General features: G+C 41.9%; 1 protein-coding gene across 1 annotated transcript; it reads left to right on the top strand.

Moving 5' to 3' along the window:
* Window positions 1-13960: 13960 nt before the first annotated feature.
* hlx1 (H2.0-like homeo box 1 (Drosophila)) lies at window positions 13961-18261 on the top strand. The gene is given in 5 exon segments (XM_039738553.1): window positions 13961-14390; window positions 14392-14533; window positions 14667-14837; window positions 15090-15274; window positions 17596-18261. Coding segments are annotated over 5 exon segments (1137 nt in total). The 5' UTR covers window positions 13961-14084; the 3' UTR covers window positions 17929-18261.
* The last annotated feature ends 52453 nt before the right edge of the window (window positions 18262-70714 follow it).

Below are 70714 nucleotides of genomic sequence, written 5' to 3'. Positions count from 1 at the left end.
TGACGGGCGTGCAGTTGCATCCTTTTGGAAAACTGATATTTATGCAAAGAGAAAATGAGTGCGTATGGAAGTTCTTTTTCTCTTTTTTTACAATTTCTCATGGTCAGCTGCAAATAATTTTCATATGCCTGTTTATTTATATTTCATAAAAAGACGAATCTCTAGATGCAAACAAATCACTGTGTGGGCTTCGCTTGGCTGTAGTTTAGCAATATTGTGAAGAAGGTCACTACAAGAACCTACAAACATGCCAAAGGAATGCAAATGCTGTCCCCTGAGGGACAGCGCAGCCAAAAATGACATTAACATTTGTGTTTAACCAAAACAAACGGAATTAACCCTTTAGGAGGTCAATCCACTCAAAGCAAACCAACCGATTTCGGAGCGCCTCCTGCTGTAGGCCTGCTTCTAAATATTTTAACGACGGCTTACGTTGTGAGGGTCTGCTTTACAGGGATGGTTTTGGGCAGAAGGGCCTACACCGGGAAGAATAATATGAATGATTCCACCTATTAATTTTAATGCAGTCGTTCTGCTGAGCAGCACAGAAAATGTCCAGATGGTGTGAGGCCTTGAAGAAGAAAACTCATAAACGGGCCTCGGCCCTCCCTGGCCTCTTATCACCTCTGACATTCGGTCCTTCTTCTGTGCTCATTTTAACGATTGTTCACGAATTTTATACAGTCCGTCCTCCATGTCCACATCCTCGGATTCGACCAACTGCGGATCGAAGAAAAAAAGAATTCTAGAAAGCTCCTAAAAGGAAAACATGAATTTGCCACATGCCAAGCACTGCACTGAATTCACACGCCTGATGTGTAGGCGGACATTTCACAGTCCCTCTGTCTCTCTCTTGTTTTCCTCACGTCTCGCTCCTTGGCTACTGGTTTTGTGCGTGCCCTTTAATTCTCTGAACAAAATGGCACCTGTCACAGGCGGCTGGGGGTGGAGCCCAGCCGGGACGCCAGGAGGACCGGAGGAGGGCTTGTACCTCCTCCAGACCGCAAGTGGGTGACCGCCCTGGTTGTATTGGGGGCCACGGGTAGAGGGCTTGGAAGCCCAACCCTGTAGGGGCCCGTGGCCACCGCCAGGTGGCGCCCCGGTGCCAGAAGAAACCTGGAGCCCAGCACTTCCGCCACACCAGGAAGTGCTGGGGGGAAGAAGACAGGGGACACCCGGAGGGCTTCCGGGTGCGCAGCCGGCACTTCCGCCACACTGGGGTGTGTCTGCAGAGGAATGCCGGGATGCAGCTGGAGCCCATCCGGGTTCCTATATAAGGGGCCGCCTCCCTTCATTCAGTAGTGGAAGTCGGGTGGAAGAAGAGGACTGGAGGCGGCCAGAAAGGCATCTAGACTGTGAGGCCTGGACTTTGGGGGATCGGTGCTGGAAGCACTGGGACGTGCACTGATGTAGTTGTAAATATAAATTGTAAATAAACGAGTGTGTTGGGTGCAACAAATGATGTCCGTCTATCTGTGTCCGGGTCAAGGTTCACACACCTTAAATGCATTTAAAGGAACACAGCACCCCAAAAAATGACATTTGTAAGTTACTTACCCCATGTAGGTTGTAGTGGTGGTGAAAAAAAATTAAGCTTGAGTTATCATGAAGAATGGACAAAGCAATGTTTCTGATAGAATCGTACTGGACAGCAGCAAGAATAGTCCACAAAAAAAAGACACGCTTCTCGTGTTGCATACAGCAATTCACATGTTATGTCATCCAGGCGCATGCTCACAACAGACAAAACGCGTGTTGTTTTGCTAAACTCTCCACCTTAATAAAAGGATAAGTGTCTGTCTATGTGTGTGTCTGGTTGCTATGTCTCTGTCATTCCAACAGATGGCTCATCATAAACAATAACACTGCTTTTAAGAATCTCAAAATGAATTGGTATATAATAGAGAGATATGCATTGCATTTGTCATTCCAACAAATGGTGCATCACAAACATTTGTACTAATAAAAAGTATTGCACTGGTAGTAATACAATGCATTGCATTTCTCGCTCCAACAGATGGCACATCATAAACAATAACACTGCTTTTAAGAATCTCATACTAAATGGTGTATAATAGAGACATATGCATTGCATTTGTTATTCCAGCAGATATTACAAATATTTTTGTAATAATAAAAAGCATTGCATTTGCCATTCCAACAGATGGCGCATCACAAACATTTCTGCTAATAAAAAGCATTGCACTTATAGTAATACAATGCATTGCATTTGTCATTCCAACAGATGGCGCATCACAAACATTTGTAGTAATAAAAATAATTTCTTTTATCATTCCAACAGATGGTGCATCACAAACACTAACACTGCTTTTATGAATCTCATACCAAATGGCATATAGCAGAGCCATGTGCATTGCATGCTAACATGTACATGTTAAAGCCGAGGCCTACACTGGTTACTTAGATTTCAACCCATCTTAGGTAGGGAGCACAACTCGTTAAATGAATAGCTCTGGAAAATTAAACTAATCTTCGGACAGGAAACGACAGGATCACACAAAATCACACTTTTAAAATTGAAGACCTGCCTTTCTCCCATATTCATTGGAGAAGAAAATAAGAGAGAGTCTAATAAATGGTATTGATAGGTGACCAATGCCTGACAGTGGCCAACTTTGTGAAATGTGTCCATGTAAAAAAGAGAAAATTCTTAAGTAACTTGTGTCTCACTGCCCTAAATGCCAAAGCCGATAAAAGATGATAAAAGAAAAAAAGCAAGAATGAGTCAAAAACCAGAAAGAACGTTTGAGAGAAAGCTGCTTTTAGACGGTTTTCAGTCATTCTTCCTCTTTCTATTGCGTAATCATCTTCTGCAATTTGCTTGATGCTCAGAAGATGCTGCTGCTCTTCTTTGTGTCCCTTCCACGTCACCTTTCTTGCTCAGTGTGCACGTGCAGTTTGCCATAAGAAAGTCACAGAGCCCGATAACTTTGTGATGGATGCCATTAGCCACATTTTTTTATTTTTCTTGCTTCACTAATGTGTATCACATCAGAAGTTTTTGATTAAAATGAAGAGCAAGGTACTAACCAAGTGGTTTGCGAGTAATGGTGTGACAGATGGATTACGCTCTTGGCATTTTATATATATATAAGTAAGCTGTAAAATAATGAACATTAGGCAGCAAGAAGATTTGGGGTGCCACTGTAGGAAAACCTAATTTAATGATGGTAAAAACAGAGATTGGTACACAAGGCGTGAGAAAAGGTGCAAAATACCAACAATCGCCGTCCAGACAAAGGCCTCACACAAATAAACGCTACTGGCTGTGGCGCTCCATCGCTGTCAGTCGTAGGACCACAATGAACGCTTCCTTCCAGCTGTTGTCAGGGTGGGAAGGGGCGGGGCCTCCTGAGCTAGAGAGGAAGTGATGTAATTCACCTTCTGGCTGTCTACTCTGAACTGTGAAAGAAAAGGGAGACTGCATTAACAACAGCACCCCCTCTTGACTTGGGATGGCATTGCCTCCCTGGCAGGAGCCTTGCAGATGCTTTCTACTTTCATGTGTTTGATTGTTTTTATATGAATTAAACATTAGAATACAGGAATGTGATGAATGGCAGAGGTTTGCTGCATGTCAAACAAAAATAAAAGCATTAATAACACAGATTTCATTTTTAGAATTTAGAGTGCAGGATCATTGTGTTTTGTTTTTTGTTGCCAAGCAATTTGTGGGATAAATGTGCTCATCACATCAATGATAACTAATTCAGACTGTAATTAACACTTTCAGGCACGTCAAGCCCCTCACTTTGAAGTTTCGTGGGGTCTGCAGAAGACGTCTAAGACCTCGCAGTCCAGTAGGCCAGGAATAAGGCACAAGCTGCGTCCTCTTTACCTAAAACTGGCCACCAGCCAAACAGAAGGCAAGCAACAATAGCACAGTCCCAGTAAATTTGGGAAAGTTCCTTCCTAAAACAAACAGAGCCAGAAATAGTCATCTTGGCCATCTTCTCCGTTTTGCAGCAGGGAGCAATAATGCCCCATAAACGAATGGAAATCTGAATATTCCATCCAAGGTCTTCTCCAGGGCATGATCAGCTTATGAATTCACACTCAGAAAAGTTCAAGTCCACTTCAGCAATGAAACAATGGGATTGGAAAGAGTGTAACCTGCACCTGGAGTGTGTGTGTGTGTAAAGAAACCATTACATTAGTGGAAACTTGACATTAACAAACAGGAGTCAAAGATGTTGATGAAGGCCTGAATGTCTGCGTATTTCTTAGTCAAAGGAAGAAATGAACAAACTGGGAAAGGAAAAGCGTCACACCCTGGACAGGTCCTTCAAAATCCAACAGAAACCTTTTTAGGCAACACCATCAGAAAGCCACTGAGAGCAACAGGCCTTTTCATCTACAGAAGACACAGATAGAGAGATATGAAGGGCGCTATATAAGTGAAAGGTTCTATAAGATAGATAGATAGATAGATAGATAGATAGATAGATAGATAGATAGATAGATAGATAGATAGATAGATAGATAGATAGATAGTGTAGTTGGCAGGATTAGATAGATAGATAGATAGATAGATAGATAGATAGATAGATAGATAGATAGATAGATATGTAAGGCACTACATAATGGATGTGGGTGCATGATGAGCAATAACATTTCTCACAGTTGCCATGCAGTGCAAGCTTTTTACATATCAAAGGGCTTGTAATAATAATAATAATAATAATAATAATAATAATAATAATAATAATAATAATATTGCCTTGGCCCAATATGCCCTAATCTCACTCCTCATTCTCTCTCGTTGTCTTTCGTGTTTCTTCCCTGCAACTCATTTGAAAAAAAGAAAAAAATCAAAATTGTAGACACAAAGTAGTGTTAACGTATACTTAAATTGTACTCAGTTAAAGCAGAGTATTTTGAAAAATTAATATAATTTTTTTATATAATTAATAAGTAATCAATAACCCTTCCCCGGTGTTCGCCTTATTTCTGGGCCTTCAGATTTAGTACTCCAAACAGACGCTTACACGTGTCCGCCAGCAGAGGCCGCTGTGTCTCCTGCTGTACTGTGACACGCACCCTTTTCGTTTTAATTCTTCATTTTTAATTCTGTTGAATATATTTTGTCTTTCGGATTTCTTTTTCTTCTCACTTTTCATAAGAATAACCCTATTCACTACAAATGTATGAAATATCTTTAATGCAAGATAGTATTAACAGAGCTTTTAACAAGATACATTATGTTACAAGTTTACTAAACAGATAGATATAACAACAAATTCATAAATGCAATATTTTAAAAAAAATTATAAAGTAAAACTCAAGTATTTTATCAAGTTCTTAAAAATTATCAAAGTTTTTACGAGAACATGAAGCCTCACATTCTTGACGGAAGAACTGACCGGAGAGTTTTTGAGGAATCAGCACCGCGCTGCGGACCAGCGCTTCGCATTAAAGATCAGCAAAATCGGGCACTCGCCGAAGGGTCTTTGTACATTTTTAAAATTATCTGTTTAAGCCATAAACAGTTACAATCCTTTTGTGTTTTCCCAGCTCCATGGTTTGATTCCAATTGGCACATTTTTGGAGGAACTTATTCACATGAAGGCTGTACCTCATGCGAAAACTTTATTGTCATCTAATTCACTCTTAGGGACGAGTAATAAACTAATTTGGCTGCAATATAACTACATATCATAATACAAAAGAAACAAAAGAGTATGAAAATTAATATGTTGCAGCGTGCACAGGTACGGTAAGTAAGTAGGTATAAGTACACGAAAGAAATGGCTTGACAGGATTTCTCGGGAATCAAATCTGCATTGAAATATGATATCGCCTTTAAAATTCACCTGCGACTTGACTTCAGCATTACGTGTGGCCCGCAACGCGAAATTTGTGAAAACAGACATGTCAGTGGCCACCCGCGATTCAGGGACTACATAATAAACGTAAAATGCGTTAAATAGATAGATAGATAGATAGATAGATAGATAGATAGATAGATAGATAGATAGATAGATAGATAGAAAAGAGAAAATGGCACTAAATAGAAAAATAGATATAAAGGCACTATAAAATATTTTAAAAGTAAAATTGGCGCTATAGGTAGATATTAAATATATGTAATCGATGATACATTATAAGTACAAATTGCACTAAACAGAAAGACAGATACGAAAGGCACCTTATAATAGATGGATAGATATACAGATAGAGATAAAAAGAAAAATTAAAAGGAAAGTACAAATGGCTTTTGATAAAGATACTTATATGAATGGCGGTATATTATAGACAGACGTGAAAGGAACTTTAAAATATGACGAGACAGGGAAATGGATAGAAAAAGCATTGTTAAGAGATGTGTAGATATATATATATATATATATATATATATATATATATATATATATATATATATATATATATATATATATATATATATATAAAGAATGAAAGGCATCGCCAGATGTTTCCTAATTGGTTTGTTTCTAGACATTGTAAAAAGGTGCCATATATAATTTTTCGAACCTCAAACCCCCGACCCCCGGGTTTCTTAAAGTGTAGTCCCCTCTACAGACGGCTCACTGCTTACCCTTCATATTCGGCACCCCCACAAACCCCCAGCTACTTCGTGGCCTTTACAAACACACCGCTCCCTTTCCCAGGTGCCCACACTCATAAACCGCCAGCTTGTGGGCTCTCCGGGTTCCGGTGGTCTCACGAGTGTCACTAAACACGCACTTCCACGGGACTAAGCCCGATCGCTCACTTTCTCTCCGCCTCCGTCTTTTTAATGTTGCCGTGGCCGGATTGCCCCGCACCTGAAATAACTGCATCTCGCTGCCTGCTGGGCCCTCCTGACATCCTTTCCCCAGATTGTTATGTCTGCTGATTGAGAGCAGTCGATTCCTTTCAATTCTATATTTAACTCGGAAAAATGTCACTTTAGATGTGAGTGTACAAGGGTCAAAAAAAAAAAAAAAAGCCCATCCGGATATGAATCATGACTTATGGTGGCAATAAAGGGAGGGGGCGATCATGAAAGTGTTACTTAAACCGCTCCACACGGCTTTGAAATTCACTCCTAACACTCAACGTGAAACCTCGAAACTCCTCAATAACCCGCACGCACACACACACACACACACACACACACCAGCACTGCAGGGACACCTCACGATTGCAAGGCCGAATTTACCCCAGCAGACCTCAACTGGCTTTGGGTGCGGTGGGCGACAACGCCATGTCTCAGGGAGCCCCGCTTGTAACACGTGACCCTCCGGGGTTTTCTGGGGTCGCCTTTGTATTGTGATGGACGAGTCTTGGACGGATTGTGGCGGATGAAATTCAGGGGCAGTGACGCATCTTAATTACTTCTTGATGAAATTCAAACAAAACATCAAAATACTGCAGTTTTTAGAGAAAGATATCATGAATAGGCAACATACAATATCACGAATTCAATGTTGTATATTCCTCATACTCAATACGCCAGCAACCCCCAGCAAATTTAAAAAGCCTCGACCCTCAATATAAAATCACTGACGTGTGTCTCGTAAAGAAGTCATGTCATATAAATATACAGTACACATTTAATCGAATTGTAAAAACTAAGAGGAAATCATTTAACAGGCACGTACTGAGTACACATACGTAAACCATGAAATAAATAAATAAATAAATAAATAAATAAATAAATAAATAAATACATACGTAAGGCTAAGCCACCAACGAACACCCCGAGAGTATGGAAATCTACATATTGTGACAAAGAGGGTGGTGACAAAATTGGGTGCCATCATTAAAATTCCCCTCGATTCCCTCCAGGGGGCGCTCTCTCCTGCAGCACTTTCAGCCACAGGTGCGCTCATTCCTCCACGGTGGGCTAAGAAGTGCCTCTGGGGGTCTTTTCTGCCCGCTGCTATATCCGGCAATTCAATGCTACCTTCTGATGTAGTCGTTCAGTTCATTTTGAAATAGATGAACAATATGCATTTATCCATTTTTTATTTATTTATTTATTTATTGATTGATTGATTAGTTTTATTACCTGTCCCATGAGTCTGTATTCGTGCTTTTTTATGTTTCTGTGGCTTGTATGCTTCTGAATTCCTCATGAGACTGATAACGTTTATCTAAACTAAAATCTCTACCTCTTTATATGTCTATATAGCTGCACACACATATCTATAGATCTATATATCCACACACACACACACTGGTGAACGCACACTGTAATTTTGCTGTGTGGCACTTTACTGGGTCATATGGTTCCTCGTAGCCCCCAATCCTTGACAAAGACGCAGTTCATTTTGTGAAGGGTTGTGTGGACAAAACAGAAATCTTTAATGTCCATGAGGTGACCTAAAATGATACAACAGACCACGAAAACCTGAACTGAGCCTGCGTGATTATGCAATGAGAGTCCTGTTAAAAATCAGGAACCCAGTGGGATTTCACAGCTTGATTATTTATGGGACTTGCCACACGTCTCAATAAATTAAAGGCTCTTTGAGGATCCTTCCCGTGGATGGTTCCCTTGTTAGCCTGAAGTATTTCTCCTGATGTCCAACTCGGAACAACCACATTGGCACCGTTCTTTTTAATGGTGACCACCCATCCATCCAACAATCTCTTCCTTTATTTCTTACCCAAAGCAGGGTCAGAGCCGCTGAAGCCAATCCCAGCAATCATAGGAGGCCAGGCAGGAAGAACACATGGGCAGGGCGCCAGTCCATTACGGGGTGAATGAACACACACACACACACACACACACACACACACACACACACACACACACACACACACACACACACACTCTATAGGCAATTTACGTAACTCTTTGGACTGTGAGAAGAAACCCACGTGAACACGGGGAGAACATGTAAAGGAAGAATCAAAGGCGCTAAAAAGCGTAAGGCTAAATTGAAAATACAACACAATAGTGCTACTTGTGGTTCTAGTTAGGATAAGGAAGAAAATAAAAATAAAAAGTGTGGATGCAAGATATTTCAAAATGAACTTAACAAGTACATCAGAAGGAAGCATTGAATTGACTGATTGCAGTGGGCAGAAAAGACCCCCAGAGGCACTTATTAGCACACCATGGAGGGATGAGCCCACCTGTGGCCAAATGTGCTGCAGGACAGAGCGCCCCCTAGAGGAAATCAAGGGGAATTTTAATGATGGCACCCAATTTTGTCATCACCCTCTTTGTCACAATATGTAGATTTCCATACTCTCGGGGTGTTCGTTGGTGGCTTAGCCCTACATATTTATTTATTTATTTATTTATTTCATGGTTTACGTATGTGTACTCAGTACGTGCCTGTTAAATCATTTCCTCTTAGTTTTTACAATTACATACTCTCGGGTGTTCGTTGGCGGCTTAGCAGTACATTTTAGAGCTGTTATATAGCGCCTTTCACATATCTATCTATCTATCTATCTATTATATAGTGCCTTTCACTCTATCTATCTATTATATAGCGCCTTTCACTCTATCTATCTATCTATTATATAGCGCCTTTCTATCTATCTATCTATCTATCTATCTATCTATCTATCTATCTATCAGTGTATGTTTGTATACTCAGTATGCGCATGTTAAATCAGATTCTGCTTGCTGATACAGATACTAAATTTATTATATTTAGTTCAAAATAAAATTACATGTTTTTCTTTACGAGACACACGTCATTGTTCCGCTTGCCGCAAACGTGTGTACGTCAGAGATTTTAGATTGAGAGTCGGGGCTATTTAAATTTGGGGGTGCTGGAATATCGGGTATGAAAAGTATATAACATTAAATTCGTTATATGCTGCTTATGCATGATAACTTTTTGCAAGAACTGCCATATTTTGATGTTGTCTTTTAATTTCTTATATATATATATATATATATATATATATATATATATATATATATATATATATATATATATATATATATATATATATATATATATATACTCGTGTACGTGTATTTATTATTTCTGCAGAAGCTCCTTTACTGTTACTTGGTGAGGCGGCCTCATCAACGACCCACCGCTCAAATCATCGCCTCTGCATTGGCACTTCAGTGGCCTCTGCGAGACTAAGAACACTTTAATTCTGGGAAGGGGTGTTTGCATATGCAATTGATCCCTTGGGGTTTGGGAAAGGTTAATGAGTTCAAAACAGAAATCTTCAATGTCCAAAGGCGACCAGCAGGATGACGGGAACCTGAACGGAGACTTCAGCGAGAGTCCTTTTAAAATTAAGAATCTTTTGGAATTTCAGAAACCAGTTATCAAATATTCTAGGTATTCTAGGAACTTGTTACTGACCGAAATAAAGTAAAGCTCTTTCTAGAACCTTTATATGGATGTCTCTTTCCGTAGTGGATTCGAATAAGTAGTATTGTCACGTGTGCAGAGTCCCGCGAAACTGTCACCTGAGCATCCAATCACGTAAAGTGGAGTGGCAGCGGTGACAATGCCAGCGTAGAACAGCGAGAGGACCACACGGCGATGGATCTCTTTATTTAGCCACTTACGTGTAAGCTACATGTCTTATTACTGGAACGTGCACTACTGCTAAAGTGACACTTAGAGTGTTTATGTGGAGACCCTCATTCTATCCATTTACATTATAAATGAGCGCTTTAATGCTAGAAGAGTTCATTTAACTCTGGTCATTGTGCTGTTTGTGTAGCCTGCAAATACACACACTGACCAGCACGAAGTTTTTACCATCATCATCATCACCACCAGAACAGGATCGCGGGGAAGATGGAGCCTCTTATAATAATAATAATAATAATAATAATAATAATAATAATAATAATAATAATAATAATAATAATAATAATGAGATTATTTCTTAAACATGAACGGTTTATTTACAGTGGTCACATTTACTGCCAGATCACATCGCTGAACTTGCGTGTTTCATGCTTTAAATTAATCAGAAGTAACTTCTTGAATGGCTCTGTTTTCATTTCCAGGAGCAAATAAATTTCCTAGACTTTTTTTCACATTTAAGAACGGATTTGCGTCACAAACGCAAGTTGTGCTCGAGATAAAGTTGCACAAATATTGAAAAGGGAAGTTCTTACACTCATTATAAAGTTTTCTCCGGAAGAAATAAGGATTTCTGCTGTATCCTAAAATACTGAAACAAGTTCTATTTTAGGATAAATCTAGCAGGCGTATCCGCTCATTTAGTTGGAGTCGAGGCCCATCAAAAACAGGATGACAGACTTAATAGAGATTGGATTTTCCTGCTCGCAGAAAGCAAACGAAGAAAATAAAATGCAAGATGCAAGTTGCAGGGGAAAAAACAACCAGAAATGAACCATTAGAAGAAATCTGAGCCACAAATCACAAGTGCGGGGATCGTAGAAAAGAACACCCCCGGTGTGTCGCGCACTCAAAATAACCGTTAAATGTGCACATGGGGAGAGGGTGGGCCCACAAAAATATTTGAAACACTTTAAGTGTTAGTTTAACGCGGGGGAGTTCGCTGTGCAATATGCAGCTAAACAGGCTGTGGGGACAACCATGAAATCAACCGGAAAATGATGGAGATGAACGTACAGTATGCCGTCCCCGTGTCATACAAAAGACTTGCTATGAAACAACAACAGCGATAATAATAATAATAATAATAATAATAATAATAATAATAATAATAATAATGGATTTGTGAAGTTCCTGATTTTTGAACGGACTTTCGCTGCATACAATAACGCTGCGTTTAGGTTTTCTTGACTTGTTTTATGCTTTTAGATCACGAACTAGACGTTTAAAATCTCTGTTTTTGTCCACAAATTCGACACAGTTTCAAAGCTGAAAGGACCCACTTCAGATATAAAGGACCCTTCCCAGAACTATACGGTTCTTTGTCAAGCGTTGCTGGAGCCACACAATCCAATGAAGTGACATTTTAGAAGCTCCGTTTTAATGAATGTAGTCCAGTGTTTACCTTTTATCTTGATACTCCAAGCTATTTTAGTTTTAGTAAAAAATGAAAATAAAAATATTACTAAACATGTTTCTGAGCCTGGAAACTTTCTTTTTTATTTAAACATTCAAAAATATTTTAAATAATACTAATTTTAATGAAATACCAGTACTTTCTGATTACCTGACTATGCAGACCCAGACAGAAAAATACAATAACAGTAAAATAGGATGATTAACATCCACACAGCTGACAGGCAGTAGTAGTAATAATAATAATAATAATAATAATAATAATAATAATAATAATAATAATAATAAAAGAAAAAGAAGAAGAAGAAACGGTATAGCGCAATGGTTGCTGGTTCCTTTTGTTCTTTGCCGTTCCGTCACCACTCGGATTTTATTCTCAAAGCCCACAACACGTTCTGCTTTGGTTGGCTGGTAATTCCAAATTAGCCCAGTGGAGATGTGTGTAGTGTGGACCCTGCAATGCAATGGATGGACCCTCGTCCGGGGCCACTTCCTGCCTTACACCCGCTGTACAAGCCCACGTGATCAAGAGCGGCTGGAAAATCCTATGCTAAAGTTATTATTATTATTATTATTATTATTATTATTATTATTATTATTATAGTTACTTTGGAATTCTTCTCAGCTGCTATTAAACTATGACTGCTGCAGAGACTTCCCGAGAGAGCGCATATAGCACTCTTAAAAAATAAGATACCAAAGTGGCTCTTCAGAGCAATGCCACAGGTCACTCATTGGTTCCCAAAAACAATCATCCACATGAAGAATCCAGAAATATCCTTCTACTGAGATCCGAAACAAATTCCATAAAAAACCTCGAACATAAGTTAATAGATTTATGAAATACCAATGACTTCCTAATTTTTCTCAAGGACTCTTTCTGTATACAGTAACACACACATGTTGAGTTCACGTTATTTTGACTTGTTGGTATCTTGCTAGGTGGCATATTAATGAATTTATGAAATATTTAATTTTAATTATCCTTTTAAGAAACTTTTTCCAAGCTCTAAGAACCAACTTCACAGCAAAAACCCATTAGAGAAAGAGATGCATTCGTTTTCACGCAATAAGGAACCACACAGCCATGTAAAGTGCCATTACAGAACTATTAGCTTTTAAGAGTAGCTGAAGTAAATTTCATTATTATTATTATTATTATTATTATTATTATTATTATTATTATTATTATTATTATTATTATCAATCCAGGATTCAAAAAAAGAAACGGTGGGCGTGGACTCTTCAAGTTTTCCCTGAGCTCGCGTGAGTTTTTCTTCCAGTTGATCCGATTTCCTTTCAAAGTCCCCCAAAATGTGCAGATTAGTGAACTAGGGACTCAAAAGAGGCACGAGTGTGGCCATAAGATGCACTGGCACCATGCCCAGGGTTGTTTCATGCATTGTGCCCAGTGCTGCCCAGATATGCCCCATGCCCCCCGTGTCTCTGAATTGTATAAAACAATTATATATGCGTGCATTTACAATATTAGCGTTATGTGCTGTAGGGAGTGGTGTAAATTAATAATTAATAATCCATCTATTCGTTCCTTTTTGAAGGGACAATAAAAATCGCGACATATTCCTACATATTACAAAGTACAACAACAGCAATTCTCAGGTGGGAAGAGAGCCGGCAAAGCCCCCAGTCTGTGTAAAGTAATGTACTTCATGGCACAGATAAACAGAGGCGGCCGTCTCTGCCGCATCTTCCCGCTTTTCACTTGGTTGCGGTGCCGTGCCCATAGTGTAAAGCCACAGATCCCTGACAGTAACCTCTGCCCACCACTGTAACTCGGAGTCCGACACTTGCACCCGAGTGTTTTCACAACTAAGCAGCATTTGGTTGCCATTATTACGTCTGTCAGCGAGGACACTTGCAGCCTCCACCTTAGCACCGCGGGGGCGGGCCGAAAAAAGCGGCAGCTCGCATCCTATTGGAGAAAATCTGGCCAATCGAGTGGCCCCGGCAGCAACTTCAGCACAAGCTTGTATCAGACAGCTGCCAAAGTTTCCAAGTTCTGAGAACGATTGTTGGTCCCAACGAGGAACGAACCGACCGTGTGAACGACTCGCGTGATTCTATGTCAACATTTCTTTTCGACTGAAACGGAGTCTTAGGATGTATACTACTGGACTGACCCCGTTCTATGCCTCCAATTTTAATCTGTGGCCCGCATACTGCTCCGGTGGTTTTGCTTTGGACGCCGTAAAAAAGCCTTCGTTTTGCATCGCCGACATCCTGCATGGAGAGTCCGAGAACGTCCCCGGTTCTTCGACGTTTGTCGCTCATTTGGGACACCATGCTCAGCTTCAGAGCTCGGCATCACCGCTACGACCCTCGCCGGTGACCCCAGAATCTTCAGTATTCGCCTCCAGAATGTCCCCGGTCTCTTCTTACCAACGTCACTCCGGGATGCACGCGACCCCTTTCTGCCTCGTCCCGGGTGCACCTCAGCGGCTCTCCACCACAGGCCCCGGCTCCTTCCAGCAAAGACCTCAAGTTTGGAATTGATCGCATCTTATCTTCGGAATTCGATTCTAAACCAAAAGACTGTTCTCCTCTAAGAGGTAAGGACATGGCGGAGCCCGTGCTGTTAGTTTGCGTTGTCTTCTCAAGAGTCAGAGCTCGCAGATGAGAAGGCGCTTGCCATGATTATGACCCGCTGACCTGATGCATGTATCTGACCGCCCTTTGTTGCAGATCTCACGCCAGTTATCGGTGCGAATCGCCATTCGGGGGTGCGTTTGTCCATACAGCCTTCAGCGAGTCAGTTCTTCGCGTCGTTGGAGACTGGAATCGGTGAGCCACCGTCGATCATGAGCAACGGTGCCAGGCACTCAGTACAGCAACAGTTTCAGGACACATTCCCAGGTACTGTGCTGACCTACTGACGCTCGCTCCGCTACTCACGGATCTCGTCTTTCACTCTAAGATGAATAAATTACAATACATAAATCAGCGGGTTTTCAAAAGAAAAAAAAAAAAACTTGGAGCATTGGAAGCAGACTAAGCGCAAAAAGGACGACAAGAGCATGCGAGCAAGGCGCAGTCATGGTGTGATGCAAACGAACGATTGTACCGATCATTCCAGTTAATTTGACCCTCTTCTGTTTTTCAATGTAGGTCCTTATGCTGTTCTAACAAAAGACACAATGCCTCAGACGTACAAACGGAAGCGCTCCTGGTCCAGGGCGGTCTTCTCTAACCTCCAGAGAAAGGGCCTGGAGAAAAGATTTGAGATTCAGAAGTACGTCACCAAACCAGACCGAAAGCAACTGGCCGCGATGCTGGGCCTCACCGATGCTCAAGTAAGTGGAACACGTTGGACCTTTAAACTGAAATGCGGTGCTTCTTAACTTCAGCGAGATGATCTGCGCCGTGGGCTTTTTGCATGCCTGTCTGTAGAGGACGGTGAGGGGCTGCGGGGTGAAACCGTAACCTGAAAAAGTGCCGATCCAATGAACCAGAGCGACCCCAGTGCGCGGCGTCTATAGCCCCGCCTTGGGGCTGGGGTTCACGGTCCTAGGCTCTGTAGTCTGGCCATGTCCGACTTAACGCTGGACTTGACATTGGCGTACGACTAGTGTGTGCCGCTCATTCAACCTGCCAGAGATGAGATTGTACTTGTACAGCGCCTTGAAGACAACAAGAATACAATGAGGCAGAGTGCACGGCGCAAGTGATACAACATTAAAACAATTCGGAAAAAAACAGGCCATTCAGCCCAGCAATCCCGGGGTTTTGACAAAATAACCTCGACCTGAGTTTTATAGACCGCCTGTCCTGTTGTATCATGGGTGGTCTAAAAGAAGTTCAAGTCAGTTCCGTTCATTTTCGTATAGCGCCCTTCACTTAGTGCAGGCGCAGAGTGCAATGACAAGGTCTCCAGTAGAAAGCAAGGGCACGTTTTACAAAATATTAAATACGGAATTAGCACATGTGAAGGCACGGATTTCTGAAAACACACGGGGTTTGAAGCTGATGAACATAAATGGAAACCAAGCATTCCGTCCATTAATTAACTGTTCAACTAAGTGTTCCTTCTTTAATTAACGGGCCTGATATTCGATCATGAAAGTGTATATTTTACTACTTTGAAATGTTTGTGTTGTAATAATAATAATAATAATAATAATAATAATAATAATAATAATAATAATGCTCCCCATCCAGAGCTGTTTTCTGCCCTGCGCCCAATGCTGCTGCAATTTACAATTCTTCCCGTGAGCCGGAAATTGGGTTAAACGAACGAGTTTGAGAATGTAATAATAATAATAATAATAATAATAATACTTAATTTAATTAATGTAGTTAGTATAATTATTAGAATGACAACATGAGTATTAATATAATCAATGCAATTATTAAACTAATATATTATTAATTATTTCACCTAGCTACTCCAATTTTCCAGTCAAGTCCCCAAAAACGTGCTGTTTAGGTTGACTGGCGGTTCTAAATTAGCCCAAAAGATGTGTGCGTGCGTGGACACCTAAGTCCTGGGTTGCTTCCTGCCTAAATGGGACCAAGAGTGCATGTGTTGGAAAATATTATTATTATTATTATTATTATTATTATTATTATTATCCTGCACTGAACTGGCACTCTGTCCAGGGATTGTTCCAGCATTGCACCCGATACTTGTTGCTTTAGGCTCCAGCTTCATTGCGACGCTGCTCAGGGTAAAGCGAGTTTAGAAAGTGGATGCATGAATTATTATTATTATTTTTATTACATTCTCAAACTTGTTTTAACCCTATTATTATTATTATTATTATTATTATTATTATTTGTCCAAACTACTCCGATTTTCCAATCAAGCCCTCAATAAAGGGTTGTTTAGGTTGACGGCCGATTTTAAACTCGTCCAGCGTGCTACAAGGAACTGACAAAACGTTCCAGTACTGCTTCCTGCCTTGCACCCGATGCTGCCAGAAAAGGCTGCTGACCAAGAGGGCCAGAGATTGGTTTGGGAGATGTAATGCTAGGCTCAGATTATTATTATTATTATTATTATTATTATTATTATTATTACTAGTCTCCTTCCTTTTTTGACTCCCAGCTTAAAACAATGAAACCATCTGCTAATTCAAAAAGAGGAATTCGTATTTCTAACATGCAATCAGCATTTCTTGAAATGTTCTCCTCCACCATTATTGTCAAGAGACTTGCAAGATGAAGCGCTGCTGTAATTAAAAGAAAAGCTCAAGATGGTTCGCCTTCTAAGCCACTGGTTTATAATATTGCACAATGTCCTTTATTAGGGAAGTGAAACACATTTATGCAGGGCAATTGCATACACGACTACCGTGATTAATGATTCTTAGAATTGTTATAACAATTTTATGGTTTGTTAGGCAACGTTTGGTTTTCCTGTGCAGAAGCTCATTGCTAAAGCCGGTATAAATATATATTTATTACACATATTACACACTAGTATATATATAAATAGCAAACACATTTATTGACAATTGTTTTAACGTGTATCTTGTAACTGCGGCATTGACATCATTTGAGCCTGCGGTGGTTTGAAGTTGCGATGGTCAGTAGGGCCGGTGAAGCAACTCGACCACCGTGCATTGACAGCTCATTTTCTTCATCATCTTCTTCTTCTTCCATTTGGCTCCAGGTGAAGGTGTGGTTCCAAAACAGAAGGATGAAATGGAGGCACTCAAAAGAGGCGCAGGCCCAGAAGGAGAAAGAGAAGGAGCTGAGCGACAAGTCCCCGAGCTCCGCGTGTTTGGAGGCAGAGGCGCGGCGGCGCAGCTCCGAGTCCGACAGTGACGGCAGCGCGTCCGACTTCGAGGTTGTGCCGGAGAAACGGGACTGTGACGTCACAGAGCAGCATACGGCCAGCGTCATCAAGTCGGGCGCGACCCCCGAGGAGCCAACGCTGCAGGGTAAAGAGGCAACAACAGAGCCAGTGACAGCGATATCTACGACACAGATTGTACTGCAATGAAGACACCAAACGCGGTGACGACCTCGCGAGGCCCGTCCAGTGACTTTACTATCATGGACGCCGAAGGAGTTAAGCTGCGAGTGACCACTTGCAGTGACTGTACGCCGTCTCGAGATTCTTTCATGTTGTCCCAGCCGGCAGGACTTGACCTTTTCGTCATTATGAGCCGTCTTCAGTGGACGTGCTGTGGCCGATGTTTCTAAAACGTTCACGCACTTTCCCCCGGCGTGTCTCTCTTTGTAGTAACACGAGGTGGTTTTGCATCCCATAATAAGGATAAGGCGGACACACTGAGCTGAAATGGATCATTTGGGCCAGAACGTGACTTTTTATTTTTTATAATAAACTCATGTTCGGTTTGTAATATATTTTTTAGGAATTTTGCACTGAAAACATTGAAAATAAAATATTTCATATTGGTTTTTAAAAGGAGATTTTTCTAAAAAAAAGAAGTCTTTATATAAACGTAGACCTGATCTAGCAATTAAAAATGGCGCTTCCTTTGAAAAAGCAAAAAGCGGATTTGCTTAGTTTGAGGACAAAACAAAGCCAACTAATATAAACGAAGTGACCGTTAAAAGAGAGTTTCAGGACAAAGCGTTTGTGTAAATGAAGAGTGAAGTTTGAATTCAATGCCGGCCAGTTGGCTGTGGACCCCTGCGCCATCTTCACATGCTAGGAAAACGGAAACGTAAAGGGAAATCTCAAACTGCTCAGTTTAGAGGGACATCAGAGAAAGCAGTGCAGAAATAGGCGTAAAAATGAGAATAAAACAGGCTTTCATTTGAGAGCATTTGTGAGTAGTGGCAGTCAATACGGAGAGAAGTCTTAAATGGGGGGACTTCAGTTTGGGTCTCCGCGAAACGTTCTGTCAGAGGGACTAAGAAATGGGATGAAGAAAATACATTTATTATTTACTGAGCCCTTCAAAAGACAGCCTGCTTATTGTATCGAGTCGCGTATAGGCTTACCTGAGACAATTTACTGGATTATTATTATTATTATTATTATTATTATTATAAGAAAGTTCTGCAGCACATTCGACTTTAGAGTAGCGCAATATGCAAACGCTGAAGACGCCATGCAAGACGCTATAATCGTGTGCTGACGAGCATGAAAAGTTTAGAATATCTCAGATAATCTTTAACATTAATTAAGGTTCTCTTCTCTAAATGGTAAAGGAAATTAAGACAGTTATTTAAGTTTCAACTAATTCTATCCAAGAAATCTTTGCCACAACATTAAGATTAATTTTACAATTTCGATTACCAGTCATCCATTATCCATTATCCAACCCGTTATATTACGAGTCACTAACATCTTAATGTTAATAATAATAAAATAACCAACATCAGCAATAGCAGAGGCAGCTTCACTATCATAAAACTAAAAAAAACAAACAAAAAAAAAATAACAACGACAATAATAATAATACTTATGTCTTTGTTGTATTACGTCTGCAGTTTTATATTCTACAGTTTCTAGCACATTCTTTGCCTTCACTTTACTTTTTTGTTCTTTTTGCACGTTTGTCATATTTTTAGATGTCATCTTAACTAACTGCCAACTTAGACATTTTAAATTGCCTAACGTCAACCTTACAACTGTAATTCCGAATTAAAAACTGAAATTTTAAAATTGTATTCATCTGAGACGGTGAATACCAAACAGGTAATAAAGCAGTGTTCAGGTTTAAACAAATAATGCTAAAAAACACTAAATGAATTAACATTAACGTAGTGAATATTCTAAACGTTAATATTTACTTATGAATATGACTATCTGGGAGTTACAAAATACTGAAAAACCATTAAACATACAATATTCATTCATTCATTTTCTAAAGCAACAATATTTACATGGCCTATAATTTTGGTCGAAAACTTGTTGGCAATTTAAACGACAATTTAAAAAGCACACGTAATTCTATGTTTGATATGCCCAAATGTTCAAGTCAAATTATTAATGTAGTGAGGAGTCAAGTCAAATGACCCTTATGGCTAAAAGATTACAGTATGCAAACTTTGGAGGGAACTCGGGCCCCTTCTTCAGGTGAGATGTAATCGTAATTCTCATTACATTCATAATGGCTAACACGGCACAACACCCTAGTACTACAGTCAAATTATTTATAAAATATAAAAAAGGCGGGGGTCGGTGTGTCACTGTCAGGGGTCTTTGGCTGAGTATCCATCTTTTTTTTGTTTATTTCGTTTTTCCTCCAGTTCTGTCCTTTCCAGTGTTAAGTTCACACTTCCAGTGTTAAAGTTGACCCCCTTAAGCACAGAAAGAGCGTCCTGGTATTTCGCTTTCATTCCGGAGGGTTCGCCCTGTACTTCTGCCCTCTTTCAAGGGACGTGCGTATTGCGGGGGTCTTTGCAATGAAATCCAGTGTGGACCCTGCCCTGTTGTGACAGGTGCTGCTCTAAGTGACAGACGCAGAAAAGGATGAGAATACAAAGTAAGGACGCAGCATATTCAGTTAGCGCGAAATTCCACAGAAGTTTAATTCATTTCATTTAATCAGACAGTCCCATACTGCTTTGGGTTTCTCATAGCACTGCTGCTTCAACGCTTTATGTATGTATGTATGTATTTATTTCCGTTTCCCCACTCGGTGCACACCGGAGCCGAGCCAGCTGACTATTGGCCGCTCTAAGTTAGCGCTGCGCTGGGCTGAGGGGCTTACAAGACTGACGGCTGAGGGTGGGCAGCCAAGCTTGCATCGAGGAGATTGGGGCTTTGCTGCGGAATTTATTAATAGTATTTAATGACAGAAATGAGAAAAAAAAAGCTCAAAATAGGCATTCATCGTAAACACATTAGTGTCCCGTTGTGATTGTTATAAGCAGTCACATTGCGGATTCAAGTAGTGTGTTTTTCTCATTCACACTTTCAGAAAAGGTGAGACCCCCCAAACGTACAAGGCACGCAGTTAATGAAACTATCATAAACATATCTGGGACGACAGGAGAAAAGTCTTTGATTTTTTTAGCTTTTCCGAGTAAAAAGACTTGCAAGTGAAGGTCCACCAATAATGTGACGGCTTCTGCTCCATTTTCAACAAATAACGGGTACCGTCTGAGACAAACTGTAGACGAGTGCCTTTCATATCGAGTATATGGTGCCTTTCCCGTCTATCAAGCAATCTGTCTACTATGTAGTGCCCTTCAAATATATTGTACAGTACCTTCGCTATCTGTCTAGCGCCTTTCCTATCAGTCATACAGCATAGTGCCTTTCCTAGCTATTTATTTATTTATCAAGAGAGCCATTCTTAACTATTTTTGTCTTTCACCTCCCAGATTTAATACAGTATATGCGGCTTGTTCCTGTCTATCTATAGCACCGTTCTCAGGTATTTATAATATTTATCCCATCTCTCTGTCTAGCGCGTTACAGTTATATTTTATAGCGTCTGTCTGTCTGTCACCGTTCAGATATATTATATAGTGCCGTGCCCATCTATCTAGCACTTTTCCTGTCTGTTTGTTATTGAACGGTATAGTGTCTTTCATATCTGTCTGGGTTTAGCTATCTACCCCACCCTAATTCATTTGATATATCCACCTATTTATTAATTACACAGTGCTCCCTTACCTAGGTGTCATTTTTTTAATTTATCTATTATACACCCTTAACACAGTGGTTCTTCAGATCGATGTATTAGGGGGCTCATTTTTAGTTCACAAGAAAACATCTATGAAGTGTCCATACAAAAAAAACCTCTGCACCGTGCAGACCCCCTACAGTATACCCCTGACTGGATGGTATACAGATTTATGAAATACAAGTGGCTGATGATTTTAAAAGGACTCTCACTAACACCTGCTAAGGCGACGCCTTCTTAATCTGGGATTGTGGTAAGTACCTTGCCCTACATTCAAGATTTCACATTTTCTACATATAAGAAAGATTTTGAACGCACAAACAACCAACTCGATATGCAGAGAACCCTTCACAGACTGGAAAGACGGTTTGTCAAACAAGAGTTCAGCATGGAACTACACAAAGCACCATAAAATGCCATTAGAGGACCAGGCTTTTCAAGAGTGGATGTATTGAACTATAAAAGGCGCTATCATATGACGCCTTTCACGTGTATCCTTGTATCTAACGCCTTCCAGATCTCTCTCTCGCTCTCTCTCTCTCTATTATATAATCACATTCTCGTCTACCTGACCAGCTGTCTCTCTCTGTCTGTCTGTCTGTCGTTATCTCTCTTATCTCCGTTTAGCGTGTAACAAGGAACTGGACGTCCTGGCACTGAGCTGGAGCGGCCGTAGATGGCGCAAGGGGTCGTCTTCATTTACCGGCCTTCGCTCCACCAAAATCCCGCAGATAGGGCGCAGGGCCGCAGCTAATGAAGTCCGTCAAGTGAGTCATTGACGGGGGGCTCTTGTGTGAGGTCTGCTGATGTGCACCACCTGGCCCGGCCCCAGACTGCACGTAGGAGTGCCAGCCTTCCCCGTCTAATTGGTGTCACGGCTTATAAACGCCTAATTACGCCCAGAGGAATGCGGTAAATAGAGCTGAGTGGGTGACCCCCGGCCTATTTACCATCTGATAGGCCGGCTAATTAACGGACCCGGCGGATACAAAATAAACAATTACGACGTGTTTTGAAAGTACGTGTTTAGTGATAAGAGGGGCTATCACTTAAAGAGACAGTTACGGCTTTCATTGCTAGCAGCTTGTCTGAAAGTGAGTCAAAGCGAAACGGATTAGATGAAAATAAGACGGCTACGTTAAGGAAACCGTTCGGTGTTTGTCCGCAGGTGAAGCTCGCGCTCATAAAACAAAAGGAGGTAACCGAGCACTAAATGGCGGGATAGGAACGGCGCCGTTTATGCCCGTTATAACAGGCGGGCGGCGCGGTGGCGAAGCATATAGCGCCGGGAAATTCTCGGCTCCTAGGGGGGTTTCTCCGGGTCCAAAAGACATCTATGGGGGGGGGGGGGGCTAGACTGGCTTTTCGGTAATGACAAAATATGTCGGTGTGTAGAACCTCCGACGTCGCCCTGAACTGTTCCTGCATGCCTGCCCTATGCTAGGTGGGGTGCACTGCAGCTCCCCTGCCCAGGATAAGCGAGGTCTGGAGGATGGATGGACAACAGGTAGGGCTGGAGTGGCGGGTCACCTCTTATCCGACATTCACGACTGTGCTGATTCACTTCGGTATTTCTACCATCTGAACGTCCATTTGGTCAGGAATTTCGCGCATTGGCGTTTGTGCTGACGGACCTTAGGTTCACTCCTACAAATAAAGGGCGATGGCATGGGGAAACCTATTTTGGATCCCAATAGACCCATCCAGAAAGAACCTTTATTTGTTTGGACCTGAAAAAGGCGCCATCCATTAAGTAACCCCGCATAGATGGTAGCGGATCTGGGCCAAGAGCTTAAAGGGACTGTTGTTGTAATACAGTCAAGCAGTCTAAATTTGGGTTTTCTTAACCCTTTAGTGTCCTGCTAGGTAGCCTAAACTTTTTAGACCCCCGTGTTAGCGCTGCTGCCTCCCAGTTAGGAGACCCGGGTCCTCCCTTCGTGGAGTTTGCATGTTCTCTGCGTGGGTTTCCTCCGGCTGCTCCGCTTTCCTCCCACAATGCATTGGCGATCTTAAATTGTCCCGTGTGTTTGTGTGTGTGTGCGTCTTCCTTGCGCCCTGTGCTTGCTGGGATTGGCTCCAGCAGACCCCCGTGACCCTGTTAGGATATAGCGGGTTGGACGATGACTGACATGACATATTAGAAAGTTTTCAAAGCACAAATAACCAACTTGATATACAGAAAACCCTTTCCAGAATGAAATGATTTGTCCGGGAAGAGGAACCCCACACAACCCTATAAAGATCCTTAAAGTGCCACGAGAGAACCCGGATTTTGAAGAGTGTTCAACCCTGCATGAACGTGATGCTGCCTGGTTAGGCTCCGTAGGCACCCCGCGATCTGATCCATGTGAAGGGGGCCGGCTGGGCAAAGAGGAGACCGGACATATGTGTATTGTCTCGTCGGGGCAGGATTTGCGCTGTCCATTTATCGCAGAGAATTATTAAAAAAATATGGGTTGATGAATATGAAGGTTAATGTTAACTCTTCTTCGTTTACATTTGAGTTACTTTGATAATTCAGAATTGCAAAGTACATATTAAAACATTACTGTTATTATAATTGTTAAAAGAATTGTTAACAGTTAACATTATTCGAGCTATCAGTATTTTCACACTGAATGCCATTTGAATCTCCTAAGTGACGGCGCTTTCGAGCAGCACTCGTGTATTAACTGTGTTGTATATGTTTCAGTTTATTGTTAGATTATTTTCAAACCAAATCTTTTTTTCTCCCTTGAAACAAAATATGTGCTCCATTACAGATGACGAATATTATATTTTCATTAAATGCCCAGCTCCCTCCCCCCGAACAAAAATGTTTTCCCCTCCGAGTTTCAGCTCCATAGTTAGCACTGATGATTTTAAAAAGCATGCGATGATCTAAGCTTAACACTAATATTATGCATCATTTCGACAGGATAACGATGCCACCTTGTCAGGGCTCGCTACTTTACACAAGCCATTTGTTGAATATCAGAGTCATAAGCGCTTGATGGATGACACGACGGCCATCTCTTGGCTGCCCAGATCCTTTCATAAGCGGCCTCATTTAATCCCTTTTAGCCGCCCTCTCCAAAGAATGCGAGCCGTTGGAAACGTTATGTCTTCAAGCGGCAGAGTGCAGGGCTCACAAATTTATAGTCTGTGTATATTTCCTGGCTCCAGATATCAGCAACGTAATGGATGGTTATATTTTATAAATCTTTTCTCAGATCTATGAATCAGAAGTCAGTCCATTTATGGTGCACTAATGCCGTCTCTTAATCCGACGAAGAGACAATAAAATTTGGGGCTAAATGTATGCCACGATAACAAGAAATTTTTATTGATTTTTAGATATGCGCTCTAAAATAAACAACAAGAATCGTCCAGGACGATCTCCCGAAACATTCCGCATCCCGACTTCGGAGTGGACCTCGTCCAAAGTGTTTATATAGACATGAACGGAAATAACATGCTAATAAAATATTACTCAAGGAGGATTTAGATGATTATCCTCAACCTTTTTATATATGTGAAGGTCTGACGTGACACTTTTACTGTGTGTTAAAACATAAGCTCTGTACATCTGGTTTTCCTCTTGTATTGAAAGAAAATATAAAGATATTGGGTGGAAACGTTTACCAGAAGAACGTAATCCTTAAATTGCCTTAGGGAGAAACCACGAGTAGAGCAGGCAATAAAGCAAAATTATGCATTAAACAGTAATTCGGAAATCCACTTCACCTTCTAGCGTTTCCCTCTTAAACAACAATTGATTTTAATGACTCTGACGGACAAAGCGCGACGACTGCACGCCATCGCGATATCAAACCGCCGGATACTTGTCGAGTCCGCGCTGGCGTCTTTGATGAAGCATCGCAGATTTTGCCCTGAACTTGCCGGCTGTTCAGATTTCTTTTCTTGTCATTGAGGAAACAAAGTTACATCCAGCAGTTTTCTCCAAATCAGAAATCGGGTTTCGATTAGCAGCCTAATCGATTACTCTGACACGTGGCAGTCGTGTCTGATTGGCTTTTTTTAGTTGTCACTAAATTAATATTCACTTATTCAATCTAGCAATCAATCGATCAAGGAGTCAGCCGTCTTGAACAAAAATGACATTTTCAAAGCGATCAAATAAGCAAAAGGAAAAAAAAACTGCAATATGACATTGAAAATAATCTAAAGGCAAGGCTGCTGGATAGGCTGTGATGTGCAAGGAGCAGCACGGATGATAAAGAAAGGACTTTGGACTGCGTGGTGGCGCAGTGGTTAGCGCTGCCACTCTAAGACGATTCGCTTTGTCACTTGTGGGCGTGTCGCTAGTTTTTTTCTCGTGTGACAAAAGTTAATTTGAGACCCCAAATCGGTCAAGGTGAGCAAATATGCTTTGCAATGGGCCGGCGTTCTTTTCGGGATTGGTCCCTACCTCGCCATTGATACAGTCGTGGTAAGCAGCGGCTCCCCGAGATGCTATAATACACAAGGCATGTTTATAAAAAGAAGAAGAAGAAGAAAGATTTCGCTTGTAGACAAACACCGAAAAATCGACATTTTTAAAAATTACTCTTAATGCTTTGAATGAAGTGTAGGTAGATAGACAAATTGAAAGGCACTATATAGATAAAAATTATTTATTTTAGTGCCTGTTTCAAAATAGTTTCAATTTCAATATATACAATTGACATGCTATTCCATATGCTTCGTTTAAACAAATAAATCTTTATCAATATTCAGATGCTTCCTTATATGAAATTTCCTTCAAATGAACTCCAACACTCAATCCCACCTCTTATCCCGCCCACACTATATTACAGATAAATAGATATGAAAGGCACTATATATATACAGGATGTCTCTGTACATTGCTGCAGTCATCTTTCCCTTTATCCTGACTAGTTTCCCAGTTCCTGATGCTGCCACCACCATGCTTCACTGTAGGGATGGTATTGGCCTGGTGATGAGCAGTGCCTGGTTTGCACCAAACGTGACGCCTGGCATTCACACTAAAGAGTTCAATCTTTGTCTCATCAAATTAGAGAATTTTGTTTCTCATGGTCTGAGAGTCCTTCAGGTGCCTTTTGGCAAACTCCAGGTGGGCTGCCATGAGCCATTTACTAAGGAGTGGCTTCTGTCTGGCCACTCTACCATACAGGCCTGATTGGTGGATTTCTGCAGAGATGGCTGTCCTTCTGGAAGGTTCTCCTCTCTCCACAGAGGACCTCTGATCTTTGACAGATTGACCATCGTGTTCTTGGTCACCTCCCTGACTAAGGCCCTTCTCCCCCGATTGCTCAGTTTAGATGGCCGGCCAGTTCTAGGAAGAGTCCTTGTGGTTTCGAACTTCTTCCACTTACAAATGATGGAGGCCACTGTGCTCATTAGGACCTTCAAAGCAGCAGAAATGTTTCTGTAACCTTCCCCAGATTTGTGCCTTGAGACAATCCTGTCTCGGAGGTCTACAGACAATTCCTTTGACTTCATGCTTGGTTTGTGCTCTGACATGAACTGTCAACTGTGGGACCTTCTATAGACAGGTGTGTGCCTTTCCAAATCATGTCACATCAACTGAATTTACCACAGGTGGACCCCAATTAAACATCTCAAGGATGATCAGGGGAAACAGGAAATGTAATAAACTTAATAAGTTATAGCGTAATGACAATTGCATATAGATCTGGTCCACCCTATATAACAAACTGTATAAAAAAAAAATGTCGACCTCAGGTTTTCAAGAATTAGTTGTTTTAGGATATCACTGAAGCAATCCAATGACATTCGAGTGATGACAGTCTGTGTGCCAGTCAAGATACCGTAAATGAGCGAAACTCAATCCGAATTAAACGTGCTTGGTACGGTGATTACCACTGAAAAACGGTAGGAGGTGAAGTCGCTTCAGGAGATGTTAGCCTTCCAGAACATCATATATTTATACATCCATTTTCTAAATCTGGCTACCGGAAGCTGGAGCCTCTCCCAGCATTCATCAGGTCCAAGTCAGGACTGGGAGCCAGCCCACAGCAGGGCGGTATATTAAACGGTATATGTATGCGGCACGGTGGCGCAGTGGTAGCGCTGCTGCCTCTCAGTAAGGTGACCTGGGTTTACTTCCCGGGTCCTCCCTGCGTGGAGCTTGTATTGGCGATCATAAATTGCTGTGTGTGTGCGCGCCCTGCCCAGGGTTTGTTTCCTGTGTTGGCTGGGATTGTTTCCAGCAGACCCCCGTTACTCTGTAGTTGGAATATAGCGGGTTGGATAATTGATGGATGCATCAAGCTGGTTTAATGTCAACACGACTGCTTTATTAGCGCAGCCCATTCGTGATCTTGAGTAGTTCATTAGGCCCGTATCCCCGCCGTGCCCTCAATCGTGGGTTTTACTTTCAGCGCTGCCCTCAATGACGTCACTGCTCACCCGGGCGCTTTGATCAATGCGATACGCGCGCCTTCCACATTTCTATTTCTTGACAAAAACACTCAAAATATGACAAATACAAAAAACGCGTGTATTCTAAACGAGTCATACATGCAAATTACGCAGGATTCCGTTTTTACCAGAGATGCGCTCTTTATGATGGTGATGTATTTCGGAAGTGGTTAAGATTATGTGCGAGTTAGGGTGAGTCCATGAAGTTTAATGTTTCAGTAATTACCGCAGAGTAATCGCAATTTGAAAACTGACGGCTGTAATTTATATTGTCGCAAAGTCAAACATCTTAAAAGTATTGTTTAAATTCCCCGCCACTTGAACGTTAACGGGTTGGCCGGCTTCGGGAGGTTCACGTGCCAAGGATGTCACACTGCATTTGAAACGCTTTGTGGAATTTGAGTAAACCATTTTGCCACAAAACACTTTTCACAGAAACGCGCTTTTTTCCTTTCAGAAAACGTTAATCTTAATCATTGGGATGTTAATGGCTCGTCATTACATGTAGAGTTCAGCGTATTGATTTGATTGCAGGCCAGGGGGTCGCAACCTCAGTCATGGGGTCTTCTTCACAGGTTTTTATTCCCTCCAGATCCACATATCACCCGTATTTCTAATTGTTTGATTAGATTGCCGCTTACTTGCTCTTATTCAGAAAAAATGCTGTGTGATATTTACTTTTTTGACAAAATGCCAACTTTTCTGTTTTTCCACAACGTTAAATGCGTAATTTTATCACTTTGACTTTAGTTAACCCTTTACAGCGTGGTTTGCTCCTTAAATTGTATCCAGCTGCCGAGCTATTACGACTGCCAGTAAAGACACGGGTGCAAATGACAGTGGACGAGTGGCGACTTCGTGTCCCGCTCATTTGGGCTTTTGAACCCGCGGCTGGTCAAGTTCATCCCTCGACGTCTGCTTTTAACTGGACTCCTGCCTCCATTTATCGAGCCCTTATTTCCCATTGAGTTTCTGCTTTGAATCCAGAACTCAAAGGGTTATTTAAACGTTTACTGTGTCGAGGATGTATTTGTTTGTGTGACTTACACTAGGGGATTTATTTTTGTCTTGAAGATTTTGCTTTTTTAAAGCTCAGGTTTCTTCCTAATTAGCATACAAGTGAACCTGAAGTTGCGCATGCGTTTTAGCATTTATTACCTCCGTGCCTGTACTGCTTGACAACAATGGTTAGAATTAAGGGGCAAAAGTCCACAGAAAGAGGATATTTAAATAGAAAATTAGGTTTGAAGGAATGCTGACACGAGCATTCAAAATTAGCGAACGAGTACGAAGAAACTGACAAGGCAGACATTTGCAGGTCAGCAACTCACAGCACAACCAACAAGCAGCAAGTAACCGCAATGGAGACCCTCAGTGACACAATTACGGCAGCAGTGGAAACAAACACCTTCAGTCATATGGAAAAGTTTGGGACCCCCTCTCAGCCTGCATCATAATTGACTCTCCTTTCAACAGTAAAGATCACAGTGGTGTGTCTCTCATTTCCGAGGAGTACTGCGGTGTTTTCCGAACAAAGATTTTTAGTGACGCAGTATTTAGTTGTATGAAATGAAATCAAATGTGAAAAACTGGCTGTGCACAAATGTGGGTCCCCTTGTCATTGTGCTGATTTGAATGGCTGTCACTGCTCAGTACTGATTACTTGGTTGGCTGAGCTCATTAAGCCTTGAACTTCATAGACAGGAGTGTCCAATCACGAGTGGTCAAAGGTATTTAAGGTGGTCAGTTACAAGTTGTGCTTCCTTCCCTTTGACTCTCCTCTGAAGAGTGACAGACAGCATCAAAGCAACTCTCAAGATCTGAAAACTAAGATTGTTGAGTCTCCTGGTTAAGGGGAAGGCTACAAAAAGAGATCTCAGAGGTTTAAACTGTCAGCTTCAACTGTAAGGAATGGAATCAGGAAATGGAAGGCCACAGGCACAGTTGCTGTTAAACCAACTCAGCAGGTCTGGCAGGCCAAGAAAAATACAAGAGCGGCATATGAAGAGGCAGGATTGTGAGAATGGTGACAGACAACACACAGATCACCTCCAAAGACCTGCAAGAACATCTCACTGCAGATGGTGTATCTGTACATTGCTCTACAATTCAGAACATCTGTATGGCAGGGTGATGAGAAAGAATCCCTTTCTGCACTCACGCCACAAACAGAGTCGCTTGTTGTATCAAATACTCATTTAGACAAGTCAGATTCATTTTGGAACAAAGTGCTTTGGACTGATGAGACACAAATGGAGTTATTTGGTCAGTACAGAAAGCACTTTGCATGGCGGAAGAAGAACACCACATTCCAAGACAAACACCTGCTACCTCCTGTCAAATGTGGTGGAGGTCCCATCATGCTGTGGGGCTGTGTGGCCAGTTCAGGGACTGGGGCCCTTCTTAAAGTCGAGGGTCGGATGAATTCAACCCAACATCAACAAATTCTTCAGGATAATGTTCAAGGATCAGCCACAAAGTTGAAGTTAGTTGCACAGGGGTTGGATATTCCAAGAAGACAATGACCCAAAACACAGTCCGAAATCTACAAAGGCATTCATGCAGAGGGAGAAGTAAAATGTTCTGGAATGGCCGTCACAGTCCCCTGACTTGAATATCATCGAAAATCTATGGGATGATTTGAAGCAGAATGTCCATCAAATTGAACTGAACTGGAGAGGATTGGCTCCAGCAGACCCCCGTGACCCTGTATTCGGATTCAGCGGGTTAGAAAATGGATGGATGGATGGAGAGATTTGGTATGAAGAATGGACAGAAATACCAACATCAGAGTCCAGACACTCATCACAGGCTACAGGAGGACAGCGTCTGGAGGCTCAAAGGAGCAAAAGGAGGCTCAGCTAAGTATTGATGTCACATCTCTGTTGGGTGCCCACATTTATGCCCCTGTCTAATTTTGTTATGATGCATATTGCATATTTTCTGCTAATCCAATAAACTTAATGTCACTGCTGAAATCCTACTGTGTCCATAAGGCATGTCAGATATTAAAAGGAAGTTCAGCCAATGAGAAACAAAAATCCAAAGAATTAAGAGGGGTTCCCAAACTGTCATATGACTGTATGTGTCTTGTCTCTCTCTCTCTCTCTCTCTCTCTCTCTCTCTCTCTCTATCTCTCTATCTATCTATCTATCTATCTATCTATCTCTCTCAAAAAATTAAAGGAACACTTTGAAAACACATCAGATCTCAATGGGAAAAAGAAATCCTCCTGGATATCTATACTGATATAGACTGGGTAATGTGTTCGAAAGGATGCCACATCGTTTGATGGAAATGAAAATGATCAACCTACAGAGCCCTGAATTCAAAGACGCCCCAAAAATCAGAGTGAAAAAATTATGTGGCAGGCTAGTCCATTTTGCCAAAATTTAATTGCAGCAACTCAAAATTGTACGCAGCACTTTGTATGGCCCCTGTGTTCTTGTATACATGCCTGACAACATCGGTGCATGCTTCTAATGAGATATATCCCAGATCTATCACTGAGCTCCTGGACAGTCTGATGCATTGGATGGACGGAAACATAATGTCCCAGAGGTGTTCTATTGGATTTAGGTCAGGAAAGTGTGGTGGCCAGTCAATGGTATCAATTCCTTCATCCTCCAGGAACTGCCTGCATACTCTCACCACATGAGGCCAGGAATTGTGTGCACCAGGAGCCACTGTACCAGCATAGGGTCTGACAATGGGTCCAAGGATTTCATCCTGATACCTAATGGCAGCCAAGGTGCCTTTGTCAAGCCTGTAGCGGTCTGTGTGACCCTCCATGGATATGCCTCCCCAGACAATCATTAACCCACCACCAAACTGCTCATGCTGAATGATGTTACAGGCAGCATAATGTTCTCCATGGCTTCTCCAGACCCTTTCAGTCACGTGCTCAGGGTGAACCTGCTCTCATCTGTAAAAGCACAGGGCACCAGTGGTGCATCTGCCAATTCTGGTATTCTATGGCGAATGCCAATCGAGCTGCATGCTGCTGGGCAGTGAGCTCAGGGCCCATTAGAGGACATGGGGCCCTTGGGTCACCCTCATGAAGTCTTTCTGGTTGTTTGGTCAGAGACATTCACACCAGTGGCCTGCTGGAGGTCATTTTGTAGGGCTCTGGCAGTGCTCATCCTGTTCCTCCTGCCCAAAGGAGCAGATACTGGTCCTGCTGATGGGTTATGGACCTTCTATGGCCCTCTCCAGCTCTCCTAGAGTAACTGCTTGTCTCCTAGAATCTCCTCCATGCCCTTGAGACTGTGCAGGGAGACACAGCAAACCTTCTGGCAATGACACGTATTGATGTGCCATCCTGGAGAAGTTGGACTACCTGTGCAACCTCTGTAGGGTCCAGGTATAGCCTCATGCTACCAGTAGTGACACTGACTGTAGCCAAATGCAAAACTAGTGAAGAAACAGTCAGAAAAGATGAGGAGGGAAAAATGTCAGTGGCCTCCACCTGTTAAACCATTCCTGTTTTGGGGGTCATCTCATTGTTGCCCCTCTAGTGCATCTGTTGTTAATTTCATTAACACCACAGCAGCTGAAACTGATTAACAACCCCCTCTGCTACTTAACTGACCAGATTAATATCCCATAAGTTTCATTGACTTTATGCTATACTCTGATTAAAAAGTGTTCCTTTAATTCTTTTGAGCAGTATATATATATATATATATATAGGTGTGTGTGTGTATATTGTGGAGGATGGCTGGCTGTTTATCCCGGCCAATACCCCCAAGCCGCCAGGTGGAGCCCTCCCTGCAGTATGGAGGTTCCCCGAAGACCAGCAGGGCATCATGGACATTGCAGTTTTTATAGCAGCCCTGCTGGATGCTGTGGGGGCCACTAGGAGACGCTGCTGGGGGGGAACAACAAGTATTTACCATACGCCCCGGAAGTACGTCTAAGTCACATGGACAAGGGGAATGACGTGTTTCCGGGGGTGAAGAAAAGGACTTTCTACCTGACCCAGAAGTGATACAAGATCACATGGACTGGGGATTGGGAACACTTCCGGGTCCGGGAATATAAAAGGATTGTGGGAGCTCGCAGATGGCGAGCTGAGCTGGGTGGAAGGGTGGCAACGTGTCTGGGAGCTGGAGGATTGTATCATTGAGTTCATTAGTGATTGTTTATGAGTACTGTATTGTGGAGGAGAGGGTGCTTTGTGCACTGTGGCATTTAAATAAAGTCAATTATAGGACTTTAACCTGGTGTCTGGAGTCGTGGACAGGGGTTCAAGGGAGCAATAGCGCCTCCTATCTGTCACAATATATATGCATTTTAATACCAAAATGTATATTTTTTCACAGTTATTATATACATATTTTCTATTTACACAGACACATACGTGCATTATGCCCAGTCCTTGCTATAAGACAGGGGGCTCCATCGCCATACCTCAGATCCTGCTCAGGATTAGCCGGTTTGAAAAGGGGTGGGTGGATATAATAGGATGTACCATCATGCCATATTAGGGACGTGAGTAGGGGGTGCTCTGTCCTGCCTTGAGCCCGATGCAGGCCGGGAGAGCTCTGGTAGCAGGACTTAGAAAATGGATATGTGATGTACTTATGCTGGAAGGACAGCATTTATTATTATTTCTTCTCCTACACTCTTACAAATTAAGGCACCCGAATATTTCTTTAGAGTGATGCTATATAGAGGAACCATTCTTAGTTCCCAAAAGAGCCATCCTCATAATGTATTTATTTCTGTAACCGGCTCCATACAACAGATAGCCACAATATGGTGAAGGATTCGTGAAACACCAATGGCTGATGAATTTACTGTAAAAGGACTCTTGCAGCACGCGTGTGTTAACACGGCTCACTCCAGGTTTTTTTTTTAATAAGTTAGTGTCTTTCTAGGTAGCCTACCATACATTAAAGATTACAGCATCCACCACCCCATCACACACACATATTAGGAAGTCTTTCGAAGCGCAGTTTTATATGCAAATAATCCTTTCCATAATAAACTGGTGTTTTGTCAAACACTGGAACCACACAACCCAGTAAAGGGCCATAGAATGCCATTACACTTCATAATCACCGTGCCATCACGTTTAATTCAGATTGAGGTCCACTTTCTTCTGTTATCGTGACTGACACACAGACAGCAATCGGCCGAATGTAGTGGCCGTGCAGTGACGACCTGAAACAAACCGAGGTCGGCATTTTGAACTCATGCAATAATTAGAGAAAGTTGCAATTTTTTAAAACAATACTTGAGTGTGTAATATCTACATATAGATATGTATGTACCGTACGAGTTGTTATTTCAATTAAAATGCTTAAAACAGAAATAGTGGACATAAAGGCTAAAATGCGCTTTTTAATTATGACAGCAAAAAAGTAATTTATGCAAAAAAATTAAAATAAAAAAATGGACCCTCTAAATTAGAAAAGAGCTCCTTCCAATTCCTATGTAAGTAGATTATCACTATTTCAGATATTAAAACACGTTGGCAACATTTCCGCCTTATATATTTAATCGCACTGCGTTCAGTCAGGAATGAAGATCAAAAATAAAGCATATGGTAATAAAGTTGCTTTGTTAAAAAAAAAAAAGCTGTAAAATCAATCAGTGTCTGCAAGTTACATCACAGGAAAGCTATAAAATGTGCTCAGGTCCTCAGAGGTTTTCTTCAGCAAGAGAAGTAAATGAAAAGTCCTTTTTGTACAAAGGGGGTCAACATTAAAATGAACCCTCATAACATGATATACACACACGTATATATTTACACATCCATATATAAAACACAAATGCACACGCGTTGTATATTTACATATCTGGATGTAAGGCGCAGTCACAATTCACACTGCAGGTATGTCGCTTTTTTTTTAAAAATCGGATTACGCTTTTTTTTTTTGTCATTTCTTTATTGCCAGTTCCACACAATCCCAAACTGGGCCGCTCGCTTAGCCCCACCGAGGACACTCGCATTCGACCCCACTGCTTTGGCCTCCATTGCGCACATTTTCGGAGTTTCCAGTGCGCCGGCCCCCAACTGTGGATGATGCCTCGTGGACTTGCTCGCTTTTTGTCAAAGCTGAATTCCTTGATGTGAGATCGCGTGTTTTAAGACTTCCCCATCGTGAAGGCGCTCTCTGCAGTCGCGGCATTACAAACGGTGCAGAGTCGCCGGCCATTTCAGGTATTCGCTTCGCCTCCGAGGGCCGCGACCTTCTGGGGGCCTTTGGTGACTGCGGACCCCGAGGGCGGCTGCGCTCTTTATTAAGATAAATCTGATGGTGTGTCTTATTTCTCAAGCTTCATATACGAATATACCTGGCGACCGTAAAATGAAGCGCTTAAAGTAAACGACGCTTTAAACGTCATATTTAAATTTGTCATTAATGTTATTTCGATTATAATTCACCTATTTATGTAATCAAAAATATCATTCATTTCGTTCAAGATGAAGAGTAATACTGAGCTCATTAAGACCGGGAGTTATTCTTCAAGAAAGAATATGTCATTAAAGTTGATCAATTCTGGACTTTGGGAAAATAATGTCTTTGACTGATGCAGTCTCCCCAAGACCACCAGAAATGTTCTCTCCTCGCTCCCGATCGGTCTTATTTTCTCCAGCCTTCTGGAAAGATGGACGACCTCCTGAGAACTGCTGCCTTCCGCTTCAGCGCGCATCTTGAATTTGACTTGACTGTTTCTTTCTTTTTTTTTTTTTCGTTTTTACCTTATGCTTTGCTTTTCACATTACGGGCGCTCGCTGCTCATTCAAATCAAAGCGACTGCATGTCTCCATTTATCAAGTGAGGCACGATACCTCAGCGACGGACTGTATAAAAACACACTCGAGGAAGACGATTAGGAGGTCCAAATTCTGCACTGAAAAAGACTTCCATATTTTAGACGGAAACCCCCCGCCGTGCGCCCCCCCTAATAACAAACTCATACTGGAGTTGCAGCAGTCGCTCCAGTTTCAACATTTCATTCAAATTAACGACGAACTGCAGCAAAGATGTCGCACCCCGTAATGAATGAGCGCCAGCATTACGCCGTTTGCGTACGGAAACAACAAGCAGTTTACTTAAATTAGGCGACTTTCTCACAGGGCGAGAATGAAACATTGCAAGCACCACCAAATCGGAGCTGTGCATTTTAAAATAGATTTCTGTGTACACAGTAGGTGTAATTCTTTATTTGTTAAACCTGAATCACTCCAAGTTCCCGTTTTTAAGCATCGGCATCTTCACCGCCTTTAGAAAATAAAGTGAGATGTGATTGAGAGCTAAAGCGCCGCTCGACTGTGCGAAACACACACGCGAGGTGAAAACGAATTGTATCGCAGTTATGATCTTCACAAAGTGTGTGTTGATAAATCTAAAATACATAATCATATGTAGGCGGGAACACAGACAAGAAAAACGCTATGTAAAAGATGGACAGTATATAACTGAAATGAAAGGCACTACACACACACACACACACACACACACACACATATATATATTTATATAGAGAGAGGGAGAGATAGATAGATAGATAGATAGATAGATAGATAGATAGATAGATAGATAGATAGATAGATAGATAGATATTGGTTATATAGCAACTTTTATATCTGTAGATATAAATAAACATTTATGCCTAGCTAGGCAGACATGATACGAAAGGCCCTATATAATAGATAGACGGATAGGAAAGGCGCTGACATAATAAACAGATTTTTTTGCTATTTGGTAAATTGTATTTATCCCCAAGGGGGGAATTGTCTTTTCGCGCGACCTTTGGATAGACAGAATTTGGCGTCCGTTAGTCTCCTTTTCTTACAATTGAACTTTATTATAGAGAACACTTTTTTTCTACAACACTCTTCTCAGTAATATTTATAATCCCAATCATAAATCTCAAAACGTGTATCTAACACGGTATATTTTTGAATTTAATAATACAGATAGATAAGACATTTGTGAAAAGCTGATGTTTAATTTCCTTACCATACAACTTTTTCGTTAATAATATCTCTGTACGGACTTTGGAAATATATATATATATTTTAAAATTTTCTTTTAAAACAGTTACACTTGATTAGTGTAATGCAAGCACAGACATCTTATTTTCATTTCTCAATAAACAAATCTCTAATGCGTCGCTCTTTAGAATGCAGTTGTTAGTTTACCATACAATGAGCTTCGTGCCATTCCAACGAATTATCCCCCTAAACGTATCGAGCAGAGTGAAATATTTAACCTGCCATCACCACCTCCGACTTGTTATAGAACTCGAAGATTAAAAATGATGGTGGAAATATGTCTCGTCTTTTTTTTTTTGTAACTTGCTTGATGTGTAACTGAAAGTTTGTTTGCTCCAAACAGTCAGACACATCAATAGAAAGAAAAGGCGCAACAGAGAATAAAAGAAGACAAGCGGTGATGGTGGCGGCTTCTTAAACAGACTGCCATTACTAAGCTATAACGACTAAAAGAATGTTGGCAAATGGGTATTAAAGGCACGATTTCAAAGCTAGATGTGTAGAAGTGGGCACTTCATAATAAATACGGGAGGCGCTCTATAATGGGGAGACCGAAAGAAGAGGCGGCGAAGACGGACAGGTAGACGAGTCTGAAAAGACTTTCTTTGAAGTTCTAATGCGATAGCAACGAGTTTTTCATTAAACCTCCTCGAAATAACACAAGAACGAACATAGAATGCGACTTTTGACGTTTCTCTTTTAGCAATGAACATATTGTAATGTCTTTATTTCCAAGTTTCAGTTCTGTTTTCTTAAATTTATTTATTTTTATTTATTTTTAGAGTGACTTCCAAAGGAATGCTCTTCAAATAAATAATAAAACGACAGATACTGATTACTTCACAATTAATGAAGAGAAACAAGAAATAGAAAAACAAAGAAAAAAACATTCAACCCTCAAGAGACAGAGAAAAAGAAAAATGACTTCAGTACACACACACACACTGTATATACGGTACATACACGTCTATATCTATCTATCTATCTACATCACATCAGATTTAGATAAGATTAACTACAATGCATTAATCCCAAAGAAATGTAGATGCATACAGCAGCAGACGCATAAAGAAAGATACAGACTCAGGGGACAAGCATTCCACTCAATCAATCGATACATACATACATATAAAAAAGGATATATATTGTGCAGAAACAGCAAAATGAACAAAGAGTTTAAATGAAACAATTAATGGCTTGAAGAGTCGTTCACTCGCCCGTCATGCTTATTAAAAAAATAAGAACAAATTCCTGCCATGTTTTAAAACACTTTTACAGCTGAATATCTCTTAGGAGAGAATTAGATTTTTTTTTGCCGATTGTTCTTTTCTAATTTGAGGTAACCATGACGGTCACCCACCCACTGGTGGCAGAAGGTCTGTTTTTGGGGTCCTTCCATTTAAGCCGCCGTGCTCGTCGCGTGCTGACCGCTCCTATAATCGACCTCACCCCACGCGTGCATTTTAATGTCACTTCGCCGTTAACGGATCTGCAGTGATTGGAACAGCGAGGTGGTCTGAGAGGCGTGTAAAGAGATTTGCTTCGCAATGATCTTCATTTAATACCTTCCTAAAACACACGGCCTGATGTTGCCGTAGCAGGAAGGCAGGTTGTTTGGAGGGGTTGGGGGGTCTTGTCCCGTTTACATGTTAGACAATTTTTAAGGAGGTAAATTTGCTCGATGGAGGACTTGCAGTTGAATTCTGAAATGTTCGGCGCATTAATAACTCAAATGCACCCTCTGTATGGCGCAGTTCCGTTCCCTTTCGGAGATACAGGTCGCTTTTTCGCACCGTCCCCTTAGAATCTCTGAATTCTCTGAAATGATTGTCTGTTTTGTGGAAATGTGGCACAGGGCTTCATCGAGACTAACCAGTATGGCCTCTGGAATAGGGACGGGTGTGGAAAACTGGGTTGACTTCTTTTAACTGTTTCTATATTTAAATAATAATAATAATAATAATAATAATAATAATAATAATATACTACTACTACTACTACTACTAATTATTATTATTATTATTATTATTATTATTATTATTATTATCTATCAAGCAAAGATTTAAACGTAATGGTCAAGTCGCGATAAAAATCACAAATGAGCGGGCCTCTCTTAATCGTGAAGTCCTCTTTTTATTTTTGCAGCATCTTCGGTAAGAATGTAAAATTGCAGACCCCCAACCCAACCGGGCGGAGTCTAATTTTCTGTTGAACTACAGCTTCGTAAACTAACTGGACGGACCCCCTGACGGTCTCCAGTCACATTCTGGATTTACGTCCACGTTATTTCGCTGATTTGGAGCGCTTTGGAAAATCCTGAAGCACAGATAAATTACGAAAACTTTCAGTAAACGTGAGAGAAAGAAAGAAAGAAAGAGAACGACGAGATGTCCTGCTCTTCACGCCCCGATGGCGTGCAGTTACACTCGTGAACGCCATATTGCGTGTCAAAGTTCCACTCGAGATTTGATATTTAAAATAAAACAAAATAAAATAAAATGAGAGTCTGACGAGCATCCGGGCATCAGCAATCTGACAAATGAAGTGGTGATCTGAGACTTCGGGAATCTTTCATATTCGGTCTTACTTACTAGGGAACGAAGTGTTTTCTTTTGTAGGATAAGCACATTCTTATTTATTTAGTTAGTTATTTATTTATTTTTCTAGGACACTTGATTCGTGATAGAAAAACTATAATTATTAATATCTTTCCACAGTTAGCCTAAATAAGCTTTGAGCTTTTATTTTTAAATAACAATAATATTAACGTAATGACAATCCAAACAGTTTACATGCTGGAGTACTGAAGATGTAAACCGCAGGCAGAAATCAGCATCGGCCAAAGCAAGATGGATTTCATCTGCACTGCTGGCAGTTTTTATTAGGATGGTGACCACCGACAGTGATGGCGAGGATTACAATAACCTAACATTTTCAGATCCCTTTAATCCAATGGGGGGGCACAGCCCATCCAGACAGCACTGGACGCCGGGCAGGGGCAGGCAGCACTCTCAATAATGCTGGTTTCTTACTGGGCTGTGTGGTTCCTCACAGCTCCACTATTTGACTGAGCGCCATTCCTTTCTGGGACGGGTTCTCTGTATATTAAGTTGGTTCTGTGCACATTGAAAAACTTCATAATATTTGGAAAAGCAAAATATTTAATGTATGGCAGGTTACCTTAGCAGGACTCTAACAGTGTCTTAGTCTGTGTTATTGTATGCGGCAAGAGTCCTGTGAAATCAGAAACCCACTAGTATTTTACAAGTCTGTCACCATCTAGGCAACCTTATTTAGTGTATGGATCCATTAAAGATTTAAATAAATAAAAGGATCCTACTGGAACATTCATGCGGGTGGGCCTTTTGGGCTCCAAAAGCAGTTCCTCTATGGCAGGGGTGTCAAACTCCAGGCCTGGAGGGCCACAGTGGCTGCATGTTTTCCTAATCAGTGACCAGTTTTCACTACTGATTATTTTCTTTGCCCTTTAATTTAGTAGCCCTGTTTCTAAGGATTCAGTCCTCTCAATTGATTGTTTCTTCATTAAATGGCAGCCAAACAGTAATGAGACGTGAAACTAGCCAACAGATGACCAGCTAAATTGTGTCTTCAAACTTCAACCAGTTTCACTCCAAACAGGTTCTTAATGAGAAGCCAATTCTTGCTGTTAATTAGATAGATAGATAGATAGATAGATAGATAGATAGATAGATAGATAGATAGATAGATAGATAGCATAGTTGGCAGGATTAGATAGATAGATAGATAGATAGATAGATAGATAGATAGATAGATAGATAGATACTTTATTGATCCCAAGGGGGAATAACCCGCCATTTAATTCCACGGCTTGTTGCTTCTCTCATTCTGCCACAGCAGACATTTCCAAAACTGTTGATCTTCTGTTCTTACCAAGAACACTGTCAAGATGTTTTGGTGACCTGAGAGATCAGCCTTACTGAGACCATCACCTTTCTTTATTTTCAGATGTTGTGTGATGGGCACAGGTGAGCTGGTCATCTGGTGGTTTGTTTTGTGTCTCATTATTGTTTGGGAGCTAATTAAGGAAAAAGAAACAACTAAGGGGCCTGAGTTAAGTCAATTAAAACTAAAGAAAAGAACATAATTACCAGCAAAAACTGGTCACTAATTAAGGACATGGTTAGAATGAAAACCTGCAGCCACTGCGGCCCTCCAGGACTGGTATTCCACATCCTCGCTCTATGGCATCCACTCCAGCATGTTCATATATGGAGTGGGCAGGAGGAGGAGTAAAGGAACCTAATCAAGAACGTTGTTAAACGGTGCAACTCAAACCACCTACACCTGAACACCAGTAAAACCAAAGAGCTGGTGGTGGATTTTAGGAGGACCAGGCTCCTCATGGACCCCGTAATCATCAGAGGTGACTGTGCAGAGGGTGCAGACCTACAAATACCTGGGAGTGCAGCTGGATGATAAATTGGACTGGACTGCCAATACTGATGGTCTGTGCAAGAGAGGACAGAGCCGACTATACTTCATTAGAAGGCTGACGTCCTTCAACATCTGCAATAAGATGCTGCAGATGTTCTATCAGACGGTTGTGGCGCCCTTTTCTACACGGTGGTGTGCTGGGGAGGCAGCATAAAGAAGAGGGACAAACTGGTGAGGAAGGCAGGCTCTATTGTAGGCACGGAGCTGGACAGTTTGACATCCGTGGCAGAGCGACGGCGCTGAGCAGACTCCTGTCAATCATGGAGAATCCACTGAACAGGATCATCTCCTGACAGAGGAGCAGCTTCAGTGACAGACTGCTGTCACCGTCCTGCTCCACTGACAGACTGAGGAGACCCCACACTATGAGACTCTTCAATTCCACCCTGGGCGGGTAAACGTTAACATTATATAAAGTTATTGTCTGTCTGTTATACCTGCATTGTTATCACTCTTTAATTTAATATTGTTTTTTATCAGTGTGCTGCTGCTGGAGTATGGGAATTTCCCCTTGGGATTAATAAAATATTTATCTATCTATCTATCTATCTATCTATCTATCTATCTATCTATCTATCTATCTATCTATCTAATCCTGCCAACTACTCTATCTATCTATCTATCTATCTATCTATCTATCTATCTATCTATCTATCTATCTATCTATCTATCTATCTATCTATCTATCTATCTATCTATCTATCTATCCACACACACACAGTATATATACAGAAGAGGGGATGGCTCCTTGCTCGGATGGGAGGCTCCCAAAAGGCATATAGGCATCCCTGCTAGGGAGGAAGAAAAGACCAAACTCGGAAGGAAGAATCAAAAGGGATTGATGGACAGCCCATTGGAAAAGAAAGACGTTGCTGGAGGTTTTTTATTCCCCCAGCATGCTAGATGGCTGCAGCCTTGGATGTCAATGCACAGTAGGAAACCAGCAAGGCATGCCAGGAGATGTAGTCTAGCAGAGAAGCCCTGCTGGGGTCACTGGGTGCCACAAGAGGGCGATGCAGGGAGGCAGGCTCCCTACTGTAATGGACTTCAATGCGACCCGGAAGTGCTTTCACCAGGCTGTCACCCTGGCACCGGAAGTACTCCTAGGTCTGTCAAAAAAGGGAGCGCACTTCCTTATCCAGGGGAGTCAGAGCTGGGAGGCAGTGGAGCAACGCTTGAGTAGAGGAGGGTAGTGTGGTAGGGAGAAGGAAAGTATTATGGAGAGGAAGACCTGTTTTTGCGTTTGTGCTCGTGTCACTTTTGGAGGTATTTATAATAAAACCTTCCATTGTTTGAATTTGGGAATGTGCAGGTGTGTTCATGTTGGGGTTTGGGGCTCGCCGAGGCACAAAAATAACTGAATTGGTAAAAATAATAAAATGAAAATAAAATAAAATTCCAGCATTCTAAACATTGTCACCTTCTCTATACTCCGCCTCCGATCTCCACACCGCTCCAAATGTATCCTCCATTGACTGAAGCAGTGCTGGAAGTCTTCTTGCTTGAGGCTCTTCAACAGGTTTGCCGTTTCTGTCTTGACTTCATTCATTGAAGAAAAATGTCTTCCCTTCAGGTCACTTTTGATTTTCAGGAGCAATTAAAAATCACGGGGAGCTAAATCAGGGGAATAGGGAGGATGGTCGAGGACAGGAATGTTTTTCGAAAAAAAGAATTATGTGCGGGAGCATTGTCTTGGTAAAGCACCCATCCCCTTCTCAACCTGGGTGTTGAACGTCTTCCACATTTTCTTGTCCTTCCTTGAAACGTTTGTGCAACTCAAAAACTTGTGTGTGAGACAAACTGTTATCACTGTACACTGTTTTTATCATTGTATAAGTTTCTGTGGCTGTTTTGTTCAATTTCGAGAGAAATTTGATGTTGGTTTGCTGTTTGATTTTTTTCACCCGACATTATAGCGGCAACTCGTGTAGCGATTGTTGTGCAAATTCTGAGTAGGCTTTTCACAGGATATACCTAACCAGTCAGCGGTTTGAGAGGACATGTAGGAGGGGATGTAGTTCTGTGGTTCAAGTCCGGATGACCTCCAGATGGTTTTCCAGGAAAGCCCCAAACCCAGTCTGTTTATTTTTATGTCTCACCTCGTATATACACACACACACACACACACACACACACACACACACAATTACATGTGTGTATTTATACATTGTGGTGGATGGCCGGCCAATACCCCCAAGCTGCCAGGTGGAGCCCTCCTTGCAGTATGGAGGTCCCCAGAAGACCAGCAGGGCATCATGGACCATGTAGTTTTTATGCGCAGCCCTGCTGGATGCCATGGGGGCCACTAGGGGACGCTGCAGGGAGGAATAATGGCTATTTTCCCTACGCCCCGGAAGCACACGTAGACAAGAGGAATGACGTGCTTCCGGGGTGAAGTAAAGAACTTGTACCTGACCCGGAAGTGATTGAGAGTCACATGGACTGGGGATTAGGAACACTTCCGGGTCAGGAGATATAAAAGGACTGTGGGAGCTCCCAGACGGCGAGCTAAGCTGGGTGGAAGGGTGGCAACGCGTCTGGGAGCTGGAGGATTGTATCATTGAGTTCATTAGTGATTATTTATGAGTACTGTATTGTGAAGGAGAGGGTGCTTTGTGCTCTGTGGAAGTTTAATAAAGTCAATTTGAGGACTTTTACCTGGTGTTTAGAGTCATGGACAGGGGTTCAAGGAAGCGAGAGCACCCCCTATCTACCACCACAACATATACATAAATTATCTTTCCAACCTCAACATCACTTCCAGTGTCTGTTGGCCTGGATTCCACCTCTCCTTGCCAGAAACCATCATCACCGGAATCTCGGCCATCTTTGAGTCCGTTCATTCTCGTACTCCTGTCTGAAGCGACGTACTTCACTGCTTTGAATCACGTTTTGTTAATTTTTGAAATGTCAGTTTTGTAGGGTTTGCCCACCCACTGGTGCCCCAAACCACCTTATCGTCTCCTCTTATTTTTAGAGTACGAGTATAAATGCGAAATAAACCACACACTGAATTATGAAAACTAAGACACCAGTGGCTTTCTACATCTGTTTACACCAGCGGTTCTCAAACTGAGGTCTGTGGTCCCCTAAAGCGGTTTTGGTGGGACCATGAGAAATGATTGCATATTTATACTATTTATATTTTTATAATATATTAAACATATATTTGTATATATATTTTTATAATTATTAACCTTTACCATCCGACAGGAAGTAAGTGACTGAGCTCCGCCGTTACCCACACCACCTAGACCCGACCACTAATCCGCTGTTCCGTTATTCGCTGCCACCGTATTGTTTTCCCACCGTTATCGCTCAGCACAAACCAGCCCTTATTATTTTTATCATAATCAAAAAGTATCGATTCTTTCATAGAATCAAAACACTCGCGAACAGTTTTCGTATATTTTAGACAATTTAATTCAAGAACAGTTTATTGATTTGATAAAGATGGGAGTGCAAAGCATGTTTTCCGTGAAATGTGTTGTAGTGATTTTTGGATTGAAATGGCACAATCCTATCCCGATGTTGCAAAGATGGCTCTAAGAGCGCTGATTCCATTCGTAACCACCTATGAGTGTGCGACGACTTTTTCCACACTACTTACCATCAAAACAAAATCTCAAAACAGATTAGACACAACAAATGATATGAGAGTTGCACTGGCCAAAACAAATCCAAACACAGAAGAACTGGTTAAGGCAAAGCAGGTGCATCCATCCCATTAAAACTAACTTAAGTTTATGTAATAACTAAGATGTACGTAAAATTTTCTGAATAAATAATTGTCAAAAAATGTTTTATTCACAGCAGCCTGTACCTATGCAGTGCCACACAGTGGGTATGTGGCACCCTTGTGCAAAGTATTTGGCGCCCCCAATTTTCTTGAAATAATATAGATTTTTTAATTTTTAATAAAAGGGTCCACGAGCCATCGAACAATTTTTAAAGGGACCACCAAACAAGAAATTCTAAAGAAGTTTAAGAACCGCTGGTTTACACCCTCATTCTTACTCCTTTATTTTGTTTTCCTTTATTATCCTTTACCTTGTTAAACATTTTTTCTTATTATTTTGGAATCAATTTTGTATGAACAATTAAATAGAACTTATTTAATAGATAATGTATTAGCACTGCGGTGGGCTGGCGCCCTGCCTGGGGTTTGTTTCCTGCCTTGCGCCCTGTGTTGGCTGGGATTGGCTCCAGCAGACCCCCGTGACCCTGTAGTTTAGGATATAGCAGGTTGGATAATGGATGGATGTATTAGCGTTAATATGAATTTCCATAACACCAATAATTAGGTAAAACATTAGGGCAACGGTTAGAAAATTTGTTGAAGTAGGAAAACGTTCAAGTTATGGACAGTTGGGGGTTTTCTGAAGGGCTGGGACCGCATTATTATATTTTTACCATTTTAAATAATGGGAAAAACTTATTGGACATCTGATATTTCACTTTCTGATCCATTTTTAGGAATGGGAATAATGAGGGATAAGTGTACCAGGAGAAAACCAGACGGAACAGAGGAGAACGAGCAATTACTCCTCAAGTACCTTCACAAGGTGTAGGCTTTGCAGAGGTGAACACTCCATAAAGAGGTCTTTAATGGCGGCCGACGATGTCCCAGTGATCTGCTGTGCGCGCTATCAGTGGTAGGACTTCAGGGTCAGAGACAATGCGGCTCCCAAAGCAGACAGTGATGCAGCAGGTCAGAGCGCTTCTGTAGAATGAGGGCAGAATGGTGGGGTGGTAGGCTCGCCTTCTTCAGCCGTTAAAGGAAGTGGAGACATTGCTGTGCCTTCCTGGCTATGGAGGCGCTGCTACTTGACCAATTCCACCACAGAGTCCTCGATGTGTGGTGGGACATGAACAGCGTGGGCCTTTCCTCTTGTCCACATTAAAAGACTGATTGTTGCACTTGCAGCAGTCGACCAATCAAAGGCCATGCTGTATAAAACTTCCATCATTTATTATAATATCTTAGGAGGGCTCCTATTTCTGCAGTACTGGTGCAGTGCATTAAAAAGACATGAATGACACAGTCGCAAACGCAGTTTGGAACAGTTAATCCACTTACTTGTGTTCCCACTGTGAAGCGGAGGCCCCATCATGGACAAAACAGATGTAACCGTATGGAATTGCAGTTTGAGGAAGAGGAATATTTCTAAACGAAACGTATGCTGAAAATGATTTCCACCCCCCAGCATCTCTTCTACTTTCAAGTCATCCACACGCAATTCCCGAGCTGACTTTCTCAAGTGTGAGTCATTTGCTCTCTGCAAAGATGGAGCAATGAATGAATCATAAAACCTCAAGCATGTCCACATTAAGTACATGACAATGACCGTCCCCTTGGGGAGCACCCAGGATGGCCACACTTGGCAGGACCCGCAGACCCCTGCACCTTACGTCCGTTTTCTCAACAGCTTTAACATTCAATACTGAAATTTCCATTTTCAGTGATTTCCAAAGTAGCTTTTTCAAATTAAAATTTCAAGTCACGCTCAGCAGCACTTTGTCATGTTGGACCACTTGTCAATGGGGCGGCCCTCCCGTGTCTCTGCTCCATGGAACTGTGCGGTGAGGGTGACGTTCGAGTCCTGGGCCGTGAGTTTTCTCCATTTAAAGCAGACATTCCTGCCTTACATCTCATGCGGTCATTGAAAATGTGGATGAAGAGTTCTCGGGTAGGGGGGATGCGATTCACTTGAGTTTTTGCTCCTTCTCTTTTTTGTTGTCTTGTTAGCCTGATTTGTGACGTGACTGGACTTTTCCGTAGCTCTTATTCATACCTCTCTCTGGTACCCTTAAAGACCCAGCATTTAGTGCACTGTGATGCTGGTCATTAATTAATTATTTCATTTATTATTAATGACATATTGGGTGTGACGAGGATGGATAGGATTAGGAACGAGTACATTAGAGGGTCAGCTCAGGTTGGACGGTTGGGAGACAAAGTCAGAGAGGCGAGATTGTGTTGGTTTAGACATGTGCAGAGGAGAGAGGCTGGAGATACTGGGAAAAGGGTGCTAAGGATAGAGCTGACAGCTAAGAGGAGAAGGGGAAGGTCTAAGAGAAGGTTTATGGATGTGGTGAGAGAGGACATGCAGGTGATGGATGTAACAGAGCAAACTAGAACATTACATGGTCAGCTTAGGTGGAACGTTTGGGAGACAAAGACAGTGAGGTGAGATTGCTTTGGTTTTGGACATGTGCAGAGGAGAGATGCTGGGTATAATGAGAGAAGGGTACTAAGGATAGAGCTGCCAGGCAAGAGGAGAAAGGGAAGGTCTAAGAGAAGGTTTATGGATGTGGTGAGAGAGGACATGCAGGTGATGGGTGTAACAGAGCAGACTAGAACATTAGATGGTCAGCCCAGGTGGGATGTTTGGGAGACAAAGTCTGAGAGGTGAGATTGCTTTGGTTTAGACATGTGCATAGGAGCGATTCTGGAGATACTGGGAAAAGGGTGCTAAGGATAGAGCTGCCAGGCAAGAGGAGAAAGGGAAGGTCTAAGAGAAGGTTTATGGATGTGGTGAGAGAGGACATGCAGGTGACGAGTGTGACAGAGGAAGATGTCAAGGACAGGAAGATATGATAATCTGCTGTGGTGACCGCTAATAGGAGCAGCCGAAAGAAGATGGAGAAGAAGTTAAGATTTGTCCTCTGGCTTGTTACTATAAACTTCTAAGTGGATTTTTAAATTGAAGATTTGCCGCTGTCATCACAGACGCAGACCCGAGTGCCAAACCACCTCAACTGCCTTAGGGACAAGCTTTGAACTTGAGAAATGTCACAGAGGTGAGTGACGAGGATCTGAAAGCTACCTACAAGGTCTAACAATGTAAAGATGGGTATGTTAAATATTCTCGTACTCAGTTGGTAGCTCCACGACCACCGCTGCTAAAGGAGCTGTGTTACACTTTATCACTCTGAAGACAGAACAAGTGAAGATCCCGAGCAAAGAAAAAAGTAAGATAGAAAGGAGTCACAACTAGCCTGCCTCCATAACTGTGGAAAGTTTGATTGCTTTTAAGTAAGTTGGATGGAGGGTCACATCTCGTGGAGAGACACCACAACTTCAGGTCTTGTGGAATTTTGAGTACTGCGGAGAACCGGCTTAAACATCTTATTTCAGATGCTGCTTTAAATGCCGGAGTGGAAAAGGCAGGAGGAGGACTGGAGGTGCATGTGACTGAGCAACAGTGAAATAGCAAGCATGTTACAAATGGAACTAAAAATGTGTTATCCAGACATCAAAATATTGGCTGAATTCATCCACGCTACTGCCCAGGCAGCTCATCCTGGTGAAAGTTTACAGAAATGATTGACTTTGTTATGAAGACTCTAATGATGAATCATTCTGACCCTGGAATGCTGAGGACTTCAACCAGGGAATGAATGTCTATCAGCACGTGTCAGGCTCCATTTGTGGACACTGCAAGCCGGACCTGCTCTTTCCGAACATTTATGACTTTAAATATAAAACTGGGACACAAGTGGGCAGATCTGACCACATGTGCATTGCCACCTACAAGCTGGTTATCCTCACCTATTATCAAAGCCAGAGGTTTTTATGTGTTTGTGGGGTCGTTTGTTTATTTTAATAGTTATGAACTATAAAGCCAAATGATGACGGCATCCATTCCAACATTTCACCACTTTCTATAATTTCATTGTAGGATGAAGGAATAATGTAGACACAGATGAAATAAAGGCAAACAATAACAAATGAGTATTAAATCATATGCTTACTGCCTTCTAACTACTACTTAACACAGAGCTCCATGACCCGGACAGGTTCTTGAGATTCTAGGGGGACATTTCCCACATCCCAGATGTCTTAACTCTAATATTACACAACAACCTTTTGACCCTGAAGATGCAGGTTGGAAAGCTCATTGCAGAGTCTCCCCCTTGAAGCAACTAATTGCTCTGCCGGGGGGTCTCCGTGCTACTAGTTAGGGTGGGGGGCGTCTCAGGTTACACACAGCTGTGGGGCTCCGTCCAACAGTATTTGCAGCCCGGATCAAAGCCTCATTAGCTTTCAATCCTCTTACAGCTATTAAAGACATACGATCACAAAAGCTTTTACGTCGTTATAATCATTTCATTTGTCATGCAGTGCTGATGTCAGAAGCTCAGTGGGTGTTTTTGCCTTGAACATTAGAAGAAAGAAATCACAAAGTTTCTCCTAAAAAAAAAAAACAAAACTGTCGTTATTTTAATATTAATGTACTGTTCAGCAAAATCAAATGACGATCATCACAGCTCCTCAGCGGTCACAGGGGAGACAACACCCTGAGCTGGCACAATAATAAGCTGCAGAGCCCCAGAGTGGGAAAGGAAGAAAAAAAAAAAAGATCCGGAACCACGGGTGACCAACCCAACTTCTCTACTAGCCACAGACACTAAAATAAAAGTCGCTGTAAAATCAAAAAATAATGATTAAAATACCGAAAATTACAACATATTTTGTTTACCCAGAAAAACTGCAAACTTCTATATAATGGATGTGAGTGGGAGAAGGAACGTCAAAAAACACAAGCCAAACAGGTCATTACCGAGAATTTGTCCCATCTTCAGTCAAACCAAAAAGCAAAGCCAAAGCCATTAAAACCATTCTGTTGGAGTCCCCACAAAGAACCCTGTTCATTACAAATAATGTTAGTTTTGAATTAAAACAAAAAATTGCTAAAGAAATGAATGCGATCAACCCCTGGTCATCAAAGACCTTGGTTGGAGGGCATCTGTGAGAAGTATGGCTCTGAGGGTCATGGTCTATAGCGTGAATGCTGACTTCTGGTCATGTCGTTTCTTTTATAGCTGGGCAACTGGAAGGGCGTGGCTTCTGTCACTAGTCTTCAGAAGGCTCCTCCTCCACCCCAGGGCCAGAAGAAGAAAAGAGGTCGGTGGCTGTGACTCGGGCAGAACTGGTGCTCTGATGATATACTGGCACAAAAATGGCTGCTGTCACATCTTTTCTGTTTTTTGCTCTTTATTTCACCATATAGAAATTCTTGTATTAGGAATTTGTTAGTTTTCACATACAGTACTCCTTGGGGTCAGGGGACAGGGTCAACCATTGTACAGCACCCCTGGAGCAATTGCAGATGAAGGGCCTTGTTCAAGGGTCCAGCAGAGTAAGATCTCTTTTTTTGTCCAACTGAAATTAGCTGTTGAAATATGATGAGCTGGCATTTGGTACGGCGCCCTTCACTTCTGACGATCAACTTTGTCACCTTGTCCAGTCACATTTGTTCTGAAAACAATCCCCCAGATTAATGTTGACCTCTTCTGTAAGTCACTTTGGGGAAGAAAAAAAAAAAAAAAAAAATTCCATTAATTTGCTAACCAAGCAAATAGAAAATGTAAATGGATTGAACCCGATGTGTGGCAGCGCAGCAGTCAGGCAGTGTCCCTAACCAACGTGCCACCTCATTTGGCTTTGATTTTAATTATTCTTTTCAAAAGTTTGCCAAAAATAGCACGTCATTGGTCTACTTCTTTAAGACATAATGTGAACCATGGCCCAAATACTACAAGTTTCTTGAGTAAAATGTTAACGAAATGTCAATTCCTTTTAAAACATTTAAAGATTTGTGCCGTTGTGACCCTCCTGAGGCCCGACCTCTTTTTTTTTTTTCCTGTTGCGTCTCTCCCAAAACCGAAGCACTTATGAATAATTATGACCAACTCAGAGTTCTTCTATAAATCTTAAAAATAAAAAAAGAAATAAAAAAGTTACAAACGAAAAGTCACATTTAGGCGCCTGCTGATACAGGTGGCACCTCATGTCTAAAAGTCTTGAACATCAACGGGACTGTCCTGCAGGGTGTGGAGGTCTGAGGCTCCTTTCTTGGGCTTGTGCCACCCAAAACTGTGGTCTCCCTCAGTGAAACATAAGAAAAAAAAAAAAAAACAGAGAGCCAAGGTGGGACGAGAAAGGAAGGGCGGAGATTGGAGGAAACCCATCCAAAATGAGAGGAATGAAAATGCCTCTGTTGGTTTATTATGGCGTGCGTGTGGATCCAAGAGAAACAAACGTGCTGCTTTTAAGAGTTTTTCCAGCTGGCCAGGTTGTTTGGGCTCTCCAAACAGTTTGTTAAAACACAGAGTGAAGTTGTTCTCCTACCAAAATTCATAAAAAGGCTATCGTTTTTCAGAAATTTCTTTTCTCTCTCTTTTTTTTTGTTTAATTGGAAAGATAGTGGATTTTGGGGGCAAGAGGGATTCCAAAAATGCATGATGGGCCATTTTGTCATTTTAGCCTAAAATCACTCAAGAAGTGCAATAATGGGCTTTAACAGGCCCTGCCTCTTGACAGCCCCCCAGTCTTGACTCTCTAAGAAGACAAGAAAAAACTCCCAAATAAACCCTTGTAGGGAAAAAAATGGAAGAAACCTTGGGAAAGGCAGTTCAAAAAGAGACCCCTTTAAAGGTAGGCTGGGCGTGCAGTGGGTATCAAAACAAAAGGGGGAACAATACAATACAATACAATACACAGAACAGAACAAATCCTCAATACAGTATAAAAATAAAAATATTACAAGTACGGAGCAGAATTTAACACTAGACGATATCCCATAATAGGATTTGGATTTGTTCAGAGTCCTGGAGACCTCAGCCATCAAGCTGCCATGTCCCAGTTGCCCATTCCACAGCTGAGACAGAGCTGGGCCAGCCAATCAGATGAAAGGACCCCTCTATACACATCAGGGATGACTTAACCTTAGGTAGGCAGAACAACTTGGCAGGTGGGCCGCCAAACCAAGTGCCACATTTGAGTACCGAGAAGAGAAACAGAATAGGTGAGGGTGAGTAATAAATTATAACTATCTTGTTACTTATGTTTTAGTGTAATGACTGACAACAGAACTGTTCAGCAGCTCTAGGCAGGGTGTGCTAAACTGAAGTCGTGAGTCTTCAGCTGGGATTTGAAAGCTGAGACCGAAGGGGCATCTCTTATAGAAGCAGGCAGACCACCCCACAGTTTAGGGGGGTCCTGTAACTAAAAGCTCGACCTCCCACTGTTATTTTATTGATCCTTGGAATCCTAAACAGACCGGCATCTTGAGATCTTAATGTGCACTCAGATTTGGAAGTCATGATAAGTTCAGACAAGTAAGTCGGACCTCCGCCATTTAAGGCTTTATATGTTAAAAGGAGGATTTTGAAATATGCCCTAAACTTAACCGGGCGCCAGTGTGAGGATTTAAGAACTGGAGTTATGTGTTCGTATTTTCTTGTTCTTGTAATAATTCTTGCAGCCGCATTTTGGATTAACTGAAGGCTAAATAAAGAACAGTTTGAACATCCAGTGAACACCGCATTGCTGGGCGCCTGACATTTGCGCGATAAATATATATGCGTGCCGACAAAATAGCGCCAATTAAAACGCGCCGTCAAAATCGCGCCGACAAAATCACCCCAACAAAATCACGAAAGTTTAATTAAATATGAATTACTAGTTTAAAGCATATATAATAATGTTTATTTTAGAAGTCAATATTATGAGACGCGCATGCCATCAGCACGGCATGCAGATAGTCCTTAAGATCACACCCTGCATATGTAGGAAGAATTGCAGTAAGGGCGTCCCACTCTCTTGGCCTCTCTCACGATTTTGTTGTGGCGATTTTGTCGGCACGCATTTGTCGAAAACCAGTTAGCGGGTTTGTCGGCGCTCATTTGTCGGGGTGTATATGTCAATCGCGCTTTTGTCGGTGAACCCCGCATTGCAGTTGTTAATCCTACTAGAAATAAATGCAGGAATTAATTTCTCAGAATCCTGTTTATTTAGAAAGCGCCTTAATTTCCCAACATTTTTAAGATGGAAAAAACCTGATTTGGACAACTTTGTAATGTGTGCTTTAAATGACATGCTAGAGATACAGAGGAAACGGCTGCGGTGGACTGGTACCCTGTCCAGGGTTTGTTCCATGCCTTGTGCCCTGTGATCGCTGGGACTGGCTCCAGCAGACCCCCACGGGATAGAAAGTGACTGACTGGAGGAAACAGTCAGGAATGGGAGTGCAGTTGAGTTGCTGTACCACTCAAGACCATCGAGTACTTGCTGACGATTGTACTTTGCAGTTTTCATATTGGTGCAAACCGATTTATACCACTAGGGGTAGTAAGGAGTTGCAAACCTAAATGGTGGCTCATCCAAGGGGATGGACAGATACCTTCATACTGTACTGACCTGTAGGCAGATTGAGTTTCGGGTTTGTGGTTGGGTGAACACTGGTGTGTTTTGATTGCCGTTGCCCGTTCTTGTTTTTTTAGTGGGATGTTATGTTTGTTGCGGGACCTTTCTTCGTTTTCCAGACAGTAATATTTTAGGTGAAGGACCAGGAGAAACATGTAGTTCAAAATTTATCTGAAGTAGGAGCCAAAAAGTCAGTCCCATCTTTCAATCAAGTGGTAATGATCATCAAAATTCATATTTTAAAAATTGAGAGCAAGAGATCAAAACCTGAGAATGTGAAGAGATATGATGCTCTCTGGGTATCTGCAGCCTTTGGCTCATTGTCTTTCCTGAGATGTCGATAGTCAAAACCGAGGATAGACTGGGACGAGGGAGAATACAAACAAAAAGTCTGGGACAAAAGGACATAGTGAGTTTATTGAAATTCCACAACGGTGATTGAAAAATGATTGTGCAGTGTGAAACTCTCCAAAACATGACCCATAAAAATAGTTTGTAGTAGGAGTTAAAAACCAATAAACATATTCAAAATAAATACTGTCACAAATGCGCATCCACCTTCCGGGCTCTTCAGAGGTAAGTACTACCACATCCGGACATAAGGCAGTGCTGTCACTAATGGTATGGTCTCTTTTTCCACCCACAGCTCCGTGAAGACATCCAATGAGGGCAATTAACTCCGCCCTTTCTGGTATAAATAAGGACTATAAGGTCACAGAAGGTGACGTCTCATTTAGGAAAGGACAAACCAGCAGTACGGAGCTCCCTCTCTTCAGAGCTACCTACATACAATTATTTGGAGGCCATAAGCCCTACCCTATCACTTTTGTCACCCCATCACTACCCTAATGATGGGGTGACAAAATGGCAGTGGCTGATATGGCTGCAAATTATTAAAAAAGAATCAAAATTAAAGGTCAAACACTTAACAGATTTGAATTATTGAGCCAGGAAAACTCCCAAAATGAGTGGTAAATCAACAAATATGATGAAGAGAAGGACACAAAAAATGAATGAAAAGCCTATTCCTGACATTCTGTAGCAGGGACGTGTGGGTTTAAAAGAGCAGGTGGGCTTGAAAATTCAGTGCCCCAGGCGGACTGCTAGGGGTTTCCTCTGACACTTTGAGAATTTTCTTTTCCTGTATTTCCTTTGGGATGAAGAACAGCCGAGTGTGTTAGCACCTATAACAACAGCATTGCGCAGAGTTAAACAATACGGTTCTAAAAAATAATTAAAATGAAATAATAATAATGTGATTGTGTAATATGCCACAAATTCCACTATGAAGTACTCATCTATAGCAATTTCAGGAATTCAGAATTAGGGAAAAAAACCCAAAAAACTGGTGAATTGCAGGCAGGTTGACAAGTTGGTCCTCAGTCCAATAGGTGGCAGCAGAGGGGTCTTCTAGACTGTCCCACTGCTATACATTATCACGTCTAGGCTACTAAAGGCAGGGGTTTAGGAGTGGAGGTCAGTGAAAGGTTTGACATTGAAATTCTGGTGGTGCCACATGGACTTGAGATAGAGATATGCTGAGAAGGACCAGATCTGTCCCGAAAACCTGTGTGGAGAGAAAGAGAGATGGGCAGTCAGAGTGAGAGAGATGACGAAACACTTAAAGAACAGCACTTACGAGATCCACTCCTCTGTTTATATCCATTGGCCTTAGTATGTGGATGCCAATGAACCTTGGGAACGATTATGGCTTAAATAGAGTGGGGATGGTGTTGTGTCAGACCTCAATTGAATGGTGTGAGGTGGAAGCAGCAGCGTGAATGTGCAGGCAGTGGATGCGGCAGAAAACAAAAGATTTTTTAGAGTTACATGGAAGACCAGAGTGGTGAAGTCAGTGACCGAGAGCAGCTTACTGAAGCGGTCACTAACCTCATCTACTCTGTCCTGCTTTTATGTATTTTCCTTAGAAGTTGAGATACCTCCAAGACCACCTTAGTGCAAAGACCCTGCCTGTTTGTTTCTGTACAGCTTTGGTTTGTGTTCTAGACAGTCTGCACATGTCTTCCTGTTTAGGACTGCTGCCTGCTTCTTTCTCTTTTGTCTGCTTTATCGATACCATCACCCGATTCCTTCAATCTCCAACAAATTATAACTGTAGATGACATACAGAAGAGTGATGATAAAGCATAAGGTAACACCACGGAGAAAACCCTCAACTTCCCATCTTCAACTATGGGCACAAACTTTTGGTATTCATCTTAATGAGATCAACATTACAAATGACACCAATGTTGTAATTCTGAAAGACCAATGACCTCCCTCGCTGTGACATGGCATGGCGACCCTGGAGAGTTTTACAATTGAGACCCTCTTTCTCTGGATAAAGATGAATCATATGTGGAGGTTTTGGCATCTGGCAAGTATGTCCAAGAATGGCCCCGGTGGTGTTACCTGTGGAAAATGAAGGGGAAGTGTAATTGAGATTGAAGCCAGGAAGCACTTCGTTATGCAAAGAGTTTTGGGAATCTGAAACAAACTATTAGGTCATGTTGACAACCTTTAAGAAGAATCTGGATGAGATGTTGAGACGGCTTAATGATTAACTAAGCAAATGAGCTTGATGGACTGAATGGTCTCCTCTCGTTGGTCAAATGTCTTATGTTCTACCTGGCACAGCATGCTGGAATAAAATGATTTCATTCCTTGACTGTAATTCAGGTCTCTGTAGTTGTTACTAAATAGTGGAAAGTGGGGTCTTCTCAACTTCTACCATTCTAATGAAAATGAATGAACATCTCATCCTTTGGTGTCATTTTGCAGGTATCACTTATATCAAATTTCATATCCTTGTGGCTTGAAAGCCTCTTTTTACTTCAATTGACCGTTAAAGGCGTTGGAAATGCCTTTAACAAACAGGTATAAACTGATGCTATCAACCAACAAGACTTAACCAAGAAACCAACTGCTACTTCATCTCACAAGACTGGTTACTGATTAACTGCTTCCTCTTTTTCAAATCCAAAATTGTAAGTGCATATTATCTCTGCTGAAAACTGTCCATCTAAAGTGGCCTGTTCAGAAATTCTGTATTTTGTGCTTGTTAATTGACAAGCTTATACGTTGAAGGGCATATAAAGAATTCAGAAATGTAACTTGGACATGAATGAATCTAATTACACTCTAGGAAGGAAGCATCAGACCTTCAATTTTCCAAGTCGAGTCATTTTTGAAAACGTCGCCAAGTTTTTGTGAACACGAATGGCATCACCGTAAGCTGAAAGTGAACACATGGCGTTTTTAAAATGCATGAGACCACGTCAGGAACCTTTTCAAAGATTTAAAGTGCTATTATTAGACAGATTTTACTCCACAGTTTAGTTAATTTTTGCATTTGGAATAACAAAGTTGGGTGATGAAACAGGAGTTTTTGGTTAGGGTTAGTCTTAGGGTTAACCACGCTAAATTAATTAAATTCTAGATGGAGACATATTTGTGGAGTGAGGCATTTGATCTTTCCTGGTACCTCTTTACACCCTCCTGGGGTCCTTGACACGATGGATTAAGCCTCTTTCTGGTTTTCTGATTTTTCTGGGTTGGCTCTGCTATGAGAGGAACTTTCCATTGACTTCCAGGCCTTCATATTGTCTAGTTTACCTCCTGAAAGATGAAGGCAATAGGGTGTGACACGTCTAGTGGTCTCAGTCCTTTTCCAGTGACTGTGCTCCCTCTGCTATGATTTGAATTTGTTTTTCATTTTTTTCCGATCCGTGTCTCTTGCGTCTTTTTTGTTTCTTTCCTGCATGGAGAATACATTTTTACCACGTTGAAAATTGTTTTTGGTTTTTGATACTACTTTTATAGAAACTGTTTTCCTTATGGTTGACATTATTTTGTTTCCCCAGAGTTGACATGACAGCACAGACTCAGCAAGTGACGGTTATGCATCAAAGAATAGGAAAATAATCAGAACTGGAAAGAAGGTGAAAATAATAAAGTGATCAGAAAGAGGCGACACGCTGTCAGTTATTGGAAGATTCGCTTCATTTGGTCGACGATGGCAACAATCTTAAAGATAAAGAATCTCTCACTCTTCAGTACAGCACCATATGTAGCTAATTTTATTATTACTGAGTTATTATTATAAAGTTTAGTGTATTAGTGTTATTTAGTGTTATTAGTGTATATATGGCACTATGTATACCACCCACCCATAACACTCCAAAAGTCATTATATTCTTGTTATTTTCATTTCGACATACGACATTAGCACTGCGGGGTCTTCACCTCACAAGCTTGTCGGTCTCCTCCTTTCCGATAAGTGATATGCTTGTCAGTCGTCTCGCTCAGATTGTTACACAGGTTGTGTGCGAGGCAGTGGTGTCGTGGGGAGAATTTATTCTATTTTCGTATTATAGAAACAAAAGCTGTTTGTGATGCATCAACAATGTTTTTTATAGGATACATCTCAGATCGCATACTTATAAAATCAATAGAACGGTAAAAAAGAGAGAGGTGTATCACTAGTCGCACAATGAACGCCACTGATAGTCTTATAGTGAATTATCATCACAAACATTCCCGTGATAAGTTTCAGAGACACCATGTCGTAGTCGTAATGTATGGATTCCCATCACGACTAGGATGAAGGGTGTTCCCTTTACCAGGCCAGGAGGTCCAAATGGATGTACGCACACCCTGGCAGGAATGGTTCCCATTCCCTTACTCTGTCCGGAGGAGGATTTTAAGGAAGACCTCTTGAGAACAGTTGTTCCTCCAATACGATAGGTGGCAGTGCTACTCTGGCATGGCTCCGGTCTACAGTTGAAAGAGCAGCCCTATTGGGTTTCCCTGACTGCCCCCCCAGAGGGTACTATTAAGAGAGGACCTCCTTGTTTTATGGCACGTCTAACTGAGCTGGAAGGCCTTCCTGAGTGTGATGTTTTGCACTCCTGGGTCCAGCATTAAAGCAGCCACTCAGCTAACATGGAGTCGGGAGAGGAGGAGAAGAATGCTCGTCTGGGTGGAGTGGAAGAGAAGAGATGAAAGATGAAGAACAAAAAACAAAAAAAAAAAAAATGATGTTTGAGTTAGTGCTGATTTTGAGGGGCTTCCCGGGTCCTCCCTGCGTGGAGTCTGCATGTTCTCCCCGTGTCTGCGTGGGTCTCCTCCCACAGTCCAAAGACATGCAGGTTGGGTGCATTGGTGATCCTAAATTGTCCCCGGTGTGTGCTTGGTGTGTGTGTGTGTGTACGTGCCCTGAGGTGGGTTGGCGCCCCACCCGGGGTTTGTTTCCTGCCTTGCGCCCTGTGTTGGCTGGGACTGGCTCCAGTAGACCCCCATGACCCTGTAGTTAGGGTATAGCAGGTTGGATAATGGATGGATGGATGGATGATTTTGAAGGAGGCTATCTGAAGGTACTTTGTTGTTCCCAGACTTATGTGGGTGACGTTGTGTGTGTGGCTCGTTACGCCCCCTACAGCTCATGACTGTTACAACTTACGAACTTTACAGTTTCCTGGAAGTGCAAGTGGTCGGAAAGGTTGAAAGAGATTGATCCTCATGTTTTGGTGTTCCTAACCTTGCCTCCTCTAAAAACTCTTCTGAAATGCCTCAGGAGCCATGTGGTGCTACAGAGTGCTTTGTGGGTGTGTGTCTTATAATTCAAGGGGCCTGACTTCGTATTAATTTGCAAGCTTTTAATATTTTGTGGACCTGACATTTCAAACAGATGGAGTGGCGCTGATTGATGGTATGGCAGAGTGCAGCGCATTCGAGTATCCATAAAGAGTATCTTCTAATTGTCTAAGGCTGAGCTGTTTAGGACCCCAAGTACGATTCTTACCGGACAAAGCCTATAATAAGAATTCGATGAGGTTCTCCAGACCTCGCAACTCTTAATAAACAACTTAATCATTTCCACCGTTTGTTAGACTGCTTAATGTTCTATGGCAAAGGTCAGCAATCTAAAAATATTTTACATGATGCTTGTATTTCAGCCTGCAAAGTGACAGGAATACTTTGCCTACCAGAACCCCAGATAGTCTCCATTACTGAACAAAGAGGACCCTGGGTGCCAGTGGAAATCTGTTAGCCGCCGAGGAGCTGTGCTATGTTACGCCTATCAGGCCGGAATTCTTTGAGAAACGGGTGGTGGGAAGTGTCAAAAAAGTTCAGACTTGGGCTTAAATTAGCTGTGACTGAATCAGTAAATAGAGTAAATCTGTAGGGGAGAGAGGGAGCGCGAGAGCCATGTCTACGACACAAATAGGCAGCCCTCTGCGTGAACTTTTACCAGTGAAGTCATAGGACAAGTAATGCAGTGCTAAGAGCCAGGTGGCAGCTGTCAAGTCTGGAGAAGCTGAATGAAAATAACAAGAATGTACTATAAATCAGGATATTCTGCAATGGGCTATCACTTGAATCCATGAATTACAAGGCTAGAAAAACAGAGCGGTGTGCAGCACAATTCATTACCGCACTTGTGGATCAGGGAGGGAATATAGTGGTGCCATGACATGTCACAGATCTTCTTCTTCTTCTTAGGTTATCTGCTGTAAGGCAGGTCTCTCCATCGACAGTTCCTCCATTGTATGCTGTCATCTGCTCTTCTTTCCATCGTTTGGTATGGCTTACCATCTTTCAGGTAATATAACATGTCTTGCCTTCCTCTTGATTTCTTTCCCTCCAGTTTGTGTTGAAGAGTCCATCTCCTCTTAGTCCCATTCAGTTTTGTTGCCTTCTTCTCACTGTTTCTTCACCAGTCCTTTCCAGCACTTTATTATTAGATGATTTATCCATCCTTCTCCATAGCCACATTTCAAATTCTTCCAAACTATTTCATCTAAAATATCTTCCAGTCTAACGCAATGAGGTATGGCAGCATATGAGGCACATCCCCTGTTTGGTGGATAGCGGAAGACCCTTCTAAGGATCTTCAGAAGAGGTTGCTCACCTGAAGCTAAGCAAATGCTGGCCTGGCCAGTACTTGAACGGGAGGCCAACCAGGAAAAGCTTGGGTGGCTGCAGGAAGTGGGATGGGAGAGGCCATCCCCGGTTATGGCTTATCCTGTGGTCTGTGTCTTTGGATTCCAATGCCCCAGTGCAGTGACGGGGACACCGTGCTGTGAAAATGGCACCATCCTTCAGAGGGGACATAAAATCAAGGTCCTGATTCTGTGGTCATGAAAGACCCCTGGGCATCCTTTGTAAAGAGTAGGGTGCATCCCAATGTCCTGGATAAATTGTCCACCATAGCCTGGTCATTTTGGTCCCCCATTCATCCCCTGTCTCTAATTGGCTAACTATCCCTTGCCCCTTCACCACCCAACACCTCATGTGTGGTGATTGTACTGGCGTAAAAATGGCTGTCATCATATCACCCAGGTGGTTGCTGAAAATTAATGGTGGATGAAGTGGCTCCCCACTCACTATATTAAATTGAATAGTGAGAAAAGCACTATATAAATGTGAATTATTATTATTATTATTATTAATATTATTATAAGATGCTGTGATCCAATATATGCCAAGGAAAAGGAAATTCTCATTTCAACATGGGGCAGATGGAGGAAAACTCCAATCACAACCAGTGAGGAAGGCAACGAGAAGCAGACCAAGAAAATGGAGAAAAAAAAAAAAAAATCTGGATGTTCTACAATGGGCTATTGCAGAAATCCTTAAGGTGAAAACAACAGAGTGGTGGGCAGCACAATTCATTACCCACTCATTGATCAGAAGACATCGCACATCTGAAGTCTACAAAAAACGTAGCCCTGAATTCAGAGGATGTAACCCCACCCACTCCCCTATTTGCCTCATGTCCACATTTATTGCATTGTTTGTACTTTTTTTCCGCGCCACAACCACCTGATCAGGCCACTATGCAGTCCCTACATTGATGGACCGAAGGCCAGAGGTTCACATGACCATCATCATCATCGATGAATTCTTCCATGTGAAGCCTGAAAACCATGAGGACTGATTGAGGTCACTGATGTCAGGTAGAATGCCTAGTGAGTGGGGGCTGGGTGGTCTTGTGGCCTTGGACCCCCTGCAGATTTTGTTTTTTTCTCCAGTCCTCTGGAGCTTTTTTCGTTGTTCTGTTCTGTCCTCCCTGGCCATCAGACCTTACTTTATTGTTAGTTAATAAGAATTGGCTAATTTTAATTTTTATTTTATATTTTATTTTATTATCTTTCTTCATCTTGTAAAGCACTTTGAGTTACATCTTTGAGTGAAAATGTGATATACTAATACATTTTGTTGTTGTTGTTATGCCCCATTCCCTTTTCAGTTCAGGGGTGACCTCGTATGTTTTGCCCGATCACCTCAGTTACTTGCAGTGCCACTAGTTGGTTGTTACATTTCAGCCAGGGTTCCTTCCCTGGGTGGGTCTGCAATCCTTTAGAACTTTTGTTCTTTTTTATTCTTTTGTTTATGTTGTTATTGTCGTTCATTGAGCTTTTAAGTGTATGTTGTGTTTTGTGCCAATAGTTTTGTGTGTGGTCCCCCAAGTTTTGAGGCTCTTCAAGGGACGGCTCTCAGCCCAGCAGGTCACATCTCACCCAAGGTTCTCCTCTCTCCTAATGTAGACGAGAGTTCTAAGTTACAACTTTTTAATAAGTGGGGGCTCATCCACCTCTGGGTTTGGTTCACCGGATATACAATTTAAAAACATTGTTATTTTCAGGTGAATTGTTCACTTTTACTTTAAAACTTTAATAAAAACAATATTTGGAATTAACTTCTCCTTAAGATCACATTGAGTTTTGATTACGTGTTTGGACTTACATCGTGACAGCATAACATATATCTGCCTGTGAGTGAATATTGTAATAAATAAAATGACTTTTTCGAATGTTTGTCCACGCTCTTTCTTCTTCGCTTTGTCATTGACGTGTAATCTAGAACGTATAAGATTATTGCCCCGGTAAAATTTATAAGAGAGTGCAGGAAGAGAGGTTAGATGACCGTGATCTTGTTTGAAAATAGTTGTAAGTAGGGCGTGACTTGAAAGAGTCTCATGTTAAAAGACTCCGTCAAACGGGACTTCTTACTGCGCCAACATTTTTGGAATCTTTTAATTATCACTGGCAACACGAATTAGACGATCTGCAAGTCTCTGACTTAAAGTTTAAATCCGAATAATATATTCGATCACTTTTATTTCACCGAGTAATATTTTCCATTTGTTTCTGCTAATGCGATCTGTACTATCCTTTTCTTGAGACTTTCGATTTTTTTCGTACTTCCATTATCTCTAAGCTGCTCTGCGTGTGTATCACGGCAACGCTTTTGAATTCTTTACGAAGTTCTACTTTGTCATCTACTCTTTGTCCTTTATTTCCAACCCCGAGCGTGGCCTCGTCTCACGGGATGTATAAGTGTCTCTCTGAGAAAATCACATCTTGTCTCCTTCCAAGATTTTTTTCTATAATAGAGAGATGTTGAATTTTCAAGTTTAGAGGTGGGCTATTAGAGTCATGGTGGGGGCTTTAGTATCATCTTTGCTAGTCTTACAAGAATGGGGGCTGGTTGATGTAATCAGTGAATATTCTGTGATAACCAGGATAGAATTGAAGGGGTAAAGGTGATTGAACCTTCTGGAACAAGTGACCATAAGATAGATAGATAGATAGATAGATAGATAGATAGATAGATAGATAGATAGATAGATAGATAGATAGATAGATAGATAACTTTATTAATCCCAAGGGGAAATTCACATACTTCAGCAGCAGCATACTGATAAAGAACAATATTAAATTAAAGAGTGATAACAATGCAGATATAATAGACAATAACTTTGTATAATGTTAACGTTGATTAATTGAAGAGTCTCATAGTGTGGGGTCTCCTCAGTCTGTCAGTGAGCAGGACGGTGACAGCAGTCTGTTGCTGAAGCTGCTCCTCTGTCTGGAGATGATCCTGTTCAGTGGATTCTCCATGATTGACAGGAGTCTGCTCAGCGCCCGTCGCTCTGCCACGGATGTCAAACTGTCCAGCTCTGTGCCTACAATAGAGCCTGCCTTCCTCACCAGTTTGTCCCTCTTCTTTATGCTGCCTCCCCAGCACACCACCGTGTAGAAGAGGGCGCTCGCCACAACCGTCTGATACAACATCTGCAGAATCAAATTGCAGATGTTGAAGGACGCCAACCTTCTAATGAAGTATAGTCGTCTCTGTCCTCTCTTGCACAGAGCATCAGTGTTGGCAGTCCAGTCCAATTTATCATCCAGCTGCACTCCCAGGTATTCATAGGTCTATACCCTGTAACCTCACGGGGTCCATGAGGGGCCTGGTCCTCCTACAATCCACCACCAGCTCCTTGGTTTTGCTGGTGTTCAGTTGTAGGTGGTTTGAGTCGCACCATTTAACAAAGTCCTTGATTAGGTTCCTGTACTCCTCCTCCTGCACACTCCTGATGCAGCCCACCATAGCAGTGTCATCAGTGAACTTTTGCATGTGGCAATATCTAATAAATAGATATGAAAGACACTATATAATAGATAGATAGATAGATAGATAGATAGATAGATAGATAGATAGATAGATAGATAGATAGATAGATAGATAGATAGATAGTGTAGTTGGCAGGATTAGATAGATAGATAGATAGATAGATAGATAGATAGATAGATAGATAGATAGATAGATAGATAGATAGATAGATAGATAGATAGATAGATAGATATCATCGATTTCACAGTTTCACAGTTCACAGAGTACATAGTCCATAGTCTTAAAACGAAAACAATTTTATTTCCGTAGGGAAGACTTTGAGTAGATGGGGCAAAGTCTCCATATGATAAACGTGACCGAGCATGGGGACAGTTAATTAAGGAGATGTGTGGCAGGTGTAAAAGTGTTTTACGTTTAATGCAGGACAGGTTCTTCGCTAAATTTTGAAGCAGAAAGAGAATGAAAGAAAACCCTGTAGTGGATAAATAAAGAGTAAAAAAAAAATAAGTTTGTAAGGAAAAACAAACACACAAAAAATATAAAAGACTATGAAGTTCAGATTTAACCAGAGGGCATATGAGAGCAACCGTTAAAAAGGACGCTGGGACGGCTAAAAGGCAGTTGAAGAGAAATATTGAAATGAAGGTGAAGTTGAACCAAAGACATTCTTTGTGTATTTTAGTAGTAAAAGAACAGACAAGGATGTAGCGCGGCCACATAGGTATTATTGCTTATTGCACCCAGTTTGCACCCAGTCGTGTCTCGTCACAGCCCCCCGTTTAAACTAATACGTGTCTGTTTAAATGTCGTCCCCGTAATGGGAAACGGGGAAGGATGTTGCGGGGAGGCAGCGACCCATTGACACGTCAGTACCGGAGTTTTTCCAGTTACTATTTAAACGATCATCGCCAGAAACCCTGGGGTTGGACTTTATTATCCACAATATGCAGAGGAAGAACGGTGAGATTATTCCATTTTCATTCAGGAGATTCAAATGCAACCAGTTTTTTGATCAGTCACCCGTATTCTGGACAGTGATTTACCCGGACTCCATTTCACGTTCATTCTCATTTCAGTATTCATCCATTGCTGTTATTTGTGTTTTGTGCTTGCTATACGTTGCAGTGGCAAGGGAGGGTTTGTTATTGTATATGTGGTGTTTTGGAGGGATATACGTATATAGATATATTCTAAGTTGGGGATTTGTATTATTGTTTTTGTCATTGTGTTTTATTTAATATAATTATGCACTTATTTTACATATCTGCTTTTGTTTGCTTGTGTTTAACCGTCGATTGAGGGGAAAATATTATTTGTCAAAGGTACGGTTTGGTATAAGTAGGTTCAACTCAGTAATTTATCCAGGCCACAGGTCCTGGTAGTGTGGCTGCCGACTGGGTAAGAGGTCGGCCATTACAAGGAAGTGGTGAAGAATGCTGGGAAACGGTTAAGGTGAGCTACCATATACAGAGAGTGAAATAGCAAAGGCTTCGAACTTGCACTTTACTCCAATTTATACATGTGAACAAGTCGATAACCTCACAGGTGTAACGGGGACCACTGAGGAGGTACTTAGTGTTTTGGAAACTGTAGAGGGAGAAGCGCTGCTTCGATTAAATATGCTGAAATCGAGCAAATCACCAGGACCAGACTGTTACAACTGGTATCATCATTTTACTTGTTTGTGCATGTTTGAGTCCCGTTTTTCCCTTACTTTTTATTTAAAAATGTTTTAGAGGTTGCAGAACTCAACTTGGTGGTCACTACCAGTCTAGAAGATTATTCCAGAATATTTATCACTCTTTTGATCTGTTTCTTGGATACCATTTTGAATTCTGGAGTCCATATATGATGTTGCAGAAGGGCTTCACTTCCAGGGTCAAATGTACAACGCTCTTCCAAAACACTTCCTTCCTGTTCGAGTTTGTGGACTTGTAAGGAAACAACAGTGCGTGTTTATTTAGCCAGAGCTCCTTAGAAGTCTTCTCACCTGCGTATTTTTTAACTACGAGCATTTAATGGACTTCCTGATTATAAATCTTTACTCGTTGTTCTGGCTCATGTCTCTTCTTCTGGTTCTTATTTTAAAAAACTTTGACACTTCTGTGGTGTCACACATCCTGGGGAGCTTAAGGAGGTTACCGAGTACAGATATGAACCCTTGGTAGATATTTTTCGAAAATCTCTCCATGTAAACACTGGAGGGTAGCGAATATTATCACAATGAATAAATAAGGATGACCAGACTAATCACAGGCCAGTAAGCCTAACATGCAACGCAGATCAAATAATGGCAGGGGTGGCTGCCTTGCACTCTGCGCTTGCTGGGATGGCTTCCACCTGTGCCGTGAGTCTGCTCAGGATGAAGAATGGAGGAGCGTCTAGAACAGGAGTGTTGGCAAATACTTAACATGGGGCCCGACTTCACGAATATGCCGGGATCCTGTGACGCAGCAACAGAAGAATCTGTTATATGACGTCATTTATCGTGACGCTCAGAATCCTTGGGTTAGAGGTTGGTGACCAAACTACAAAAAATGGGCATTCATGGCATGGTCTGTATGTGGGTACAAAAGAGAGGAAGCAAAGGGTTATGAGGAGGGGAACTTCTTCAGAATGAGATGATGTTAAATGTGGTGTCCAGCCGGGGGTGCTCATCTTTTTTAATATACATAATCTCTTTGAACAAGAATATAATTAATAAACTGGTATGACAGATAGGGGGCGCTATCGCTCCCTTGAACCCACAGACTTGACTCCAGACACCAGGTAAAAGTCCAAATGTTGACTTTATTAACACACAACAGTGCACAAAGCACCTTCCTCTCCACAATACTCATTAAATTAAACAATACACTAATCAATAAACTCTCCACCACTCCCAGACGCGTTGCCACCCTTACACCCAGCTCTGCTCCACGTCTGGGGTTTTCCCAGAATCCTTTATAGTCCCAGACTCGGAAGTGTTTCCAATCCCCCAGTCCATGTGATTTCCTATCACTTCCGGGTCAGATAAAAAGTCCTCTTCTTCATCCCGGAAGTACGTCACTTCTGTTGTTGCTTTGCCTATGACGCACTTCCGGGTTATAGGGCACATGTGACTCTCTGGGCCTCCCTGCAGCGTCCTCTGTTGGCCCCTGTGGTATCCAGCAAGGCTGTAGGGCAAAACTCCATAGTCCATGATTCTCTTCTAGTATCCGGGGCACCTCCATGCTGCAGGGAGAGCTCCATCTGGCGGCCTGGGGGTATTGGCCGGGATGACAAGCCGGCCGTAGACCACACTGGTTACATTGTTGAGGTGCCAAGCTTCTGGCCCAGGCCATGGGGATTCCCATCTAACACCTGGCTGTGGCAGATAGATGGTCATTTCCTGAGGGAGAGACTGGACCGTATGTCTGCTTGAAGGGCTGCCAACTGGGATCCTGAGGTGTTTCGTCGTATGGTGGGTGCGGCAATGCCCTGTACCAGATGAATGCTGTCCAGTCTGACCTGACCTGTTACGTTTGTGGATGATGCTGAACTCGATGTAAGGACAGATCATGGAGAATCGGCTAAATCATTACTGTTGGATCTGGAGAGCATGCAGGCTTGGGCAGATTTGTGGACGAGGAAATTTGATGTAACTAAACGTAAAATAGAACGGAGTAGGTAGAGTTTAAGGGGGCAGTGAAGCCCCAATGGGTGCAATATGCTACTAAAATAAGTCTCCAGCAAAGGGCTGTTTTTTGCTTTAAAGTTTACATTTTAATTTTAATGCCACAGCTAATATAGGAATGTTGATAATCCACAAACGTGACAATTGAATCCATCCTAAGCAATTCACTTATGCCTCACCTGTCCTTAAAACAGAGAAAACATTTTGTACTACCTAAATAAATAAATAAATAAATATCAAACTAGTCTACGGTTTCAAACTGATCTTTAGAGAGGTCATTTCAACGTCTATATTTTGCATTCTGTATTTTACTCTTTTGCAGGCCAAATAGCCACTGTGGACGGCAAACTAGACGCTCAAGGAGCGATTTAAATGGGCGCCGTGTGGTGAGCATGCGTGGTCCTCACCTTATGCCATGCCTGTATATTGACGATTTGATTATCTGATCAGCCCCTCTTGGTGGTCCCACAGGCACATCTAAACACAAAGGTTCTTAGCGCTGTTTCTTGTGCAGCACTTAAGTTAAGGAACACAACAGCTGTTGTCGTCAGATCAGTGTCTTCGGTTACGCTTTTTAAATCGAGACTGAAAACCTGTTGGTTTTCTTTGGCTTATAAATGATTTGTTAACGTGTTCTCTTATGTGTATTAACCCTTATCTTCTTATTCTTTCTCATTCGTTGCCATTTACCATATATACTCGTGTATAAGTCAGGAAACCCGAAAAATCAATCGTAAAATCAGACCCCGACTTATACGCCCGTTCAAAAATACAGTGCAACACACGAGGCAATGCCAGTTTGCAGAGCACACTCTGTCTTCGACATTTTTCTTAAAACATCTTCTTGCCTCCTCCAATCGTTGGCGTATCATAATCTCTTGGTCCAATAGCGTGAGTTTTCCGCATTCGACTCATACAACTGACATTACAAAATACCGGAAATTATATGGAAAAAACAAGCCCTTATATTTGGGAGAATTTAGACACGAGTATGTACTTTTTGCGATGTGCTTGACGTTAAGCAGATGCAGCTGCAGTTTTTTTTTCTGCCATTATGGTGGTTATCACTCAGTTTCTCAATCATCTTACTATAAACATGTAACCACAAATCATCGCCACCAGGTTGCCGCGACCTAAAACATTTAGAACATCTAGAAAATACAAAATCTTAAGCTTTCAGTTGAGGCCAAGATGAGGGAAGTAGCAAAGTAGTGTGACAGATTGACCAACCTTTGCATTTTAGATACAGAGATTTGTAACTTCAGCGTAACTACAGTACAGTGTGATGTAGATAGATACAGGTTATTTAAAATAAAAAGTAAATTGGCTGGGACACACGAAAATGTAAGTGGGGAGTGAAAGGTCAAAGAGTGGGAATGAGAGAAGAAAGCAGAGTGAAGCCTGTAAAAAATAATAGGCAGTGAGACGTTCATGAATGGAGCCCAGGAGATGCGGCTGCGCGTCCGTCCAGAAAGGCGGTTTGGTTTGTAAGTGCTGACATGAAGGTTAACTGGCGTCCCAGAATTTGGGGAAGTTTGGTTTGGTGGGAAAAGAACATTTTTTGGGATTGAAAATCAAAAAAGAAAAGAAAAAGAAGCCGGTGGTGTAAGGTGAAGTAAAAACGCGCCGGCTTTTCATCTTGGTTTTTCCATCGAGAGGGCTGGTAATATTTGTGTAGCCTCTCCTGTTTTGGCAGTCGCTTGAAATATTCTTGTGTTGACGAGCCAGGGAGCTGACAAGAAAAACTTAATTAACTTTGTGAGGCAGAAATCGGATAGCTCCCATTAAAATTCTTGTAAAGAGGAAGCCTTGGAACAGTCGAGGGCCGTTTTCAAAGCGTTTTTGCCACACACATTTGCTCCTTCTTCCTGGCTTCTCTCTTTCTTTCTGTCCTTCTCCTCAGATTGTTTTCAGGGCTGTCAAATATAAAATAAGGCTGGGATTGTGACCCCCAAAAAAAAAAAAAAAAAACACAGGCTGACCTTTTATTCCTAAATAAAATAACAAGTAAAGTGTAAAAATAAACAAACAGAACAAGGAATTTGTTCAGATGTGGTACCAATGAATAAAAATGAGCGTGCAGAACCTCAAGGTCAGGTCAGACGGATTCATTACCTCCGAACAATTAAAATCTGAAAAGAACATAAGAACAATAAAACCATTCAAAGGTTTAAATGACATTATTGTATTTTCCATATTGCATTGTTTGTGTTCTTTGTATTATAACTTGACATGCAAAGACGTCACCGTTGGAGTGGCCACACTTGCACTCGGACCACACCGGGGCCAGCTCTGTGCCCAATAATCTGCGCCATTCATCAAACCCGCTTAACTGATGAGTAGCCAGCAGCCCTCAGCCCCGTCAGGCTCGCTTGACAGATTGGACATGTTACAATGTGGGGGAGAGGCGCCGAGTAAGTCACCGTCAGCAGCGCTCGGCAGATGGGCACGCGGGCCGCGAGTGACACGGAGGACACCATGAAAAAAAGGGCCTCGTTAGAAACACACAAATAACGAGTCAAACTGCTCACCCCGGCCAACGTCTCAAAATAAATACAACTGACCGATAAGCACAAACATCACTAGGCTGGAATGTATCAGCGACCTGTCGGGGAGTGGGGGGTTAGGGGGGGTCCGACACAGATGGGCGCAAAGAGGACGGGCCAGAGGGTCTTGGTATACACGGCGAGCACACGTAGAAGAATGAGCCATCCTGGTCATGAGACGGAAGAGAAATGTGTGGCATGGGGCCAATGCCACGGGTGTGAAAGGCACTATAAAGGAAGTGGACAGAGAGACAGATGTGAAAGGCACTATAAAAAGGTATAGATAAATATGAAACACACAATAGAATAGGTAGGGAGGTGGGATTGGAACAAAGTATAAAACAAATGAATAGATAGATAGATAGATAGATAGATAGATAGATAGATAGATAGATAGATAGATAGATAGATAGATAGATAGATAGATAGATACATGGATGCA

Source organism: Polypterus senegalus, chromosome 16 (genome assembly GCF_016835505.1).
Source record: "Polypterus senegalus isolate Bchr_013 chromosome 16, ASM1683550v1, whole genome shotgun sequence".
In the NCBI taxonomy this organism is placed as follows: domain Eukaryota; kingdom Metazoa; phylum Chordata; class Cladistia; order Polypteriformes; family Polypteridae; genus Polypterus; species Polypterus senegalus.
The sequence above is the reverse complement of the archived record's forward strand: the minus strand, read 5'-3'. Positions and strand labels throughout refer to the sequence as shown.